This window comes from Cryptomeria japonica, chromosome 9 (genome assembly GCF_030272615.1).
Source record: "Cryptomeria japonica chromosome 9, Sugi_1.0, whole genome shotgun sequence".
NCBI lineage: Eukaryota > Viridiplantae > Streptophyta > Pinopsida > Cupressales > Cupressaceae > Cryptomeria > Cryptomeria japonica.
The window spans coordinates 705835185-705907273 of NC_081413.1; the positions used below are offsets into that span (position 1 = coordinate 705835185).

The 72089-nt window shown below is 34.5% G+C and overlaps 2 protein-coding genes across 2 annotated transcripts; both read right to left on the reverse strand.

The window, feature by feature from the left end:
- Nucleotides 1-12030: 12030 nt before the first annotated feature.
- LOC131073867 (aldehyde dehydrogenase family 2 member C4) lies at nt 12031-45122 on the reverse strand. The gene is made up of 13 exons (XM_059211902.1): nt 45061-45122; nt 44821-44884; nt 42137-42274; nt 15506-15680; nt 15284-15426; nt 14977-15130; nt 14451-14680; nt 14194-14283; nt 13502-13675; nt 13257-13394; nt 12644-12781; nt 12504-12565; nt 12031-12304 (listed from the first exon to the last, which is right to left on the reverse strand). The coding sequence occupies exons 1-13, from the start codon at nt 45120-45122 to the stop codon at nt 12031-12033; spliced, it is 1842 nt and encodes a 613-aa protein (XP_059067885.1).
- A 3243-nt stretch (nt 45123-48365) lies between these two features.
- LOC131073914 (aldehyde dehydrogenase 1) lies at nt 48366-52539 on the reverse strand. Its single transcript, XM_058010422.2, has 10 exons — nt 52264-52539; nt 51664-51806; nt 51427-51580; nt 50867-51096; nt 50632-50721; nt 49913-50086; nt 49668-49805; nt 49145-49282; nt 48997-49058; nt 48366-48803 (listed from the first exon to the last, which is right to left on the reverse strand). The coding sequence occupies exons 1-10, from the start codon at nt 52400-52402 to the stop codon at nt 48530-48532; spliced, it is 1542 nt and encodes a 513-aa protein (XP_057866405.2). The 5' UTR covers nt 52403-52539; the 3' UTR covers nt 48366-48529.
- Nucleotides 52540-72089: the final 19550 nt, after the last annotated feature.

Sequence of the window (72089 nt, forward strand, 5' to 3'; positions counted from 1 at the left end):
AGATTTTTGGAGAGATATCCTTGTTTGGAGGAGAAAAAGAAATTCTGGAAAAATTTCTTGAAAGGAGGATTTGGGTTTTGAATTAGCTTGGAATTCTGCTGAAACACACAACTTCTTCTTGGGAACTAGGTTGGTGGAATCTTTTTTATCTATTTTTAAAAATTCATGCTTTCTTCCAATTCTCTGTTTATTGTTTAAAATTTGATTTATGAGTTTTGGGTGTTGAGTTTTTGCTTGCCATGAGATTGTTGAAGAAGAATCCCATCAATTTTGCTATCAAATTTCAAACTCAAACTCTCTCCAAGTAGTTTCATAACTTAATTTATGTTCTTCATTTTTGCTTGTGCAAGAAATTCATAGCTTTTGCTGTTTGTAATTGGAAATATTGTTTTTGGGTTTTAGTAGTGTTATGCTGGCAAAATTTTGCCAAGCATTTATAAAATAGTTCTTCCTGGTAATTTTCAGTTTAAAAATAATAATTATGAGTTAATTTCTCTTGTCCATGCTTGTTTGGAGCAAAGAAAATCAATTGGGGATTAGAGATTAAGCTTATTCCCATTTAATTTAATTTTAAGAATGAACTGGGCTGATTTGGGTGAAGTTTTCTTGCCTCTGTTTTGTCTCAGATGTTTTATTGCTGGCAAAATTGTTATTACCAGTGATTTTTATAATTTATCTATCTGTTTAAATGTTTTTAAAAAAAGTAATTGGCTGGGAAAATTATTTGTTATTTGTTTTTAACAGAGATTTTCATCTCTTATTTCTGTTTGATATCTTCTTTTGTCTCAGACGTTTTTATAAAAAAAAACAGAATTTAAAATTATTAAAACAAAAAAAAATTTATTAGTTTGGGATTGGGGGCGGTGGCGGGGAGCTGGGCTCAACCCAACCTATGCACCCCCTCTCCCTACAGCAAGCATTGATTCCCCCAGCTTGGGGTTAGCAGCAGCGCTGCTTCCCCAAGTCTGAGGATGCAGTAAGCGTTGCTTCCTCATACTTGGGGATAGCAGCACTTGCTGCCGTGGGAGCTTTGGGCCCCATGTGATTTGTTCATAATTTTTTTTTTTTTTTTTTTTTAAGTTTTAAAAAAAATATATATATTGTTATTTAAACAATAATAATAATATTGTTATTATTTAATATTAAATAATAATATTAAAGTTAATTGTTAGTTATAATGATATTAATGTTAATTAATAATTCTTCGATTTAGTGATTAGAATTATTTTCTTTGTAATTTGAAAATATATTAAAAAAATGATATGGAGGTTATTATTAACCTTTGGAATAAAGGGGAAATTTGGTTAAATTTAATATTAATTTTAGTTATCCAAGTAATGTAATATAATCATATGATATTGTATTCGATGAATAGGTGTTATATTGGAATTATTTTATATTAGCTTATATATATCTGTTTAATTTGATTTAAATGTTGACTTGGTTATAGTCGATTTGGGTAAATTGTAATTTTATCATCATCAACTGGTTGGGGGTTTAAAATCGTAAATGTGGTTTCAATTCAACCTTATTAGACATGTGACTTCATCATTTCTTTATGTTAAATAGATGCGATTTCTTTAATTCCAGAAATCCTTGTTGCGAGCATTTTATGTTGTCGACTGCTTAAAGAAAGATTGCTTGTGTAGGATCTTGTGTTTTAATATTTGTAGTCTAGTTGTTTAAATGTCGTTGCATTATGGTTAAAATTGTCATTATGTCATGGATGTTTACCCCTTGGTCAGGTGTCGATGTTTAAACCTTGAGGATGTGAGCCATTATGTGTTATGTCCCTAATGGTCAACCCTGGGTTTGTGACTGTGAGTCCTTCACCTGTGTTATGTCTAGATTATTTATGGTTGTCAGCCCCACCATAGAGTTCTCATAGAGAGTCTTATCTAGTTAGTGTCCTAGTAGAGAGAATGGCTTTCGGGCGGGGGCCGCACCCGAAGTGGATGGTAGGATAACCCCTCGAAAGTCAACTATTAAGTGATAACCTAGTAATTTGATTAGGGGGTGGGTAGTTATTAATTTAATTAAGATAATGTACCCCGTACACGGTTGAGTGCTTGTATAGGCTCAAGGTGTTTGGGAAGGCCTGGAATGGCAAACCTACCACCTTGTCCTCATGAAAGGATGGTAGGGTCCGCATGATGCTTAGATGGAGTCGGGGGTTCGGGAGAGGTTACCAGGATAACCCAAGATGGGGGCTGAGACCTATTGAGACCTACCTAGGGTAACCATCTTAAGCCATGTGATGAGACTCTCTCTTTACGGTCGCTAGTGTTTTGTGAGTTGAGTCACTTGTGTACTGCGGAGTCATGTGTACTGTTGTACTTATCTTGCTTGCTTGAGGGTCTTCTGCTATCTCCTAGCACGGTGGGGTGGTTCCATTATGGGATCACATGGTCGGGTGGTAGTGCCACTTCCCATCGGATATCTTGTTCCTACCTTCATGCGAGGATTGGCTTCGCCGGTGTATCTTAGTTCTTGCTTCGTGTAGCAACTCATGTTTTTGATATTGTACCTTGAGGCCCGTGTGGTCATTGTATCGGCATCTTGTAACCTTTGTACTTTATTGTTCTATGGAAGCCATGTAATTTATGGAATGTTGTAATTTAAGTTCATGGGGTATATGTTGTTTCAATTATCTTTCTTCTTATGTATAAATGAATCATTGGAAGTATATATGTTGTAATTATTTAAACCTATCTTTTGGAGATCAATTTATTTATTTGAGTTATTTAATCGTTATTGACTTTCCCTAATTTAGATGGATAATTGGATTAATATTGTGATGTAGTTTTTATTAGAAGTAATCTTCATTGGTAACCCTTTAGGATGTAAATGATAGTCTTCTGCTTATGTTATTTATTGTGCAAAGTTATGATTAATTCATTTAATCTTTTTAAAAAAAAATTATTTCTCCTTTTAGTCGCCTTGTTGTGTTGCTATCCTTCAGGGTTCCTAGCGGGGCATTACAATGGGAACATGCAAGTAACTCCATCAGGGCTATGGATGCCTACTAGCAATGGAGAAATGTTTGAGAGATTATAATACATAACCGGAGCCCTAAAACATTGTTGGTAGCGAGGCTCTATCTAGGTTGCTTTTGAAGTCAGAATAACTCACGTAGCTAGCCACATAGGATTCCAAGGGTCTTTGATGGTTATAAGAGTCAGAATAAGCTCAAATGCACACACATGGGCAAAAGAAGATCAAAATTTAAAGAATTGATGGAGAATTTTTCCACGCCTCCATTTATAACTCTTGGTTACATAGTGTGTTAGGTTGGATGGTCTAAGTCTTTTAAGAATGGATTGAACTCCTATCTATAAAACATTTCGCACCTTTAATCAAATTAGGGAATTTCAGAATGAAAGACACACACTCATCCTTGTTCGAATAGGAATTGCATTTTTTGTCATGCATCCTACATTTGCATAACTCATATCAAAAATTTATTGTCTCCACTGTATTATGCATCATCATGTTATCATCATAGGTCTACATACTTGGGGGCATAACTGAAAAAATTCTAAAAATCATAAAAAGTCTTGAAAAAATCAATCAAAAACATTCACAAAATGTCATGAAAAAATTTTAAAAAATAAAAAAATTAAAGCAAGAAAGCATGAGCCATCCATTAAATCAAATCAACAACAGACAAACTCTCAAAATCAACAATCAAAATGATCACATGTTTTGTTAATCAATATATCGATCAAACTCTATCAAACATCAACATGTCTTATACAAGAAAAGGTATACTCGAAACCAGACAGATTAGTCTTATATGGGGTACTCACTCTTTGAAACAAGACATTCCTATCAATGATCACACAAATCAAAACAATGACATAGATTAGTATGACTACTAGATTTTGCCAGGTTAGTCTTGTCTTTATCAATTAATGGCAGGTCATGCTTCACCAATACCAAAAACATCAAAAAAATTCAAAATCAAACAAAAACATCAAAAAAATCAAAATCAAATAAAAACATTCAGATAAAGTCCTGAAAAAATCAAAACATTTAGATAAAGTCCCAAAAAATCATACCAAAAACATTCAGAAAATGTCCTGAAAAAATCAAACCAAAAACATTCAGATAAAATCTTGAAAAAATAAACCAAAAAAATTCAAATATCAATCTACAAAATAAAAAAAACAATAAAAAAACAATCAATCAAAAAACTTGCAATAAAATGTCTCGCAAGAAACAAATACCCTAGCAGACATCCAACAAACGCTTCACATGAATTCAACAAAAGATACAACCAAACTGTCAAACATCTGCAATCAACTGATCAAATTGTCTTATCAATCGTATCATATCCATATCAAGTGATCATTATCTTGTCTTAAACACAAGAGGATACACTCAAAATCAGATAGGTCAGTCTTAAATGGGGTCCACAACTTTATGAAATCAGACATTATCAACTATCACATCAAGAAAATGAGAACGAAGGCACAAGGTCAATATGGCTGCTGAATTTTGTCTGGGTCAATCTTTATCTTTTATCATTTGGTGACAAATTGTGTTCCTATGCCACTCAAGGATTTCCACAAGTGAGTAGATGAGTCAGGATGATCATGATTTTTTTCTTTGTTTGTTGTTTGTGGTGTGGACCAATGAAGTTCTGGGGCAATAGTTTCAGTGGGTGTCTGTGTTGGTACGTTCATTCGAAAAATATCCTATGCAAAAGTCAATGATAGTTATGCTTGTGACTATCCCACATACCTTGACCCCTAGCTTAATTCCCAGAATGGAGGGTTCATTCCTTGTCTGCTATGTGTTTGTTTCTTTGCAATGAGATATCTATGCATCTTGGTTCCTTATACCCTGATGTACAAAGCTTCATTGTTACATAATAAGGCTCAATGATGAAAATGTATTGCACTATGAATAAAGAAAAGAAGACTATTCATCATTAATCATATCATTTCATTTTTTTTTCTAATCTCATCATGCTGATTGTCTCTTCAGATCATTCTCTCATCAAGAATATTTTCTTGAATCAACCTTTTCAATTCTTCCAATCATTCTAACACGATCTCTCTCATCACTTAATTCCAATCTTTTCATCTATAATTCTATCATTTTCTCATATCAACTGTTATATCTATCAAATTGATTATTCCTCACCTTCATTATATGTTATCATTTATCCAATTTTTATCTATCTTCATCTTATACAGGATGTATCCTTCCTGAAACCAGACGTTTTGTTATCTATCTTTGTCTTATACAAGATGTATTCTTCTTGAAACCAGATGTGATCATCTATCTTTGTCTTATATAGGATGTATCCTTCCTAAAACCAGACAGATCAGTCTTATACAGGATGTATCCTTCTTGAAACTAGACGTTTTGATCATTTTGTCTTATACAGGATGTGTCCTTCCTGAAACCAAACTTTATCTTTATCAATCCAATCCTATCAAATCAATCAATATAGAAATCACTTCAACCATTTCTTTTCTATAATCAAACTCATTCATGTCGTCAAGTTAACCATTCTTCCATCTTTCAAGAGATTATTCATGCCTTCAATGCACAAACAATCTCTTGAGGGGGCACTATACCCTAGTGTCACTAAGGCATACTGGGGCAGTTTTTTTTTCATTTTCTTTGAAACAACATCATTTTGACATTGTGTCAAAGAGGGGCAAATGTAGACACCTAAAAATGTCTCATTAATTCTACACTAATTATTTGTCTATTTAATTAAGTAATCCTTTAATTATTTGATTAAACTAACTATTTCTTCTAATCATCACCCTTCAACACTTCTAATTATTCTATTTCTATTCTCGGATCATTTTAATCAGTTAACCCTATCTCAATTATTAATTAAATATCAATTATTTAATTAATTATGATTTATTCCTTAGTTAAATAATCTTAATTATTTAATTAATTCAATCTCCTAAGTTTAAATAATTTCATTTAAATTATTTAAATTAATTAATTAAATTCCTCCAAATCCCCAAGTTATAATCCCAATCAATTCCAAATCATCAAATTCACATTTCCTCAAATTCAAATTTCATATCATTTCATCTAATTCCAAATCATCAAATTCACATTTCTCCAAATCTGAATTTTAGTTAATTTCATGTGCATTTCAACATTCAAATGACCAAATTCAAATTCAAATTGAAAATGAAAATCAAATTCAATTTCAAATTCCTAAAACACAAGCTAAAATCAAAACTGATTGATCAAATCAATTGTCTAATCAGTTAACTTAGTTAACTCATCAATCATCCTTTTTAACTCTCAATCACCTTTTTATGACTAATCCATCTATTCAGTCTACTGATCAATCAATCCACTTATCTCGCCAATCAATTTAGTTTTCTAATCAATCAATCCAGTCAACTAGCTAGTCTATTTTATCTACTGGTCAATCAATTGAATTCACTCTCCAATCAATTTTGTTAACATATCAATCTAATGAGTTAACTGATCAATCTAAATCAATTATCTGTCAATCAACAGTTGAGTTCAAATCCTCACCTCTTCTGTGTTGAAAATCTATAAATTCAACCTCTTTGCTCAATTCATTCTAGAATCACAGTCTTCAAACAATTGTCTAATTTATGCAGGAATCCTAGTGCAATACCCGAGAGCCACCTAGAAGCACAATTCAGAGAAGCACAATGGAAGCCAAGATGCAAGATGAGGGAGTTTCATTTATTTGAATTTATTCTTATCTTGTGTTAATTTCTATTGGTTTATGTTTTAAATTGCTTTGATAGTTAAGGATTTGGGGATTCGTCCTTATTTCCTATTTTTGCATTAATGATTTCAAAGCATGAAAACACTATTCATTCTACTTGATAAACATTTCTCATGAGGTTCTTATACCTCCCTTATTTCATTGTGTTTCTACTCAGTATGTGGTAGTTCTATCTTTTTTTGTTTTCTCATTGCCATTCATGATGGTATGTGCAACAATACTTTCTCTTCGATAACAACACAATTGTATTTATCATGTTTTTCCTCACCCATATTATGAGATTCAAGGACATCTCTCTTTTGAGGTGTGTATCTTCTTAAGGATTTTCTCTTGTTTCTCTTTCCCTCATTTTTTCCTTAAAATATCAATATAATACACATGCTAATATTTTTAGGGAGGCATATATTCTACAAACTTGTGCATTCTTATATGCCCCTTATTTATTTTTCTTGTTGTGGTTATCATCTATTTTTTCCCATTGTGGCCCTTATTTATCATTACCTTTTATGACACATGAAATTATTTTATTTTATCAAATATATCAAAATCACATGGTGGTTTTTCTCATAGACCAAGGTTCACATCTAACCAAATATTTAATCTTTGTATCATATTTTTAAATTTCTAATATCATTAGGATTTAAAATAATCTTTTATAACCAATGGGTCACCTAACGTAATGCAACTTGCTATATTGTGTGCCTTATCAAATTAATCTTTTATATCAATTGCTTGTTTAGAGTAACACAACTTACTAGATGGAAATATATAATCATATGTATGATCCCTTGTGACAAAGTAAACTAGTGCCCAAGTCATTTAATATCTTTTATATTCATTGATTCCTTTCCTTTTGGATGCATTCCTCCTTGAAGCAATCAAAAATTGAATTCTTCTCCTTGTTTGATTATTCTTCTATGTATTTTTACTTTCATTGTATTTTAGTGATGACACACAACACTGATACAACCTCATGCATCGAGGTTTCTTTCACTTTGCTAACTCAAAACTTTAACTTTTTTTTATGTGAACTTTTCCTTTGTGTATATGTATATGTTTGTGATGTTTCAACCTTGAACAATTTCATAGATTTTTATTTCCCACATTGTCTTGTGCATATTTAGCAGGTTTAATGTATTTATTTTGTATGCCTTCGGCTTGGGAGTATGATTCCTCTGCTTGAATGTGTTTTTTACTTCCTCCATAGTATCCTTTTCATTTCCATGATGTCATTTATTTTGAGTATGTTCCTTTTACCATGCATATTCACTTAGGATCATAAGCCTACTAAATTAAGGGAAAAAATGTAGTGTTAGAAATTACATACATTTACAATTTTACCTATTTTTTTGTATCAACTTTAGTTTCCATCTTCTTAGCATTCATGTAGGCTCATTTTAGTCATTGCATTATCCTTTTTGCTTCTCAAGGTGCTCAAGATCCCTTTTTAGAAACAACATGTTTCCATTATTTTTGCATTTATCATGTCATTTCTTATCTCCCACTATTTTTTAACTTAACTTTTCTAGACACTAGCATCTAGCTCAAATGTCCATGTGTAATGTTAACATCCCATAATATTTTATCATTCAAAGACATTCCAATTTTTTTTACACTTTTAAATTTCTCATGTAGAAAGGAAGTGACTTAGATTGGTTCTCGTCATGACTCATCTACCCATTTCTTTCCCTCCTCTTTTCACTTTTAAATCTCTTTCATTTACACACAATATATGTTTTATATATCTTATAATCTATTGGATCTCTCCCTCTCTCACTCATATTATCTTTCTTACACAACTCTCTACAACTTGCTACAATTATTTTTACAACAATCTCACATAGATATTTTGTTGTGTTGGTTTTGTCAAGCCTATTTGGTAATATATTTCTTATTATCATTCTTGTATATTGAACATCTTGATACTTATCACGTTACTTATCAAAATCATTTATATTTTTATCTATTGACTTTTATTGCTATTATTATTTTATTTATCTATCTATCTAGCTATTATGGAGGTGGAAACACCAAAGTCGGGACTTGACAGGTTCAAGTTCCCAAACAACCTCCAAACATTTTCATTTTTCTTTATGTGTGTGGGAATTTGGAAGAAACTTAACCACATAGAGGTTTGCAAGTGTCTTCTTTCTTTTGGATTCAATTATGTTTTTTATTTAGTGTCACAACCCTCCTTTATCACCTTTGGATTAAAATACAAACTCTATTATATTTCTTTTGGATAAACTATTGAATGAATATTATATAGGAATAAAAATAGTAAATCACACACACACATGGAAAATATAAAACATAAAAAAAATTATTTCAAACTTTAATGCACGGCATTCAAAATTGCATGAGACGGCTAGTGGAAGGCATGCACGCGCGGTGTTTAATGAAACCGCCGCAAGTATTCAATGAAACTGCCGCATGGGGGTATGGAGGGGCCCGCGGTGTCCCCTCAACCCTGCGGGCCTATGCTTGCAGGGCCACAGGGGTGATGGGACCCGTGGTCCCCACCCTGCACCCCTATTTACTATCTTTAAAAAAAAAAAACCCTTTTTACCATTTAGTTATAATTAGTTTTTTTTACTATTTCAAAATTTGAAGTTTTTAATTTGGGTTTTTTTAATAAAAAATAATAATAATCTAAGTCAATTACTATTAATTATTTAGTTAAATTTTTAAGTTTGATAATAATGACATTTAGGAAATAATGATTTTTTTTCCTTAGTGTAAATTTTAAGATATTGAATTTCGACTTAGAAAAATTGGGATTAATGTGTAGCAAGTTCGTAATTAAATTATCCTTAGTAAACTTTATAATTGTAGACTATATTCTCTTAAATTGAGTTACTCAATCCATTAAGAATCATTGGGACACTTGATTGGCCTTTAGAGATTAATTTACATTAATATGATTTGAAGCAAATGCTTAAATTTAATCGCTATTTTGGATTTGCTAAATCTTCTTATGTCATGCAAATTTCTCATAGATTAATTACTTTCATTGACGGTTCATAGCATGCGAATTATTTATGGATTAATTACATTTTTCATGCAAGTACACATGTAATTACTATTATGCAAGTTTCGTGATGGTCATTATTATGCAAATTATACTCCAAGTAGTTATTTCAATTAAATAAAATTTTACGCTTTCATTTCGTGATTATTTCAAGCATGATGTTTTGTAGTTAGAAAACTAAACAAAGTAAGTTGGAAAACCAAAACTAGTAGTGTTTGGTATATACGGTGCCTCTGGGTCATGCTTACGGGTAATGTTGTCGTGTTGAACTACTGCACTTAACGCCTAACAAAGCTACATTAATGATGTCTGTGGCATCATCCCTATAAATCGTCGGGGAGTAATAAGGGACACTTGGAAGTTAAAATCCAAGGGGCGGGTAATCCCCCTTGGATCGATAATTTAATAAGATAACTTTTAAATGATTTTCACATCCGTTGAGATAAACCATACTAAACCCCTTTTAGGGATGGTCAAGTTAAATGCTCTCATGAAATTGATTTCTTTTTTATCTTGAAGGGATATTGGTGATTTGCAATTTGGTCAAGGGTGACGCTCATGATAAGAATTAGGATCTAGTTATTTTAGGCCACAAGCAATAGGCCAACTTGAGCCTTCACTTAAGTGCTACCATCATGGGTAGCAACCGCAGAGAAATTGTCTGGGACACTGACCCTAGAAAGGGTTGTGTACCCACAAAACAGTTTACATCAAACCATAGAATAGAAAATAGAACTACATACTTTACGCCTTGATCCCGTGCCGAAGCGGGTATGTAGGCAGTCTTGGGACGGAGTTGTCCCTCGTACTCAGGCATTCGTGGGTGGGGTCTAGGCTTGGTTGAGTAAGAATCCTAATTGAAAGATAAGATAATTAAATTGAAAAATAAATTCAATGCATACTCGGAAGGAATCCTGTATGGATTCGCTTGACTTCAAGAGGCTTTAAGCCAAATTCTGAGGTGGAATTCAAGCTTGTATTATTTTAATTACTCCTAAGGACGGCGACCTTAGTGCACTCTTGTTAGAAGAGTGTAGTACTTAGTGAGTGGCTCAGGACCCAAATGGTCCTGATGAGTCTAAGTCTCTGGCCAGACCATCTCCTATCCCATTTGGATATATGCCTACCCCGTATGGGTAGATGCCTATCCTGTTTGGATAGATGCCTACCCCGTATGGGTAGATGCCTATCCTGTTTGGATAGATGCCTACCCCGTATGGGTAGATGCCTATCCCGTATTGGATAGATGGAATCTTATGTCCCGTATGGACAATTGCCTAACCCGTGTGGTTAGATGCTCATCCCGGATGGATGAATGCCTAATCCTAAATGGATGGATGCCCAGAGTATGCAATTGAATAAAACATAATGATTACATTAAACAAAACAAAAAAGAATACTCAATTTTTGTTGAATCAATTTTGGTGGGTTATTACATTTAGAGTAGTTCAAATCATGTTTTCAATTTTATTCTTATGTATCCTCTGTATTTTCCAATTTTAAATTCCGAAAGTTAATTTTACTTATCCATTTTTAAATATTTCCATCAATTTATTTTCTTTAATCATTTCAATAAACTAAAATTAATTTGAGTGTATGTAGTGAAACTAAATCTCTCAAGAACAACGTTTTCCTTTTGACAAAGTCATATTTTTATATTCAAATTTGTTTATCATATAATATAAAATGTGATCTAATCTCAATCATATATAGTATCCTCAAATTGGATTGATATAGTTCATCATAATGATATCTTGATACAATTGACACGATATATCTATGTCAACATAAGTGATCCTTATAATATAAAACTTTAGAATTTTAATGATTAGTAAACCTCTCTTATAACTCATTAGATAGCCAATTTCCTACAAGTGGGTCATAATGAAGTGGTAGTGGAACTTATTTATTTTTAAGAAAGGAAGCACACACATTCTTATTAGTTGCCTATGAGAAATATATATTTCAACTTTTAAGTAAACTTCATAAAAGTTGTGCAATAGAATATTACACTAGAATAAGGATCATAACCATAATTAACTTTGATCAATAAATCTTATAATAAAGATAATAGATAATTTTAACAATATAAATATATCATTATTCAGAAGCATCTTACTACATAGTGGAATTTTATTTTAGTGGATTGATAACAATGCAAAAAGTCATGTAAAGAAACATAGAAACTAGATTTAAGGTGGTTCTAAGAGCCATGATGACTCATGAAGAGGAGTATGTAAGGTGGTTTTTAGAGCCATGGTGATTCATGAAGAGGAGTAATAACTGACTTGACTTGTAGATAATTTTGAAGGCCATGAGGTCCAAACTCTCTTCCAATTCCACTCATCTTGTATCCTCCAAATGGGGAATCACTATCAGCTCCAAGATAAGTATTAATCCACACAGTTCCTGCATGGAGAGATCTTGCAACTCTATTGGCTACATTAATATTTTGAGTCAAAACTCCCGCTGCAAGACCATAGATTGTCTTGTTTCCTCTCTCTATTACTTCTTCTACAGTTCTGCAAAAACACATTGTAAAGGTTAAAATAAATCTCAAGTGGTTTCATTAATGTAAAAACAATAATTATAATGGATGAATCTTTCCTTGTTAATTTTACATAAGTCTAACATATGCTAGATGATATTTTTTGCATAAAATATAAATGTTTTAAAAATATTAAATAAATATTAAAATAACCTATTTATAAACATCCTTACTTGAACTTCAAAATAGACATGACTGGTCCAAATATTTCTTCTTCGGCTATCCTCATATTATCCTGCATTAAATTATAGTAAAAACGTGCTGACCAAATGCATGGAAAGTAACTAATATTGCATGAAAATATTAGAATTACCTCAACATCAATAAAAATTGTAGGTTCAATGTAAAATCCCTTTTCACCCAAGGAATGACCACCAATTAATAATATGGCTCCATCTACCTTACCATATTGAATGTATTTCAATATTTTATCAAACTGAATTTTATTAATCTGCACAATAAAGGTATAAAATAATAAGCATTATATGGGTCCTCTATATATGGTCAGTTACTTTGTAATTATGAAAAAAATTATGAAAAAATATTTCTTACATAACATAACACGATAATTGTATTTTGATATAGAAGAATTAAATGTATAAATTTAATCAATTTTTACTATCATACATAATTAAATATTAAAAAAATCATTCATTAAAAAAATAAATAAATAGCATTAATGTGAAATACAATCTTCAATATAAAATGTATTATTAAAAGAGAGAAAATTATTCAAGAGTTAAACACATATTGATTCTAAAGAAGATTATAGTGATCTTTTTTTTAATAATCTTATATCTAGTATTCTTAATGGTTGTCTTAATCACATTTCTACAAGGTTGTTTACTAGGTTGTGAGTACTTTCTTTTAACTTAGATCATAAATAATTATGCATACTTTAAAAAAAATAAAGTCAAAATGGATACCTGAGGGCCATGTTGTACTCCTCCCTTAAGTGGGTCACCTACTAGAATCTTCTTTGCTCTTTCAGCGATTTTCTTCACAAATTTATCATAAACACCTTCTTGAACAAATATTCGTGAACCTGCTACGCATACTTGTCCCTATAACATACCAAAGGGTTTTTATTTTTATTTTTTTCAAAATACATATTGATAAATACTAAATATGATATAGTTATTAATGTAAATGGCTAAGCATTGAAACGCACCATGCATGTGAATATAGCAGCATTAGCAATTTCTACAGCTTCATCCATATTAAAATCATCCATGATAATTAAAGGTGATTTCCCACCAAGTTCTAATGTCACATCCTTGAGGTTACTTTTTGCTGCAGCTTCCATTATCAATCTCCCCACTTGAATTGACCCTGTAAATGCAACCTGACCAATATACAAGCACTATTAGTTTTAGAATTAAAGAAAAAAATTAAAAAATCTATTAAGACTAAACTACTACCATTGTTATTATGATTATTATTATATCCTTATCCTCCAAAAAAAATATACATACACTATAAGTTTTATAATTTAAGAAAAATCCATTAACACTACATTACTATTATTATATTATTATATCATTTTTTTTTATTAGTTTATATCCTTATCTTTGTGAAAAATATAGATTTTATATAGAGACCTATAACAAATAATATTATATTGAGAAGATCACACAATTAATTGATTGCATTAAATAATTAAATATTTTTCACTTTTTATACATTTAATAATAATAATTAAATGCTGTTTTTGGATTCATATGTGAATATAATACGCTTAAACAACACCCAACTTGCCTTGTCTTGAGCAATAGTTTAGTTCAGTTATATGCATTTTTTAAATACAAAAAAAATTATATAATTAAATAAATTTAATATCAATTTAATATTTTTTTTCCGTACCTTATCAATATCCATATGACTACTTATGGCAGCACCAGCAATTGCTCCAAAACCAGGAAGTACATTAAGAACACCAGGAGGTATTCCAGCCTATATTAACCACACACCAATTAACTAATATTTAAAAACCATTCTGAATATATGTTCATTTTTCTCTAAATTGTTAAATTAAAGACTTCCAAACCAATCTAAACCTGCAAATTAACTAATGAAACAGAAAATTTATCTGCAATATAAAGAGTTATATATTTATATACCTCTACAGATAAATGAACACAGTAGAGTGCAGTTAAGGGAGTTAACTCTGAAGGCTTGACTACTAGTGTGCATCCACATGTGAGAGCAGGAGCAATCTTAGTGAAAAACATAAATAGTGGAAAGTTCCAGGGTATAATCTGACCACACACTCCAATGGGTTCATGCAATGTATATCCTTGATATGGCCCATTCATCTTTAATGTCATCCCATGGATTTTATCAGCATACCCTGAAAAAATTAAACATCAAACAAAGAAAGATTAAAGCTTTTATATTAGATCACAGGTCCGATTCAACCTGCACAAACATTTGTTTATCAGATAAATATTTATAGTTTTTGATTAGATAAAATGAGAAACAAGAGTCTTAACTGTATTAGGAAACAACTTTTCTGATAAAAGCAAAATATAAAGATGGAGTCTTAACTGTATTACAAAACAAGTCCACAGTTAAAGAGTAAGAAACAGCTGCAACCAAACTGCAAAGCACAAACCAACATAACTACAACCAGAATGAGTATCTTACCTGCATAGTATTGGAGAACACTGACTGATTTTGGCATGTCAAATGCTTTAACAAGATCCAGAGGTTTTCCTCCATCCCATGATTCCAATAGTGCAAGTTGCTCTGAATGTTGTTGAATCAGATCTGCAAACTTATTCAGTATGCGGCCTCTTTCCTGGAATCACAAGAAAATTTATTGGGTGCTTGCTCTCTAACATCTTGATGATGGATCATAAAGGCTGGTCGAAAATATTGCACACAATCTAATCCAGAAATAATTGATTATAGAAACATAATATCTGTTATGACGATGAGTGAGAGATCTCACAGAACCAGGCATGCGAGGCCATGGACCATGATCAAAGGCCACCCTGGCTGCTTTGACAGCCAAATCAACATCTTCTTTGGCGGCCTCTGATACAGTTGTTATCACTTCCTCTGTTCTTGGATCAAATGTCTCAAATGTTTTCCCTGCACATAAATTCATTACATGACATTAATGGATGTTAAAAGCTTTATAATTGATCTTCTACCCACCAAAGATAATTACCTGAAACTGAATCCACAAACTCTCCATTAATGAAGAGCTTTGTGTATTTCACTTTGACTGGAGATTTGATGGGTCCTCCATCCTCCATCACTATCTTCCAAGGCCCTGCTTCTGCTTCTGGACCATTAGATTTAGGGGAGGCCATGAAATGAACCCAATTTCTTTCTTTCTTTCTCTGTTCAATCCAAATTTGTTGCACAACTTGTAAAACGAAGACAGAATCATCTCTACAAATAGGAAGATGGGGGCGGCAAAGTTTGGTTTTTTTAAAATAAATATATGAATTAAAAAATGAAAGAAAGTTATAATAAAGAGAGTTTGAAGGATTAAAAGTTCAGATAAATCTGCATTTAAGAAAGTTTAAAAGGATAAAAAAAATCAGATAAACCTGCCATCTAAGTCTGAAAGGAAATTATTAAAAATCAAATGAGACTAAGTAAAAGATTAAGACAAGTAATTCATATTTGTCAAAACGATTAAGACCCATTAAAGAAATCGAATTTTTTTTTCCATATTTTAACAGCCATTATTTTGGGATGACGAGAGGAGGACATTATTCTTTTAGATATGAAGAAATCATTATTAAATATGTTTGAATATTACGTTTTTGTTATTGACTATTCAAACCAAATAAACTTGCGGGGACTTTAAGAAAGTAGTGAATTTGAATTAAATTATTTTCTAAATTTTTAAGAACTTGTACAACAAGTGAATGAGTAGATTTTGAGTTATATGGAAAAAAAGCATCTTATTTGTGTTTTAATATTGTTAGAGAAGTAATGAATGTATTAAAATAAGTATCGTACGTTTTTATTTTTTAATTCGTCTATTATATTAGTAAAGCTTTATGAAAATGAAATTTTAAGATTGAAATTATATAATTTGGCAATAGAAATGGTCAATGCAATTTGAATTATGATTGTAACTTAAAAAAATTATATACATTTGATTTTAATTTTGATTTTAAAGAAATGAGATTGTAAGATAATAGTAAGATATGGTATATTAAATTACGTGATTTTGATTTTAATATTACGATAACTAAAATATTGTAATTCTAAATATTATATTATTTTTATTATTATATTAGTAATATTATTTTATTATCAAATTTTTATATTATTAAATTGCATGAGGATAACTCCAACCTAACTAAAATAATATTATTGATTTATATTTTTTTGTGGTATTAAATTGTATGACAATAATCCTAATCTCTCTCTATATATATATCTAATATACTACTATAATTAAGTTTATAGTTCAATCATAGATAAGATTATGGTTAAGTTAGGGTTATCTTTAAAGTTGGTGCTAGGTTAGGCTTAGGTTAAATCTTTAATTTATGGTTATATTAAGGTTCAATTAGAGATGTGGTTAGACTTAAGGTTAAGTTAGGGATAGTGTCATATAGATAAACATTAAGATTCTTATATTATTGTATTTTGATTATTATATATTTTTTAATTAAGATATATATTAAATTATTATTATTCTATTATTAATATATTATAATATAGTATAATTTTTTATCTTTATTATTATGTTATTTTTTATTAGTATATTATTAAAAAATATTAATATTATATTATTAATGTTTTTTATATTAGAAGTAGCAAAAACAAGGGTGTTGCCCCTTAACACAACACAAAGGTGTTCAACAATAACAACACATTCATAGCAAAAAGATAATAAAAAACATAACTAGAAAGTTTAACAGAGTAACTATAACAAGATAGATATCAACAAGGGATAAACCTCGTAAGTCTTAAGTAACCAAGAAAAGAAACACCTAGACCTAGGGACCAAACTTCCGTAAACTAGCTTGCACAAAGACATTGTTCCAGTTGTTGGTGAGAAACTTGAACAATTCCCTGAATGATTCCTTGTCTTCATCCCAATTTCCTAGGGCCTTGTCTTGCAATAGATAAAGGGTGGTTGTTGAGCTATGCATCACTCTTCTGTAGATTTTGTTTATGCTTATCAGCTACTTGTCTAGAGCATCCCACTTGTTCTTCATTTCCCTCATCTCCATCTTTAGGGCTTGCAATTCCATATTCACCCCTTGGCTCTCCAATTTGTTTCTCAACTCTTGAACTTCTCATTTCAACATCTGCAATTCAACATCCACTGAATAGCCACATATCTTTGCATTATCATCTACCTTCAGAATTTGTTGCACATTCTAAGCAGTTTGGTAGCTCCTCTTCTCCTCTTTCCTTTCTCCTTTCTTCTTACCAGTCCCTTTCCCCTCTGTCTTTTCTCTCCATGATGCTAACCGATCTATCCCCTTCCCTCTCATTGTCCACCTCATCCCCAATATCCACCTTGTTTAGCTCTTTTACAGGGTCCACCTTTTGCAGCTCTTTGACAGGGTCCACCTTTTGTAGCTCTTCAGTAGGATGCACCTTCTCCACCATCATATCTTGAGAATCCAAAAGAGGGTCATTGTCAGCCACCTCACCTACCCAAAAATCCCTAGTCACCATATCCTCCTTGTCAGTCTTCTCTAAATTCTTGTTTAGGTTGATAATAAGGATATTTTCTTAGACAAAATAGTTTAGGTTGATACTAATCTAGAGTTGGAACATTTGCCCAAACATGAGGAGTTTGGGTTAATCCGATGCAAAGTTGGATGTTCAAGTCATTTGCCTAGACTGGGAAGTTTAGTTTAATGCTAATAAATTTATTTTCATAGTTTTCTTTTTTCATAATGTAAAGCTTAAAGGGGGTTGTTAGGAAATAAAGTTTACATTTAATATATATGTGTTTGTATTTTGATTAGCTGAGAAATTCATTCCTATAATTTAATTTTGTATGACAAAAATAAGGCCTTAAAAACCCATTACATTGTATTTAAAATGATTTCAAATATAATTTTATTTCTATTGTTTATTATGTGATCTTGTAATAGTTTTCCATGCTCTACCATTTTCAACACCATAACTCATTGTAGAAATAAATACAATCTTAATTGATGTTGCTTCTAGATTAGATCATCTAATCCAAGGGTAAGTGCACCAAGTTGTGGTACCAAAAAGGTGCCACTTTTTATCTTTTCATAAAAATGCATCATTGGCATGAAAAGGTCGTCCAAACCTATGGGTTGCATGCCCAAGGAAAATCCAACCCAAAGGTTTGGTATTCTCCCAAGCAAACCATTTGGTATTTGGCGCTCGCCAAATGCAAAATTTTGAATTTTCAAATTTGGCGCTCGCCAAATGTGAAAATTCAAAATTTTGCATTTGGCGAGCGCCAAATACCAAATGGTTTGCTTGGGAGAATACCAACCCTTTGGGTTGGATTTGCGTGCCAAATGTGAAAAGTCATTTTTTTGCATTTGGTGAGTGCCAAATTTGGTGCGCGCCAAATGTTTTGCATTGTCTAATGTGAAGGTTTTGTGAGTGTGTAGATTTTCCAATCTGGGCACAAGTTATATCCACCCCCGAAGGAGAATATATACATAAAATATAACATTTAAGTATAGCTCTATAGGATTTATAATGTAGATTCTAGTTTTTAGAGGATCATATAAAATTTCAGATAGTCAAATTTCAGTAATCAGCATGTTCTTAGTAGCATTCTTTAGCTATGTATCTCACTCTCTTTATCTTACCCAAACTCTAGACCTATCTCTTTCCCTCTCTTGTCTCTCTCACTTCTCTATCCTTGACTCTCTCCCTCTCTCCTCTCTCTCACTCTCTTATTGTTTCTCTCCCCTCCCACTCCTTTCTCTTGGTCACTACCTATCCCTTTTATCCTCTCTCTCCCCATATCTAGGGTTGTCCCTCCCTCCCTATTCACCTCACTGCCTCTCCCTCCCTATATTATCACCCACCTTTCTTTCCCCCTCTAGGTTTCTCACTTATCTAATTGTCCACCCTCTAGTTCTCTCCCTCCTTCTCCACCTTTCTCTCCCTTCTCCTTACCTCTATCTATTTATGTACTCTCTCCCTCTCTTCTCTCTCTCTCTCTCTCCAAACCTATCTATCTCCTCATTCTCTAGGTCTCTCACTTCCTCCATGTCTACCTCTCTATCCATCTCCTCTTACTCATCTCTTTGTTCTTCTGTCTCTTAAATTCTCCCTCCCTCCCCTCTCTAAGTCTCTACCTTCCTTTCTTCTTCTCTCCCTCTCTGTCTCCCTCTCCCACTCTCTCATCTTCTCTCCTCCTCTCTTATTCTCTATCTTCATTGTCTAGATCATTACCTCTTCATCCCACTCTCTCTCCCCTCTCTAGGTTTCTCCCTCCCTTCCTCTCCACCTATCTACCTTTGCATATAGATCTTGTTACCCACCTCTCTTTATCCCCCTCTATCTATCTCACTCTCTGGCCATCTAGGTATCTCACCTATCTATATGCACTGTCTATAGCTCTCTTTGTCCCTCTCTACCTCTCTCTCCCTCCTCCTTAACCCTATCCCTTTATGAACTCCCTCCTTTTCTCTTCCTCCCCTAACCTCTTTATCTCCTCCTTCCACAGGTCTCTCCCTCCCTCCATATCTACCTCTCCATCCATCCCCTCTTACTCCTCTCTTTTTTCTTCTATCTCTTCTCTTCTCCCTCCCTCCCCTTTCTAGGTCTCTCCTTTCATTTCTTCCCCTCTCCCTCTCTACCTCCCCATCCATACATACCCCCATATATATCTCACTCCCCCACTTTTTTATTCTCTTTCTCTTTTATTCTCTCTCTCTACATTCTAGGTCATCAACTCTCTCTCTCACCTCTCTAGGTTTATCACTTCCTTCTTCTCCACCTATCTACCTCTACATCATGTCTCATTACTCACCTCTCTCTCCCCCCCTCTATCTATCTCATTCCTCTCTCTTGTCATCTAGGTATGTCATCTCTCTTTCCCAATATAGTTCTCTCACCTATCTATTTGTCCCATCTCTAGTTCGCTCCCTCTCTCTTCCCCTCTATCTCCCTCCCCCTTTACCCCTATTTATTTTTTAACTCTCTCCTCCTCTTCTCTCTTTCCCACCACTTCTCTATCTTCTCCTTCCCCGGGTCTTGTAGTCCCTCCATGTCTACCTCTCCCTCAATCTCCTCATACACTTCCCTCTCTTTATTCTTTCATCTCTCCTCTTATCCCTCCCTCTCATTTATAGACATATTCATTCCTTTCTTTCCCTCTTCCTCTCTATCTCCCTCTCCCTCCTTATCCCCATCTCTATCTCCCTTCCCTACTAATTCTTATTCTCTCTTTACTGTCTACATCATCAACTTTCCATCACACCCTCTCTACCCCTCTCTAGGTTTCTCCCTCATTCCCTCTCCACCTCTCTACATCTCCATCCGTATCTCATTACCAACCTCTCTCTATCCCCCTCCATCTATCTCAACCCTCTCTCTCTCTCACCCTATCTAGGTATCTCACGCCTCTCTCCCCCTCTAAGTATCTTATATCTCTATATAACCCATCTAGGTGTGTGCATGAGCATGGTGGGCCATATGACCCCTTAGGAAACCATTACTATCTATCTTAGGACACCATATGACCTCTTAGGACAACATATGGTGTCGTTACAAGTCATATGGTGTGTTAAGGGGTCATACAGTGTCGTTGTAGATCATATGGTGTTCTATGACCCCTTAGGATACCATATGATTTCTTAGAACACCATATGAGCCCCAACAACACCATATAGTGTCCTAAGGGGTCATATGGTGTCCTAAGGGGTCATATGGTTTCCTAAGGGGTCATTTGGTGTTTTATGACCCCTAAGGACATCATATGACCTCTTAGGACACCATATGACCCCTAATGACACCATATGACCCATAACGACACCATATAGTGTCCTAAGGGGTCATATGGTGTTCTATGACCCCTTATGACACCATATAGTGTCCTAAGGGGTCATATGGTGTTCTATGACCCCTTATGACACCATATGACCCCTTATGACACCATATGGTGTTATTAGGGGTCATATGTTGTCCTAAGGGGTCATATGGTGTCGTTAGGGGTCATATGGTGTCCTAAGGGGTCATATGGTACCCTAATGGGTCATAGAATACCATATAACCCCTTAGGACACCATATGATCCCTAATGACACCATATGACCCCTTAGGACACCATATGACCCGTAATGATACCATATTGTGTCTTGAGGGGTCATATGGTGTCACAAGTGGTCATTTCATGTACTAAGATGTTAAAAGGGGTCATATGGTCTCCTAGGGGGTCATAGAACACCATATGGCCCCTCAGGTCACCATATGACCCCTTAGAACACCATATGGTGTCGTTAGGAGTCATATGGTGTCCTAAGGGGCGATATGGTGTCCTAAGGGGTCATATGATGTCCTTAGGGGTCATAAAACACCAAATGTCCCCTTAGGACACCATATGACCCCTTAGGACACCATATGGTGTCGTTAGGGCTCATATGGCCTTTTAAGAAATCATATGGTATCCTAAGGGGTCATAAAACACCATATGACCCCTTAGGACACCATATGACCCCTAACGATACCATATGGTGTCATTAGGGGTCATATGGTGTCATTAGGGGTCATATGGTGTCCTAAGGGGTCATATGGTGTCGTTAGGGGTCATATGGTGTCCTAAGGGGTCATATGGTGCCCTAGTGGGTCATAGAATAACATATGACCCCTTAGGACACCATATGATCCCTAATGACACCATATGACCCCTTAGGATACCATATGACCCCTAATGACACCATATTGTGTCTTGAGGGGTCATATTGTGTCACAAGTAGTCATTTCATGTACTAGGTTGTTAAAAAGGGTCATATGGTGTCCTAGGGGGTCATACAACACCATATGACCCCTCAAGACACCATATGACCCCTTAGGACACCATATGGTGTCGTTAGGGGTCATATGGTGTCCTAAGGGGTCATATGGTATCATTAGGGGTCATATGGTGTCCTAAGGGGTCATATGGTATTATATGACCCATTAGGATGCCATATGACCCCTTAGGATGCCATATGACCCCTAACGACACCATATGGTGTTGTTAGGGGTCATATGGTGTCCTAAGTGGTCATATGGTATGTTATAACCCCTTAGGACACCATATGACCCCTAAGACCACCATATGGTGTCCTGAGGGGTCATATGGTGTCGTTAGGGGTCATATAGTGTTGTTAGGGGTCATTTTGTGTCCTAAGGGGTCATATGATGTTTTATGACCCCTTAGGACACCATATGACTCCTAACGATACCATATGGTGTCCTAAGAGGTCATATGGTGTCCTAAGGGGTCATATGGTGTCCTAAGGGGTCATATGATTTCCTAAAGGGTCATATGGTATCCTAAGGGGTCATATGGTGTTCTATGACCCCTTAGGACACGATATGACCCCATACAACACTATATAATCCCTAAAAACACCATATGGTGTCCTAAGGGGTCATATGGTGTTCTATGACCCCTTAAGACACCATATGACCCCTAATGACAACATATGGTGTCCTAAGGGGTCATATGGTGTTCTATAACCCCTTGGGACACCATATGAGCCCTCAAAACACTATATGACCCCTAAAAACACCATATGGTGTCCTAAGAGGTCATATGGTGTTCTATGTCCCCTTAGAACACCATATGACCCCATACGACACCATATGACCCCTCACAACACCATATGGTGTCCTAAGGGGTCATATGGTATTTTATGACCCCTTAGGACACCAAATTACGCCTTAAGAAATCATATGACCCCTTAGGACACCATATGGTGACATTAGGGGTCATATGGTGTCCTAAGGGGTCATAGAATATGATATGACTCCTTAGGACACCATATGACATGTGCTAAGGGTTCATATGGTGTCTCAAGGGGTCAAAGAATGACATATGAACCCTAAGCGCACATTATGACCCTTTAGGATACCATATGGTGTTGTTAGGGGTCATATGGTGTCCTAAGGGGTCATAGAACACCATATGACCCCTTAGGACATAATATGACCCCTAATGACACCATATGACCCCTAACGACAACATATGACCCCTCGAGACATCATATGGTGGTCTTAGGGGTCATATGGTGTCCTAAGGGGTCATAGAACACCTTATGACCCCTTAGGACACCATATGGTGATATTAGGGTTTATATGGTGTCCTAAGGGGTCATAGAATACCATATGACCCCTTAGGACACCATAGGATCTCTAACAACACCATATGACCCCTTAGGACACCATATGACCCCTCACAATGCTATATTGTGTCTTGAGGGGTCATATGGTGTCACAAGTGCTCATGTCATGTACTAAGATGTTAAAAGGGGTCATATAGTGCCCTAGGGGGTCATAGAACACCATATGACCCCGCAGGACACCATATGACCCCTTAGGACAACATATGGTGTCGTTAGGGATCATATGGTGTCCTAAGGGGTCATATGGTATTCTATGACCCATTAGGATGCCATATGACCCCTTAGGACACCAAATGACCCCTAACGACACCATATAGTGTTGTTAGGGGTCATATGCTGTCATAAGGGGCCATATGGTGTTCTATGACCCCTTAGGATACCATATGACCCCTAAGACCACCATATGGTGGCCTAAGGGGTCATATGGTGTTGTTAGGTGTCATATGGTGTCGTTAGGGGTCATATTGTGTCCTAAGGGGTCATATTGTGTTCTATGACACCTTAGGACACCATATGACCCCTAACAATACCATATGGTGTCCTAAGGGGTCATATGGTGTCCTTAGGGGTCATATGGTGTTGTATGACCACTTAAGACACCATATGACCCCTTAGGACATGTCATATGGTGTCATTAGGGGTCATATGGTGTCCTAAGAGGTCATATGGTATTCTATGACCTATTAAGACACCATATGACCCCTAATGACACCATATGGTATTGTTAGGGGTCATATGGTGTCTTAAGGGATCATACGGTGTCCTAAGGGGTTATATGGTGTTCTATGACCCCTTAGCACACCATCTAACCCCTTAGGACACCATATGACCCCTAAGGACACTATATGGTGTACTAAGGGGTCATATGGTATTGTTAGGGGTTATATGGTGTCCTAAGGGGTCATATGGTGTTCTATGACCCCTTAGGACACCATCTGAACCCGAACATCACCATATGGTGTCCTAAGGGGTCATCTGATGTTGTTAGGGGTCATATGGCATCTTAAAGAGGAACACAATATGACCTCTTATGACACTATATGGTGTTGTGATGGGTCATATGGTGTCGTATGGGGTCATATGATGTCGTTAGGGGTCATATGGTGTTCTATGACCCCTTAGGACACCATATGACCCCTAATGACACCATTGTAAAGCGGAAAAAATCGAACCCTAGGTGTTCGCCCCCCCAAGGAGAGAGAAAGGAGGTCACTAGGGTTGACGGTTTTCACTTAGGAGAGACTTTACATTCAAAAGAGGGGTTGAAACCTACAAGATCCAATCCCACACAATGCAAGACTGGATTCTAAATGAGTTTCAAGGGTTAAGACATCAAGGGTACCCTCTTTTGTAAAGAATGTAGATAGAATGATTGAACTAGGAATGCATGTAAAGTAAGAAAGATTCGCTTGTAGATGGAGATAGGGAGACAGGATGAAGCTACGAACTTGAAATTAGCAGTAAAATGTCGAGATGATGTTGTTCTGCAAATTTGAGCAAAATTTGACGGGACGATGGCGCCCGGAGTGCACACGGTCCTCCGAAAAATCTGCGAAACGAAGGGGGATCTGTTCGTCTCTACACAAGGATTCCAGATCTTCAATTACAGCGGCGTACCTGCAACCTACACATAGAAAAGAGAGGACGATTGGGGGGTTAGGGATTAGGGGTTTGCCTTTAGGTCAAAACCCGGTTTTGGAATTAACCAAGAAATGGGAATGTTGTAAATGTAAATGTTTGTAATGTAAACAAGTACTAATACCTTGTTGTAAGAATGTTTGTATTCTTACATGCGAAGGTGTAATGATGTTGTATGTTGTATGTTGTAGGTGATCTCCTCTTCAATGGTTGAATCCTTGTCTTGAATGCAACACCTAGCCTTGAATGGAGACTTAGAATGCTCAATTGCTTGAAGGAATGCTTGAATGCTTGAATGTTTGAATGTTTGAATATCGCTTCCGCCTCTTGCTTGCATATATTTTCCTCCCTCTTTTGGGAGAGGGAATGTAGTTTATATACTTGTCAATTAGGGTTGATAGACTGATTTTTCCGACCTTAGGCCGACCTAGAAACATTATTTTCCAATTTGCAAACTTAAAGACCCGATGCCCAACAAGAGACCGGGCCCAAAATAGGGCTAGGGACCAGGGCGCCATGGTCCCACCTCCCAGGATAGCAGGGTGCAAGGAGGATCAGGCCAGGGTGCAGAAATATGTAGTTTTTGATGTCGTAAACAGGTTTCGGGGTCTCCATTCAGGTTCAACGTTGCACTGCCATCATGAAGACCCAAATGTAGTCGAAATTGCAAGTGTCGCAATTTTAGGACGCTACAACCATATGGTGTCCTAAGGGGTCATATGGTGTCCTTAGGGGTCATATGGTGTTCTATAACCCCTTCAGACATCATATGACTCCTTATGACATGTCATATGGTGTCCTAAGGAGTCATATGGTGTCCTAAGGGGTGATATGGTATTCTATGACCCCTTAGGACACTTTATAACCCCTAACATCACCATATGGTGTCCTAAGGGGTCATATGATTTCCTAAGGGGTCAAATGGTGTCCTAAGGGGTCATAAGGTGTTCTATGTCCCCTTAGGATACCAGATGACCCGTAAGACCACCATATGGTGTCGTTAGGGGTCATATGGTGTCATTAGGGGTCATATAGTGTCATTAGGGGTTATATGGTATTCTATGACCCCTTAGGATACCATATGACCCCTAACGAAACCATATGGTGTCCTAAGGGGTCATATGGTGTTCTATGACCCCTTGAGACACCATATGACTCCTTAGGACATGTCATATGGTGTCCTAAGGGGTCATGTGGTGTCCTAAGAGGTCATATGGTATTTTATGACCCCTTAGGACACCATATAACCCCTAACATCACCATATGGTGTCCTAAGGGGTCATATGGTGTTCTATGACCCTTTAGGACACCATATGACCCCTAATGACACCATATGGTGTCTTAAGGGGTCATATGGTTCCCTAGGGTTCATATGGTGTTCTATGACCCCTTGAGACACCATATGACCCCTTAGGACATGTCATATGGTGTCCTAAGGGGTCATATGGTATTATATGACTCCTTAGGACACAATATGACCCCTAACGTCACCATATGGTGTCCTAAGGGGTCATATGATTTCCTAAGGGGTCATTTGGTTTCCTAAGGGGTCATCTGGTATTCTATGACCCCTTAGGACACCATATGACACCTAATGACAACATATGGTGTCCTAAGGGGTCATATGGTGTTCTCTAACCCCTTGGGACACCATATGAGCCCTTAGGACACCATATGACCCCTAAAAACACCATAGGTGTCTTAAGGGGTCATATGGTGTTGTATGTCCTCTTAGGACACCATATGACCCCTCAAGACACCATATAGTGTCATAAGGGGTCATATGGTGTCCTAAGGGGTCATAGACCACTATATGACTCTTTAAGACACCATATGACCCCTAACAACATCAGATGACCCCTTAGGACACCATATGGTATCGTTCAGGTTCAAATGGTGTCATAAGGGGTCATGGAACACCATATTAGCGTTCATATGGTGTCCTAAGGGATCAGATGGTGTGCTAAGGGGTCATAGAACACCATATAACCCCTTGGGACACCGTATGATCGCTTGAGACACCATATGACCCCTAACAACACCATATGGTATCCTTAGGAGTCATATGGTGTCCTAATGGGTCATAGAATACCATATGACCCCTTAGGACACCATATGACCCCTAACGACACCATACGGCATGTCCTAAGGGGTCATATGGTGTCTTAAGTGGTCATAGAACACCATATGACCCCTAAGGATGCCATATGATCCCTAAGGATACCATATGACCCCTTAGGACACCATATGGTGTTGTTAGGGGTCATATGGTGTCCTAAGGGGTCAAAGAAAACCATATGACCCCTTAGGACACAAAATGACCCCTAACGACACCATATGACACCTAACAACACCATATGACCCCTTAGGACATCATATGGTTGTCTTAGGGGTCATATGGTATACTAAGGGGTCATAGAACACCATATTGCCCCTTATGACACCATATGACCCCTTAGACCACCATATGACCCCTAACGACACTATATAGTGTCGTTAGGGGTCATATGGTGTCCTAAGGGGTCATATGGCATCCTAATGGGTCATAGAATACCATATAGCCCCTTAGGACACCATATGATCCCTAATGACACCATATGACCCCTAACAACACCATATGTTGTGCTAAGGGTTCATATGATGTCCTGAGGGGTCATATGGTGTTCTATGACCCCTGAGGACACCATATGACCCCTTTTAATATCCTAGTACATGACATAAGCACTTGTGACACCATATGACCCCTCAAGACACAATATAGCATCGTTAGGGGTCATATGGTTTCCTAAGGGGTCATATGGCATCGTTAGAGATCATATGGTGTCCTAAGGGGCCATATGGTATTCTATGACCTATTAGGACACAATATGACACCATATGACCCCTAACAACACCATATGGTGCCATTAGGGATCATATGGTGTCCTAAGGGGTCATATGGTGTCATTAGGGGTCATATGATGTTCTATGACCCCTTAGGACACCATATGACCCCTAACGACACCATATGATGTCCTAAGGGGTCATCTGATGTTGTCAGGGGTCATATGGTGTCCTAAGATGTCATATGGTGTTCTATGACCCCTTAGGGCACCATATGACCCCTTACGACACCATCTAGTGTCATCAGGGGTCATATGGTGTCCTAAGGGGACATAGAACACCATATGACCCCTTAGGACACCATATGGTGTTTTTAGGGGTCATATGGTGTCCTGAGGGCTCATATGGTGTCTTGAGGGGCCATATAACACCATGTGACCCCTTAGGACACCATATGTTGTCATTAGGGATCATATGATGTCCTAAGGGGTCATAGAACACCATATGACCCCTTAGGACACCATATGATGCCATTAGGCATTATATGGTGTTGTATGGGGTCATATGGTGTCCTAAGGGGTCATAGAACACCACATGACCCCTTAGGACACCATATGACCCCTTAGTAAATCATATGACCCCTTAGGATACCATATGGCGATTTTAGGGGTCATATGGTGTCCTAAGGGGTCATAGGACACCATCTGACCCCTTAGGACACCATTTGGTGTCGTTGGGGTCATATCATGTCCTAAGGGGTTATAGAACACCATACATGACCCCATAGGACACCATATAACCTCTAACGACACCATATGACCCCTTAGGACACCATATGGTGTCATTAGGGGTCATATGGTGTCCTAAGGGGTCATAGAATACCATATGACCCCTTAGAACATCATATGACCCCTTTGGACACCATATTATGTTGTTAGGGGTCATATGGTGTTCTAAGGGGTCATAAAACACCATATGGTGTCATTAGGGGTCATATGGTGTCCTAAGGGGTCATAGAAGACCGTATTTCCCACTAGGACACCATATGACCCCTTAGGATACCATATGGTGTCCTTAGGGGTCATATGGTGTCCTAAGGAGTCATAGAATACCATATGACACCTTATGACCCCTAACGACACCATATAACCACTTAGGACACCATATGACCCTTAATGACACCATATGACCCCTTAGGACATGATATGGTGTTGTTAGGGGTCATATGGTCTCCTAAGGGGTCATATGGTATCATAAGGGGTCATATGGTGTCTTAAGGGGTCATATGGTGTCCTGAGTATCAATACGACCACTACCATCAACCCTATCTACCCTAAACATTGTTCCATCAATCTTGTACCCCATACCATAAACCTTATATCCTACAACCTATTATCTAAATCCTATATAGGGGAGGGAGAAAAAATAGGGGAGAGGGAAGAATAAAGAGAAAGAGAGATCTACGAAGAAAGGGGGAGGTGGGTAGGGAGTGGCTAAGAGACCTAGAGAGGGAAGAGTAGATAGGTGAGGGAGAGAGAGAATAAAATAAGAGAGATAAGTGCACAAAGAGAGAAATAGGGGTAAGGAGGTAGAAATGAAATAATTAGAGAGGAGAGAGATATAGAGGTGAGAGATCTAGAGCCTAGGAAGAGAGAGGTGAGAGACCTAGGGTGCAAAGATAGAGGTGAAGGAGATACAGGGGGATTAAGAGACAAAGAGGAAGATGTAGCTATGTAAAGATGGAGGGAAGGAGAAAAATCACTATTGAAAGACAGGTTAGGAGGGAGAGGTATTAATTAAGAGAACACAGAGAGAGTGGAGAGAAACAATAAAAATATAAGAGAGATGGAGGGAGGGAAGGATGGATACGGAGATAAGGAGGGAAGGCGAGAGAGAGAGGGAGAGAGTATAGGAGAGACCTAGAGAGGGGAGAGAGAAAAAATAGAGAGAAGAAAGGGGGAGTAATAGATCTAGATTTTTTGGTAGATTAAGAGGCGATGAGAGAGATAAGAGAAGGAGAGAGTTCGTAAAGGGAGATGGGTAAGGGGTGATGGAGAGAGAGAGGTGGAGAGGAATGGAGAGATGAGATATGTAAAGCATGAGAGAGAGATTAAATACCTATATGGGAGAGATAAAGGAGAGATAGATAGAGAGGCTTAAATATAGGTGCCTAATGAGACATTAATGGATAAGTATAGAGGTGGAGAGGGAATGAGGGAGAAACCTAGAAATTTGAGAGAGGGAGGTAGAGAGAGTAGGAGGGAGAGGTGACAACCTAGACAATGGAGAGAGGGAATAGATAGAAGAGAAAAGAGATGACTAAGAGGGGATGGATAGAGAGGTAGACATGGAGGGACTTAGAGACCTAAGGAATGAGGAGATAGATAGGTTTGGAGAGAGATAATAGAGGGAGAGAGTTCATAAATGGAGAGGGGTAAGGGAGAGGGAGAGAAATATGGAGATGGGGGGAGAGAACTAGAGGGTGGACAATTAATTAGGTGAGATACCTAGAGGGGGAGAGAGAGGTGGGTAATAATATATGGAGGGAGATGTGGTGAGGTGAATAGGGAGGGAGGAAGAGACCAAGATATGGGGAGAGAGAAGATAGAAGGGATAGGTAGTGACCAAGAGAATGGAGAGGGAGGGGAGTGAAATAATAAGAGAATGAGAGAGAAGAAGAGAGAGGGAGGGAGTCAAGGATAGATATGGGGTTATGGAAGGAATGAAAGGTAGATAAGTTGGGTTTACCTAGAGAGGGGAGAGAGAAGTGAGAGAGACAAGAGAGGGATAGAGATAGGTCTAGAGTTTGGGGATGATAAAGAGAGTGAGATACATAGCTGAAGAATGCTAATAGGAGCATGTTGATTACTGAAATTTGACTAAGTCTAAAATTTTATATGATCCTCTTAAAACTAGAATCTACATTATAAGTCCTATAGAGCTGAAACCACTCTCAAACATCCTCTTAAATGTTATATTTCATGTATATATTCTCCTTTGAGGGTGGATATAAATTGTGCCTAGATTGGAAAATCTACACACTCACAAAATCTTCACTTTGGACAATGCAAAACATTTGGCGCAAGCCAAATTTGGCGCTCGCCAAATGCAAAAATTGACTTTTCACATTTGGTGAGCGCCAAATGTGAAAATTCAAAATTTTGCATTTGGTGAGCGCCATATTTGGCACTCACCAAATGGTTGGATTGGAAACCACCAACCCTTTGGGTTGGATTGTACTTGGGCATCCAACCCAAAGAGTTGGACGACCATTTCAGGCTCGAGACATGTTTTTATCAAAAGATTAAAAAATTTCACATATTTTTGATCGTGCTCTCCATCAGGTTTCCACGTGCTTCAATGAAACTAAAAAAAACACCATAGAAACCTCAATCTCTCTCTTAGCTATCCAATCATGTAATTTTTTTTGCATTTTGATTTCATTAAGGCTTTCATCTATAATTTCTTTTGTTAATGTGTCCATTTTTTGTCAAAAACCAACATGCACTATTTTGGGTATAATTTTTTACACGTTCATCAGATTTTGAAGAAACTTATATTTTTAGAAACTAGACTCCATTCTACACAATATCAAAAAAATAAATTGATTTTTGATTAGTTATCAAATATTTTAGTGGGGAGCACGCTCAAATTTCTGTTTTTCAGGATGTGTCCACTTCGAAAATTAGTAAAAAATCATATACTCATTAAAAAATTAGATGAAAAATCTGGCATAAACTACAAGGTGTTAGATAATTTCTCACTGAAGCGATTTTAAAAATTAAAAAAAAAAGTTAACATTTTAGGGGGGCCACAACAAAGGCTATGTTATGTTTTTTGCATAAAAACAGGACCACTTTTTGTGGCCCCCCTTTTTGAAGCCCTTAATCTCCACCATTTTAAAAAAAAATTAGTAGTTTAGAAAGTAGACTCGAAGCACTCTGACTCTTGTTCTTGTTGCATTTTCAAATTTGGAGTGTAACTATCTTCAATTTGTCGTTGAAGTTCAAGCTTTGCTGATTTTAGAAAAAAGTGGCATCTTAAGACCCCCTTTTGGTACCACAACTTGGTGCACATTCCCCCAAAAGCAACATCAATTAAATTATAGATTGTGAAAATTTGATATCACTAACAAATACAATCTCTACTAAAAAGTAGAAAAAAATAAAATCTATATAATGTTTTTTAAAATGACTAAAATAAATCTTGCATGTGACAATGTGCATATGCTCCAAGTTCTTGGAAATGAATCTACACCTTTGCACTATTCAATAATTTGAGATCCTTTAGTGAACACAACTTTATACAATATTTAGGAAAGTAATGGACTTATTCGATACCACTTTTGATAGGGGTGAAGTGTAATTTTAATGATTGTTAAAACATTGAAGATAGTAGTTTTTAAGTATAGAGTATAGAGAGATGGAACATCTTGTGCACAAATCTATCTGCATAATCTACTATGTTTGTACCATGATCGACACAATAACATAAAGTAGATAAATAAAAATAAATATCCCCAAAAAATATTTTTTTGTCCTAAAGTCATAAATTGACAATATAAATTAAAATAATCTCATTCAATATTTGTAAAGAAAATAAGGATAAAATAATTTCAACGTCAAAGAATATTTTAGTTGAGAATGAAATTAATATAACATTAGAAATTTTTTGGTGAATATTTCTGCAATTAAGCAATTGTTAGGTTGAGCACAATGTTAGGTCCCTTGTCAAAGCAAGCCAACATGTAGGGCCTACACAATTAAAAGGTATGGATAAGGGAGGATGACAGGTGTATGGCCAGCCCAAAACATGTTATGGAGCTCCATCTATGGAGAAATTGGTTGGATAAAAATACATGGGCATCCATCAAGCATATAAAGGATAGTGGAATTTCACTAAAAACTTGAGAGCATTGAAAAAGGGTGGAATATTTTTGTCAAATGAGATTAGAGATGAGAATGCATAGAGAGAAGAGTAGAGAGGGAGCACATGTCATAATCCTCCTTTACCATTTTCAATTGCTACTACTATTGTTATTTCTATTATATCATTTTGAGGTTATGTTAGAAATGAATTTATTGAATATGATTATAATAATGAACACACACATAGAAAAATAATTTAAATAGAAATTATTAAATTCCTCAATTTCAAATAAGCACATGTCGTAGGAGAAATTGGAAGCTTCTAGAGGGAATCTTCATCCTCCATTTCTTGCATGTAACTCCTCCATTTAGTGATCAATCAATTTTGCATGAGGATAATTTAGGAAAAAGAATCTCATTTTCAATTAATTCTCTTGATAGTGGAATTGAGGGATCTTTTCTATATAATGTATGCAAGTTTTCAAAAGGAGGGGGTTGATTCATTTCTTGGAAGAAATTTCTCATGTTTCATGTTGATAGAAATAGGATTTCTTTTGTAATCATGTTTTATTGGTAGAATTGTTAAAGTTTGTTTGAAGAAAATTCACCAAGTTGCAAGGAAGGATCTAGGAAGGACAATGAGAAGATTGGAGGGGATTCAACATCAAGCTTTGACAACCAGGTTCTCTTCTCTCGCTTTCCGTTAATTACATATGGAAGAAAATTGTATTATTAAAAAAAAAAAAACAGTTTCTATCATTTCTTTTAGATCTTCAAGTATATAAATTTTTTTAGATTGTTTAAAAACAAAGTAAATTCCTTCTTCTTAGTTAGGATAATTATTGATAAAAGCACCTTTCACATAATGCATGTAAAAGCTATTTTTATTTTTTATTTATTTGATTTTCTTAGAAAAAAAGAAAAAAAGAAGGAAAAGAAAGAAAGAAATCAGATTTTTTTTATGTTTTTGCTTTCTAAATTCTTTTTTTATGAGTGCAAAAAGAAAAGAAGAAGAGAAAAAAAAAAAATTATCGTATTTAATTTATTTTTCTTTTGAGGATAAATTCATCTTTCTATGATTTATTGAATAATGTCTGCATATGAATTATTGAAAAATTTCTTGAATATGAATTTGGTTTCTTCTTCTGAGAAATTAAGAATGTAAATTTTATTCTCTGTGATTTTATGATGATCACTTATCTATCTTGTTCTTTAATAGATTATTCTGTGAATTAAACTAATCTCTCTCTGGATGTGTTTTTGAACATTGAGTGCAAATTTTTATTTCTTTAGCTAAATCTTAGAATCAAACCTCTTTGAATATAAGTTGATCTTCTTTACATGAAGTTTATTTAATGTTTTCTTGTGAGCAACAAAAATTTTTTTTTTTTAAAAAAATTCATGCCTCTCTCTCTTTGAATGTAGATTCGATCATTGTGTATATTTGTCTTATTTCCTTGTGAATGTATATTGCCCTTATGAGAGAAAATTTATCAGGAAAATTACAATTATGTCGAATGTGTGACAACTAATTCCCTGCAAACCCCCTTTTGTAAAATCTTATTCATGAAATACATATAATTTCATCTCAATAAATATAAATATAACTTTGTGATTCTCTTTGTAATCTCTACCCTCTGTTTTTCAAGCATTATGTGCAAATTTCTTTTCTGTGAAATTCTATTCCTCTGAATTTTTTTTTCTTTTCCCCGTGAATTTCTCTTGTGAAATCCCCTCCTGAGAAATTATAAAAAAAATAAATATTTTTATCTCTGGAGAAAACGGCCGATTTTCTCTGTATCTGTATCTGTTCATCTATCTGTAGGAAACAAAACTCTAAATCCTTGTTCAATTTATATTTCTACATCTTGTAATATAAGTATAGCACAAATCATTTATAATTTTTTTATTTGTTTTGTGGTTGTAAATTTTATATATATATATATATATATATATTATTATTAAGCATTATAAAAAAAGGGCATGTTAATGCCATGTTGTTACATGCCAAAAAAAAAAAGAAAAAACCTTGTTGTTTCCGTTACTAAAGCTCTTTATTTATGAAGATGAAAGATTCTTTATTGAAAACATTCTTTATTTGTTTTAAAAAAAAAAGCCTTTTTCATGGGAAGTGGGTGGGGAAGCCCGCGGGCCCACTCCCACTCTCCTTCCTCCTTTTTAGCCACCCTGTCATTAAAGTAAAGAACTTGTTTTCTTTTAAGATTTGTTTGACATGCAGGAATTCAATTGGCATTTACTTATATTTTGAAATATTTTAATCATTATGAAATTTGATTTCTATAAAAAGATTTAAAATAATCAATAAAATAAATGATTAAGTGGTACCATAAGTTAATTCAAAATAAAATAATAATAATAAACTTAATTAGTAAATACATGAAATATAATCTGGATTAGATGATTTATTTATAATTTAAATAGAGTTTGTTTATAAATTTCATTGATTAAGTTATAATTTGGCTTTAGTAACCTTAAGAAAATTATAATATGAAATTTATTTGACTATTTATATAGTTGATATTGTTAACAAATTAACATACTTGTTTATACTTTCAATTAAAATTTTATAATTTGGAGTTATCGATAAACAATATTTTCAATTTATTTTCGAACTACCTATTAATTAATAATTTGAAAATTTGCTTGCTGACCAAATTATTGTCGGTAAACTTTTACTTGGTTACAACCCACTCGTAATTTGGAATCATTCGGTTATATTAGTTTTATTGGGGTGGGGTTGTAGCTGACATTTCAAATTCAATATGAATTATATATATATATATATATATATATATATATATATATATATATATATATATATATATATATATATATATATATATATATATATATATATATATATCACTATGATCGTCAATCTAAATTTGATATGGTCATGCTTAGATGCATAGTCTTCGACCAATTGACTACTTCAAGCATCATGCAAGTTACATAATTGATGTATCATACAAATTCCAAGAAGCTAGATATAAAGGTCATTCTCAAATTTGGATAGTAGTCTCTTAGTAGTAGTAGATTGAAATTTTTAAATAACCAAGTCATTTAAATTAGTCAAATCTAATAGTAGTGAAATTTATCTCCTAACTCTAAGGAAACATAAGATTAGTAAAAGGAAGAGCTATGTTTAAGGAAGAGGCAAATTTCTTAGTTGAACTTCATAGTAAAAATCTATTTTGTTAGAATATTAATAATAATTGGGTAGTGGAAAAACTCTATTTGAAAACCAAAAGTTTTATCAATCTAGAGTCATTTAACTATGTTTTCGACTTATCTCTTGAACCTCAAATCGAATGCTCAACTTCTATTGTAAGTTTAATAGAACTTAGCTTCGAAGATTAAATGAGTTATGATTGTTATTAGGGAATCCTTACCTTAATATGTGCTTGAGAAACCTATTCCATGATCGCTTAGTAGATTATACAACTATTTTAATTGAGATAACCTATGAGAAAATCTTAACTCTCTTCTAAGAGTTTGTGATTAATAAGTTATTATTTGTAGAAAATGTCCAAGGGATAAATGGATTCAAGTGGATCTCCTTATAATATTGCATTAATTCAAGAACCACTAGAAGAAGATTTCATTTATTAATTGGGATTATTTAGAAACCATAATCATATTGGTTAATTAAAAAGTAGATTGTTGGGATCATCTAAAAGTCATGTTCATATTGGTTAAATGAAAATGAATTGGTTGGAAGTAGAAAGGAGTTTTATTCATAACGATTGATTGAAGGTATATTTATTTGAAATATTTAGGAGTCTTATTCACATTGGTTAATAAGCAGTTGGTTGATTTAGGATTATTCATATTGGATTCTCTTATTTTCAACATTGGTAATAAAAATAGTGTGGATATCAAGGTTATTATTAAAATCTTTCCATCAAACATGTTAGTAATAATGTCATTTCCAAAGTATTCTTATTTGATGATTTCAATTTCTTCAAACAATTATTAGGACTCATATTTTAAGCAAGGATTATCATTTGTAGAAAATGCTTAAGGAATTAATTTTTATGTTACCCTAATTGGAATAATTAGTTGATTTAGCGATGATGTAGTTATTATTAAGCTTATCATTAAATAGTTCTTTTTCTTCCTTCAACAAATAAGTGATAAGTTCATTTCCAAAGTTTCGTTGTTTAATCATTTTCCTTAAGCAATCTAATACCTTTAAAATATTAAGAGTTGTACTCAAGAGTAATGGATGTTCTAAAACAATTTTATATTACAAGTGAATTCAGGTTCTTTTCATAAGTTATCTTTTACAAAGTATTAAGCGATTTGTACTTCATACATTAATCTAGCCTTAAAGTTTTAATCATGGTTTCTTTTCAAGAAAATGCTATTCCAAATAGTTGATTTGTTTATGCTCCTTTCAATTACTAAGTTCAAGCATGAAATAGTTCATTTCCATTGTTATTGCTTCTCTTGATATTCACAAATTCAAAATTAATTTTGAGTTAGACAACTAAACAAGAGGAGTTGGAAACAATAAACCTTAGCAGCGTTCGGTATCTACGGTGCCTCTGGGTCACACTTACGGGTAATGTCGTCGTGTTGAACTACTGCACCTAACGCCTAATAAAGCTGCATCAACGACGTCTGTGGCATCATCCCTATAAATCGTTGGGGAGTAATAAGGGACACTTGGAAGTTAAAATCCAAGGGGTGGGTGATCCCCCTTGGATTGATAAACTAATAAGATAATCTTTAAATGAATTTACATCCGCTAGATAAACTTTAGTAAACCCTGTTAGGGTTGTTTGAGTGAGATGCTCTTAAAACTTGGCTAAATCTTGAAGGTTGTTTGACGATTTGATAATTGGATCAAGGGTGACATTTATGATAGGTATTAGGACCTAGTTGTTTTAGGCCACAAGCAATAGGCCACCTTGAGTCTTTGCTTAAAGCTACCATCGTGGGTAGAAACCACAGAGAAACTGTCTGGGACATTGACCCTAGAAAGGGTTGCATACCCACCAAATAGTTTACATTAAACCATAGTTAGAAACCAGAACTACATACTTTACACCTTGATCCCATGCCGAAACGGGTATGTAGGTAGTCTAGGGATGAAGTTGTCCCTTGTACTCAGGCATTCGGGGATGGGGATTAGGTTTTTGTGAGTAGTTTTTTTTCTCGAAGCTCCTTGGTCTTTTAATCAAATGGTGCAAATATTAATTGAAAGGTTAAAATTAATTCAATGCATACTCAGAAGGAATCTCGTATGGATTTTCTTGACATCTTGAGGCTTTAGGCCAAATTCCGAGGCAGAACTCAAGCTTGTTTATGTAATTACTTTTATACTCCTAATGACGAAGACCTCAGTGCACTCCTATTAGGGGAGTGTAGTCTTTAGAGAGTGGTTGAGGACTCGGATGGTCCCGATGAGTCTAAAGTCTCTAGCTAGAGCATATCCTATTCTTATGAATAGATGCCTACCTCGTTTGGGTAGATGCCTATCCTAGATTGGATAGATGAAACCTCTTGTACCGTATGGTTAGATGCCTAACCCGTATGGTTAGATGCCTAGTCCCATATGGATAAATGCCTAACCTGTATGGTTAGATGCCCATCCTGGTTGGATGGATGCCTACCTCGTTTGGATAGATGTACCTGAGTATGTGATTGAATAAAATAAATAAATGAGAATAAGTAAGAATAAGAAATCAATATTTTTATATATTAAAAAAAAAAATCAATTGAGTTTTTGGATTAAGTTAAGTGGGTAATTACAGCACAACATAGTGCATGGAGTGGATGAGAGGTGAGTTTTTAATTTCCTTAACATAAATGAATGCAAAATGTGAAAGTATGAAGATACACAAACTTTGTTTTGATAAAATACCTCAAAGAAATGTGTACTTCTCATGGAATATCATCATTTTATCAAATGTGTATGATGGACATTTTGATAAAGTGCTATTGCTAATTGGAGAAATATAATGCCTCAATTTAAAGCCAAATTCGATGATCTTTGCAAGTTCTCTTTCAATATGTGCCAACTTGGCCATTCTTTTTGTAGGAAAGGAAGTTTATGAAATCAATATTAGAAGTGAATTTCAAGAAGACTTTTCTTTTGGTTGGTAATGCTCTATTGACATGTAGGTCAAGTGTGTAAGCATCCAAGATAATCCTACAAGAGATGTAGTCTCATGGAATGCTATTGTATTAGGAAATATTATTCATGGATGTGCTAACAAATCCCTAGATATTTTTCAATATATATGTCACAGGTCTTTGTTGGCATTTCATTTGCTTATCATTTTCATGTGGCTTAGTGGATGATGGCCATTATTATAAAATTTCAATCATATAGAAATAATTCTCTACTACTATTGTGATTTGATAACAGAATGTCACAAAACATCCACACCTTTACCCCTACCACATCTTTACCCCTACCAAGGTTCTTGGCATCTTAATTTTTGGTGTGAATAAAAGTAACAAAACATCCACACCCAAGGATTTAGATGTAGACCATGTTTTCTCACTAGGGATACCATTTGCAGGAGGAGTCAATGCACTTGTGAAAAACATTGCTGAAACTGGCGACAAAATGACCAAGCACTACCCTTGTGCAAAGCAAATTTCTTCATGGAAACTTTGAATCCACAAATGGAATGGAGATGCACTTGCTGAGGGGCATATACTTCTTCATCCAACCAATGCACATAGACACCTCCAAGTAGACATTCATCTTACATAATCGGAGTTGAGAGAGAAACAGAGACCAAAATGGAGGGAAACCATCAACACCCATATGCTACGTACGAAGCCCATACTCAAAAAGAGACTTCTATACAAAAACATAATGCAACAAGAATCCCAATACTGGCGGTATACAAAATTGCAAAAACTGTGGAGAAAAGATGAAAGATCCAGCCCCATATGTTTTTAATTTTATTCTTATGTATCCTCTGTATTTTCCAATTTTGTATTTCGTTTACTTATCTATTTTTAGATATTTCCATCAATTTATTTTCTTTAACCATTTCAATTAACTAAAATTAATTTGAATGTATGTAGTGAAACTAAATCTCAAAAGAACAAAGTTTTCCTTTTCACAAAGTCTTATTTTTATATTGAAATTTGTTTATCATATAATATAAAATGTCATATAATCTCATACATGTATAGTATCCTCAAATTGGATCGATATAGTTCATCATAATGATATCTTGGTACAATGAACACAATATATCTATATCAACATAACTGATCCTTATAGTATTAAACTTTAGAATTTTAAAGATTAGTAAACCTCTCTTATAAAGAAAATATGGTACGGTACTCATTAGATAGCCAATTTCCTATATGTGGGTCTTAATTAAGTGGTAGTAAGAATTAATAATTTTTAAGCAAGGAAGCACACATTCTTATTAGTTGCACCTAGGAGAAGTATATTTCAACTTTTAAGTAAGCTTAATAAAAGTTGTGCAATAATATTACACTAGAATAAGGATCAATACCATAATTAACTTTGATCAAGAAATCTTATAATAAAGATACAAGATATTTTAACAATATAAATATATCACTATTTAGAAGCATCTTACTACATAGTGGAATTTTATTTAAGTGAATTGATAACAATGCGAAAAGTCATGGAAAATAACATTGAAACTAGATGTAAGGTGGTTCCGAGAGCCATGGTGACTCATGAAGAGGAGTATGTAAGGTTGTTCTTAGAGCCACGGTGACTCATGAAGAGGAGTAATAACAAACTTGACTTGTAGATAATTTTGAAGGCCATGAGGTCCAAACTCTCTTCCAATTCCACTCATCTTGTACCCTCCAAATGGGGAATCACTATCAACTCCAAGATAAGTATTAATCCACATAGTTCCTGCATGGAGAGATCTTGCAACTCTATTGGCTACATTAATATTTTGAGTCAAAACTCCAGCTGCAAGACCATAGATTGTCTTGTTTCCTCTCTCTATTACTTCTTCTAGAGTTATACAAAAACACATTGTAAAGGTTAAAATAAATCTCAAGTGGTATCATTATTGTAAAAGCAATAATTATAAAGGTTGAATCTTTCCTTGTTAATTTTACATAAGTTTAATATATGCTAGATGATAATTTTGTATAAAATCTTAATGTTATAAATATATTAAAGAAATATTAAAATAATCTATTTATAAACATCCTTACTTGAACTTCAAAATAGACATGATTGGTCCAAATATTTCTTCTTTGGCAATCCTCATATCATCCTGCATTAAATTATAGTAAAAATGTGCTGAATAATTGACCAATGCATGCAAAGTAGCTAATATTGCATTAAAATATTAGAATTACCTCAACATCAATAAAAATTGTAAGTTAATGTAAAATCCATTTTCATCCAAGGAATGACCACCAATCAATAATTTGGCTCCATCTATCTTACCATATTGAATGTATTTCAATATTTTATCAAACTGAATTTTATTAATTTGCACAATAAAAATTAAATAACAATTTGTCACTTCTAATAAGTATAAAATAAATAAACATTATAGGAACTCTATATATGATCAATTACTTTGTAATTTTATAAAGAAAATAATGAAAAAATATTCTTATATAACATAACAAGATAATTGTATCTGAATATAGATGAATTAAATATATAAAATGAATCAATTTAATCAATTTTAACTATCATACATAATTAAATATTTTTAAAAAATCATTGAAAAAATAAATAAATTGCATTAATATGAAATACAATCTTCAATATAAAATGTATTATTAGAAGAGAAAGAAAACGATTAGAGAGTTAGAGACATATTGATACTAAAGAATATTATAGTAAATATTTTATAATTTTACATCTAGTATCCTTAATGGTTGTCTTAATCATAGTTTTACAAGGTTGTTTAATACTTAGATTATAAATAATTATGCACACTTAAAAGAAAAAGAGAATCAAATAATGTGATACCTTAACTACTAAAGAATATTATAGTAAATATTTTATAATTTAATACCTAGTATTCTTAATGATTGTCTTAATCACATTTTTACAAGGTTGTTTAATAGGCTCTAAGTACTTTCTTTCAATTTAGATTATAAATAATTATTCATAATTTAAAAAAAATAGAATCAAATAATGGGATACCTGAGGACCATGTTGTACTCCTCCCTTAAGTGGGTCACCCACTACAATCTTCTTTGCTCTTTCAGCTATCTTCTTCACAAATTTATCATAAACACCTTCTTGAACAAATACTCGTGAACCTGCTACACATATTTGTCCCTATAACATAATCCAAAAGATGTCATTTATTTCGAGTATCTATCTATCTATCTATCTATCTATCTATTTATCTATCTATCTATCTATCTATCTATCTATATTGTCGTAAATTGTAACTCCTTACAATTTCACACTCCTTTTTAGGCCCTTGCTTTAGTATGCCTTCTCCTTTTCAATTTCAAACTTATTTGGGTTCTATCCTATTTTAAATTTCAAGGTGCTTTATTCAACACTTAAATATTGTCAATCTAATTTAAATTCCAGATCCAATACTAGGGCATTAATATATAACTTCCCACAAAAGGGGGGCTTATTTTGTCAATACACTATCAATTAGCTCTAGTGCTCAACACTTTTTCAACAAAATTTTGGGGGATTAACATGTTGACCTTAACATTGTAGAATCTAGTCTCAAAATTTGGACATGACTATTGGAAGTTGGCCAGAATGCAAGAATACCTTGAGAACCCTATATAAGACATCCTTCCTAATTCATTTGATGACCTTCATCCTTACATAAGTTATCATTCTAGTTCAACAACAGATTTGAGTACAAGGTGTTGGCACCTTCAAATTTGGGAGAAATTTGAAGTGCCTATGATGGAAAATGAGTTGCAACACTCAAAGGTACACATGTAAAGTTTGCCCAAGTAGCTTACTTTGGAGAGCTACATTTTGAAGCCAATTGAATGTTATGAGAAATGGCTCTGGGAATGTGTTCACCTACTATCATTAAGTGTATATGCTCACTTGCAGCCTCCGATGGTCGGAGTAGATACATTTTTGAAGCACCTAATTTTAGGGGTCAACACAAATCTGCATTGTGCACATTTTCAAAATTTTCCAAGTGGTTGACTTTCGAGGCTTGCATTTCACATGATGTTGATTGTTATGATAAAATGATCATTGCCTTGTATTTCCAGCATATTAGTGTACACCTCTGTCTATTTTGAGAACCTGGGGACCTCATTTGACATGTTTGCCAGGTCAAAACCATTTGTAGTTCACAGTGTTTAATTGTTTGCACAATGAAATGTCTTTTAGAGGGCTCACTTTGAGTATTTGAATCTTGCATCCAGATGATTGTTATAGAAAGACAATATTTTTTTGTGATTCTCCATATTTTAATGAGCTCATGTGTTAGTTTTCATACCCCTAGCACTTCGTTTGATGTCTTTTCCAGGTCAAAACCAAATGCAAATTGTTTAGTTTTACCGACAAATTAGTGTTAGAACTATTAAAGTAACCCTGCATTTTGTTTTTTATTTTGCAACCCAATGGCACGCATGTCAAACCAATTGGTTGCCTAAATTCTTTGTAGTTCAATGATCTCATGTGCAAGTTTTTAGGTCTTATTGACATCGTATTCCAATGCAGTATAAGATAGTCAACTTTGAGGATTAAAATCTCACACTCCAGGCATTATCACAAGAATCTATTTTATAGCACGTGATTTCCAGCGTATCAGTTTGCATGCCTACCAGTGGCCATGGTCTCATGTTGTCTTTTGATCAGTTTTGAAGGCGTTTTCCAGAGGCTCCAAGCTCCTTTTGGTCACTTTGCAAAATGGTCAAGAATCTAAACTTTAGTGATTATATTCTTTATATTTTTTTATCCAAATGCATATTGAAGTGGTTTTAGGTTAGTCCCATGGCCCAGTTGTTTGCAAACGATTTTTTTTTAGGTCAGGCCCAAAAGGGACTTGACCTGTTTCATGGCATTGCATTTGTATTCTCCAGATTGGTATTAATATTTTATTATTTAAATCATCTTTATGATTTAAATAATAATATACATGTGTGAGGGTTGAAGACATAAAGGAATTTCAAAGTTAAATAAGTCATGTTTATGACTTACATATGTTTATTTGGGTCACCCAGATTTAATATATTTTTTATTTAAAAAAAAAAAAAACACTAGCGTATAGAGCTAAAATCTTGTCTAAATCAATTTCATAATGATTTTAAAAGTGTAAACCAGATATGTGGTATATTAGGTATGGCAACTCTATCAGACATCAGAAATGACTCTTCTAAGAAAGATTTTCATTTCTGATACCTAGATAGACAAAAGTACATTCGCTAGACCCATTATCTTTCAAGTGAATTTAGCATTTCAAGTTGAACTGTGCTCAAGTGCTCGGTGAAAGAATTTCTCAAATCTCAGTGAGCCCCGAGCTAGATAAATATAATGTGAAAGCAAAACGCATGGGAGGTTTCTCCTCGGCAGCTCGGTGAAATGAAGTTTGAACCTCCACAAGCTCCAAGTGAATGATGATTGTGCCTTAAGTTTGTTTGCACAGAAAGAGGGTTAGGGTTTTTAAACTGCCTCGAAGAGATCTCATATCATGGAAGCAATGACTGCAGGATTTGCACAAATAGATCCGTTGAAAGGCTCGCAAATAGACGCAGTTGGAAGGTTCAATGCCAAATCTCAACGGTTACCATTGTTCTTCATGCCTGTGCGTGTCAAAATAAAGCCTTGGAGCAGCGTATCGAAATCCACCAAAGCAAAAGAAATTAGCAGATGAAAGATCCAAAACTCACAACTTTTCTGGTGACCTGCTCGCCCACGCCCAATTCGTGCCAGAATGCTCTTGCTGTGCCACGCCTGCAGAATACGCACAAAAGAATTTGATGAAAAAGCTTTAGAATCTTTCAAGCAAATGCATTTGGCAGGTGTAAGGCCCAATATCACATCAATTATCAGAAATTTGATGAAAAATCTTTAGAATCTTTCAAGCAAATGCATCTGGCAGGTGTAAGGCCGAATTCCACAGCAATTACCAGCAATTTGATGAAAGCTTTGGAAAGGGCGATAAAAGGCAAAGGCCAGTTGAATTCGCCATATATTTGCTTGGCATGAAATCCCTATGCTCGGTTTAGGCACAAAGGCGATGAGAGCAACAGAGATATTTGTTCATTTGGAAGCAAGGTAAAGTTAAAAGAGGAATGCCCTAAAACATTTTACCCCTGAATAAACTTTAGATGTACTCTCTGTTTTGGTCATTACCAAGGTAAGATGTGAAAATTATTTTTGCCAGAGAGTACAAATTGAAAAGGCAGAGATACTGTGATTAAAAAAAAATTCAAGCTATTGTGAATTTGTAAAGGTGTAAAATAAATTGCTTCTACCCAGTTTTTGAACAAAATGAAATTGCAGGGAGGAAAAACTGGGTAAATACTTTTACCACATGGCTAATGAAAATAGTGAGCAAATTATATGGCAGAGATTTTACAGTAAATATTAAGTGAGTGAAATTGTGGATTAAAGAGAACAAAAGTGAACTATTTTCACTCAGGAGTAAATGAGAGGTAAATATATTCTACAGGATGTGAAATGTCATGATGAGTGGGCATTTTATTTTGAAATGGAATATTGCAGCAAGAAGTCTTACTATAAAATTGATATGATCTCATGATTTTTATGTTGAAGTAAAGTGCATACCTATTTTTATCATTAGAGTATGTTTCCCGGAAGCAGGATATAGGAAAATAAATGGGATATTTTAGTTGTGATACCAAGGAATGATGATTTGAGTCATATAATTTTGGTTACAACTAAAAATTAAAAGGCAAATGCAGTTAAAAAAGGCAAACCAAAGGGGCAAAATGAAGACAGAAGAAAAGGAAGATAAAGAAAATGTCATTTTCAGAGGTTGGAGAGGATAAATGTCATCAGTAGATCAGATCTGGAGCTTTTCTTTTCCTCATCATTCTTCTCTTCTCATTTTTAGAGGTTCCACTTTCAATTTTTCTCATGTAATTGTTTGTACAGGTTAGTTTTAGACTGGCTTTTTTTTTTTCTAATTTCAGAATGTTGTAATTAGTTTTATGATAATGGCCAGCAAGCTAGTTTATAGTTCAAAATTAAAGCATGCTATAAATGTCTCCTGAAATGTATGTTGCTTCTTTTAAATCATGGATATCAAGGATATATATGATTTTCACTCTGCATTTGCTGTAGTGAGTTTTCAATTATTTACATTTGTTCAAGGAGGAGATTAAATTTGTTCTCAATTGAGTGCTGGAGAAGTTTCTAATACAGTTCAAGATTAATAAAGTATGTTTTCAGCATGTACAAGAGAGATCTCATTGTTGTAATGCAACAATGGCTTAAAGATCACCGGTTTTGTGTTTATGTCATTGTCATAAATGGTTAGATCACTTTGACTCTGTGAAAGGATAAGAGACTGGCTAGCTTAGTTTTCTTATACAAGTCTTGGAAGGACCCAAATTTCAAAATATGATAAATCTTTCTTTCAATCCTTTCTTGTTTTATAAGTTAATCTTTATTATTATGTTCTCTATGCAAGTTTCTAAAAATGCTCAATAACTAAGCTAGTACTGAGTGATTTTTTATGTTTCTTGACATGCCTTTATGAAAACATAATCTGTTATGCAATACTCTTTGAGTCCGTGATAAAAGGTCTATCGGCCTAGGTCCTACAAAGCCCCGAAGTCTAGGGGAAGCATATGTTTCTTGTTAATTGGCCAAGTCTGGTGTTAAATCTAACCATAAAGCCAATAATTGGCCAAGTTTGGTGTTAAAGCTAATCATAAAGCCTGGCTAGTTTTTAGGTTTTAACATGTTGTTGATTTGGGAACCAACACAAGGAGCATCAAGCTACAACAACTGTCTTCAAGTATGTCTTAGTGATGGATTTTGAAATGATTTATCATGTTATTGCATCAACACTTGGATGACTTATCTAAAGAGCAATGCACCATCAATCAAAGGTATAATCATTTTATTTCAACATTTCCATCCATCATTTCTTTCAAATTTAGCCTTTTCCCTACAAAGGGTAAGTTCTCTTCTAATCAATCATTGTTGTAGTGGAGGTTGACACCTACTCGAGGTTTGGCTTAGGCAAGCCCCTAGATAGCACAATCATTTTCCTCCTCTTTTGCGCATTTATAGGTTTAGAAACAGGTTGAGGCAAATTCTAAAGGCACAAGAGCACAGTGTAGAAAAAGATTGAGGTTCCAAAAAAAACTCATAAACTTGGATTATGTCAACTAATGCCAGTGTCCTTCCAGTTTAGCTTGAAATTTAGAGGGAAGACAATTTAAAGGTTTTTAAGATCAAATTTAACATTCATTTTCAGTTGAACACTTTTCAAGACTATGGTGCTTAGCCTAGATAGTGGCACCTAGCTCCAGCTATTCTAAGCCCCAATTTCATATACAAGTTCTTCTCTATACCTTATTTCTAGTTTTCTACATCTTAGTTGACTTTATGTTATGTAGCTTGTTGTTTATGCTAATTTTGGTCAATTTATAAGCATTCGACCTAGTTCTTTGCATTTTCATATCTAAATAATTATCCAAATATCAATCAATCAAAAGAGAACATCAATACATGTGCCCAACTCTCCTAAGAGATTGAAGTATGACTTGATTGGTTGTTCTCCAATAAAATTGATGAGATTGGGTTTGGTTCCTAGTTTGCATGTCTAGGCTAGCGAACCCCATTCCCCCACATTTTGCTATCTATTTGGCTATTGTGGAGGTGGAAAGACCAAAGTAGGGACTTGACAAAGGCAAGATCCCAAATAACCTCCAATTTTTTATATTTTTTATTAACCACATGGAGGTTTGCAAATGTTTTCTTTCTTGCAGATTCATTTATGTTTTTCATTTAAAGTGGTTTAAATCATGTTTTTAATTTAATCTTTTTGTATCTTTGTTGTAGAATTTGCTAGTATTTTTTGTTTGTAGGTCTTGCAAGTTACTTGAATCATAGAGTTGGGTCTTAGACGAAATTCTTAGATGTTAATCAAAACCTTTATATCCTTTGTATTTTCTAATTTTGTATTCAAAAAAAATTATTTATTTATCTTTACATATTTTCATCAATTTATTTTCTTTAATCATTTCAATTAACTAAAATTAATTTGAGTGCATGTAACCATAAAATTCTCTCAAAAGAGCACAATTTTCCTTTTGAGAAAGTCATATTTTTACATTAAATTGTGTTTATAATATAATACAAAATGTCATGTCATCTCATCTATATATATCCTCAAATTGGATCAATATATAGTTCATCATAATATTATCTTAATACAATAGACACAATATATGTATATCACCATAAGTGATCCTTATAATATAAAACTTTTGAATCATATTACTACATAGTAGAATTTTATTTTAGTGAATTGATAACCATGGAAAAAGTCATGAAAATAACCTAACATAGAAATTAGATGTAAGGTGGTTCTCAGAGCCATGGAGAGCCATGGTGACTTCAGAGCCATGGAGACTCATGAAGAGGAGTAATAACTGACTTGACTTGTAGATAATTTTGAAGGCCGTGAGGTCCATACTCTCTTCCAAATCCACTCAATTTGTATCCTCCAAATGGGGAATCATTATCAACTACAAGATAAGTATTAATCCACATAGTTCCCGCACGGAGAGATCTTGCAACTCTATTAGCTACATTAATATTTTGAGTCAAAACTCCAGCTGCAAGACCATAGATTGCCTTGTTTCCTCTTTCTATTACTTCTTCTATAGTTCTGCAAAAACACATTGTAAAGGTTAAAATAAATGTCAAGTGGTCTCATTATTGTAAAATGAATAATTATAATGGATGAATATTTCCTTGTTAATATAAGTTTAACATATGCTAGATTATAATTTTGTATAACATGTCAATTCTATAAATATATTAAAGAAATATCAAAACAACCTATTTATAAACATCCTTACTTGAACTTGAAAATAGACATGACTGGGCCAAATATTTCTTCTTTGGCAATCCTCATATTATCCTGCATTAAATTATAGTAAAAGAGTGTTGAATAATTGACTAGATGCATGTAAAGTAACTAATGCTACATTAAAATATTAGAATTACCTCAACATCAATAAAAATTGTAGGCTGGATGTAAAATCCCTTTTCACTGAAGGAATGACCACCAATTAATAAATTGGCCCCATCTATCTTACCATATTGAATGTATTTCAATATTTTATCAAACTGAATTTTATTAATCTGCACAGTAAAAATCAAGTAATATTTTTACTTCTAATATGTATAAAATAAATAAATACTATATGAACTCTATATATGATCAATTGCTTTGTAATTATAAAGATAATTATGAAAAAATATTTCTTATATAAAATAACAAAATAGTTGTATTTGGATATAGACAAAATAATATATAAATTGCATCAATTTAACCAAATTTTACTATCATACATAAGTAAATATTAAGAAAATCATAAATTTACAAAATAAATAAATTGCATTAATATGAAATACATTCTTCAATCACATTTTTAAAAGGTTGTTTAATAGATTTTAAGTACTTTCTTTCAACTTAGATTATAAATAAATTTACATATTTATAAAAAAAATAAAAATAATGAGATACCTGAGGGCCATGTTGTACTCCTCCCTTAAGTGGGTCACCTACTACAATCTTCTTTGCTCTTTCTGCTATTTTCTTCACAAATTTATCATAAACACCTTCTTGAACAAATACTCGTGACCCAGCTATGCATATTTGTCCCTATAACATAATCCAAAAGGTTTTAATTTATTTTTCCTAAAAAAACATATTGATAGATACTTATATGATATAGTTATTAATGTAAATGAGTAAGCATTGAAACGTACCATGCATGTGAATATGGCTGCATTTGCAATTTCTACAGCTTCATCAATATTAAAATCATCCATGATAATTAAAGGTGATTTCCCACCAAGCTCTAATGTCACAGCCTTCAAATTACTCTTGGCTGCAGCTTCCATTATCAATCTCCCCACTTGAGTTGACCCTGTAAATGCAACCTAACCAATATGCATGCAATATCAGTTTTAGAATTAAACAAATATGAAATATAAATTCAATTTTTAACTACATTATTTTACATATTTATAAGTAAATTAAAAAATTGAATAAAAAATTAATAAATAAAAATATTATGGGAAGTTTCAAATCATACTAAATGATCTATCATCAGGATGAAAGAAATAGTTAGAGAGCAAAAGCGTTGATGATGGAAAGTATCACAATCAGAAGTGAAAAAAAACTAACATGGATGATGTAGCATGATCTGAAACATTGATGATTGATGATGGGTCATGTAGTATGATCCAAAAAATGATGATGAGAAGTATCACAAGCAGAAGTGAAAAAAATTATGATGGATCATGTAGTATGATCCGAAAGGTTGATGATGAAAAGTATCACAACCAATATGAATCATGTAGTATGATCCAGAGCGTTCACAATAAAAAGTATCACACAATTTGAATTAGAAGTGAAAAAAAATCAACATTATGAAATGTGAAAATTACATGAATCTAATCAATTTAATATTTTATACTCATACCTTATCAATATCCATATGACTGCTTATGGCAGCACCAGTTATTGCTCCAAAACCAGGAAGCACATTAAGAACACCAGGAGGTATTCCAGCCTATATTATTCACAAACCAATTATTATATGATCTTCATTTTTCTCTAAATTGTTAAATTAAAGGCTTCCAAATCAATCTAAACCTGCAACTTAACTAATGAAACATAAAATTTATCTGCAGTATAAGAAGTTATATATTATATACCTCTACAGATAAATGAGCACAGTAGAGTGCAGTTAAAGGAGTCAACTCTGCAGGCTTGACTACTAGTGTGCATCCACAGGTGAGAGCAGGAGCAATCTTAGTGAAAAACATAAATAGTGGAAAGTTCCAGGATATAATCTGACCACACACTCCAATGGGTTCATGCAATGTATATCCTTGATATGGCCCATTCATCTTTAATGTCATCCCATGGATTTTATCAGCATACCCTGCAAAAATCAAACATCAAACAAGACAACCATTTTTTTAAAATCATAGAAAGAAAGATTAAAGCTTTTGTATTAGATCACAGGTCTGATTCAACCAGCACAAACATTTGTTTATCAGATAAATGTTTATAGTTTTTTATTACATAAAATAGGAAACAAGAGTCTTAACTGTATTATGAAACAAGTTTACTAATAAAAGCAAAAGACTGAGTAAGACACGAGTCTTAACTGTATTACAAAACAAGTCCACAGTTAAAAAGAGTAAGACACAACTGCAACCAAACTGCAAAGCACAAACCAACATAACTACAACCAAAATGCGTATCTTACCTGCATAGTATTGGAGAACACTGACCGATTTTGGCACGTCAAATGCTTTAACAAGATCCAGAGGTTTTCCTCCATCCCATGATTCCAATAGTGCAAGTTTCTCTGAGTGTTGTTGAACCAAATCTGCATACTTATTCAGTATGCGGCCCCTCTCCTGAACATTTATTGGGTATGATTTATTACTTAAAAAATTAAGTAAAAAAATCAGTTTCCCTAATGATGAGTGAGAGAACTCACAGAACCAGGCATGCGAGGCCATGGGCCATGATCAAAGGCTGCCCTGGCTGCTTTGACAGACAAATCAACATCTTCTTTGGTGGCTTCTGATACACTTGTTATAACTTCCTCTGTTCTTGGATCAAATGTCTCAAATGTTTTTCCTTCACATAAATTCATTACAAGACATCAATGGACGTTAAAAAGCTCATAACTGATCTACCCACCTAAGATAATATATATTTTTTCAATTTGACGTTTTAGATTGACGTTTTAAATCATATTTGTTGGTTCTCTTTCTGATGATAGATCAGTGAATCCAAAAACAATCTTAATATTAAGAAAACCAACAAAATATAACCATAAAAAATCACAATAAATTCAGAAACAATCTCAGTATTAGGATGACCAACTAAACATACAAAGGTAATAACCTTCCCTAAAAGGAAGAATTTTAGGCCTGCAAGTTTTAAAAAAATGGCTGCCATACTAAGTGCAAGATCACTAGAACCAAAGGCTTGCTAGGTGAACCAAAATTTCTGTCATGAACTACTTCCATGTTCTAATATTCAAGGTTAAAAAAATTGTATGCATACAAAAGTAAGTAGAATAGTATATTACCTAAAACTGAATCCACAAACTCTCCATTGATGAAGAGCTTTGTGTATTTCACTGTAACTGGAGCTTTGATGGGTCCTCCATCCTCCATCACTAGCTTCCAAGCCCATGTTTCTGAATCATCAGATTTAGGGGATTCCATGAGCTACTTTAGTTATTTCCTTCTCTATACAAACCCAAATCTTTAGTGGGCTTAGGTTTTAGCTAAGCATATCATCTGACATCAACTATTATGCAAAACAAAACATATAGAACGCCCCACATCAACATCACAGGCCAGAAAACCCAAATATTCCACAGCTAAGAGGTGAAAACGCCCACTTCATATTTCAAATATCTTATTAGCACGTTCAAATGATTTCCAGTTTTATATTCTCCATTTTTAACTGCACATCACCTAGAGGCAATAAAACTAAAGTTTGCTACATATTCCCTGACAAATACTATTGTCCTGCTCATTCAAAAACATTTCTCCTGCGGTTGAATGTCACATCCCTTGTTAGAATAGAAAAGATATCTTTATCCCTCAATTTAAGGCAAGGTAACATCCACTGAAATTGTACCAAAAACACTGTATTTTAAGACCTCCACAAGTCATAACAACTATAGTATTGCAAGATCTGGAGACTAAAAAGAGTGAGTTGAATTTATTATCTTTTTTCATCCATCCTCATCTTTACTTTTGTTCTTTGCTTCTTTTCTTCATATCACTTTCTTTTTAGGTAGGGGAGAGGACATGATACTCACACTCTAATTTTGTTCATATCAAGCTCCTAAATCTATTTACTACAAGATAACTTATAATTAGACTTTTAATAATCGAAATTAATTTAAGTTATATTTGATTAAAATTGTGTAGTTATCCATGTCTAAATGGACACCTAATAAAATTGTAAAAACTTTTATAAGATATCATTCACATTCACACCAATCTAAATCATGTAAATAATAATGAGAACTTGTCTTTTTAAGATGCCTTCAATATTTTCTTTTGATATAAATCCATACAACCACATTTCAATTTAAATTTAAACATTCAAATAAAGTATTACAAATCATTTAGTAATGCTTTTAGACAATATTTAGACCTAATAAATAACATTTATAAGGTAATTGTGTGAGTGACTAGAGTCTTAAAAGAATGCATATAGACACATTAATTCTCTCATGAGTGGATTGAGAAGCTAAATAAATGTTCAGGTTACTACTACTTTTCAAATTAAATCTCATTAGATTATAAATACATGTATTGGACTCTTATTACACACATTAAATAATAATTGGAGAAACAATAATTAAAACAAAAGAGTATTAATCTCGCACACAATAAATGTTGGGTATATGAAGCTCAACATTCACATGGCTGTTTGTCTTCCCCAGAAGACTCTTCATTTCATATTTGATATGTTTATATAAATGATTGTGTGCAGCCCATACATGATGTACTGTGTAATTGGATATTGGTTAATAAGAATCCTCCTTGCGTTTCTGGTGGACGTAGCCACTTAGTGGTGAACCACGTTAATCTTGTGTCTTCAGTTCTTTTTTGTGTCTATTATTATTTCTGTTGTTTTCTGTTCATTATTATGTGTTTTCTCTGCTCGTTTTTAAACTAACAATTGGTATCAGAGCTTAGGTAAAGTGATTGAGCAGAGATGGAAAGGTAGATAGATAAAGGATTGAAAATTCTCGAGAAGATGCAAAAGTTCAAAATTAGAGAAATTAGTTGCTGGTATTGTGGCAAGCGAGGCCACATAAAAAGAAATTGTTGGTTTCTCGAGAAGGCTAAAAGGTAGCCAAAAGATGAAGACACTAATTCAGTCATCAAAGATTTTCTTGCAAATTTAGACTCGGTGGAGAGTAAAATTGTGCAAGCAAAAGTTAAAACAAAATGCCATGTTCATTGGTGGGATGGCTGGAAAAAGGAAGAGACTTCGGCTGAAGAAGAAGAGGGTTTGAAGTATTCATTGTTTGAAGATTTTCTTGATTCAACTGAAAAAAAGGATGCTGAAGAGGAGGACGTTGAAGCGAGTGAGGATGAAGTTGAGGAAGTTGAGACCAAGACTCGAGAGGATTATGAAAAAGAAAAATTTATGAGGTTGAAGGAAGAGAATCTCCTACTCACCGACAAACTGATTGTAAACTAATTTGTATGGACCAGAAGTTGATGGTTTTGTGTTGCATCATGAATATTGGAAAAGATAACTTTGAGAAAGAATGCGATTTTTATGAAGAGATCGTATTTCAGCAAGAGGAAAGTGATGGGAAGCTCCTAACAGAGGACTCTTTCCTCACAAAAATGTATGCCTTGTTGATAGGAAAGCCTTTCTTTGGTGGAAAGAATCCACAAGAGGATTCGGGGTACCTGGAGATTGAATATCCCAGGAGCGCAGGGATTATAGAGCTCACGGAGGTGGGAGAGATCCTCTAGCTCAAGGCTGTGCAAGATCCAGAAGACTTCGGAAAGACTGAAGATGAGGTCTTTGAGGAAAATGAATTTCAAAAAGAACAAAAGAGTGATGATTTATTGCTCTAGATTGCAGTAGTGGAGGCAGAGTGGAATGCATTGATTGCAGGTACTGCACAAGTTTCTGCACAAAATACAACAAATTCATTCAGTGAGGCAATCGTGAGAATTGGGAATGATGTTTGTAGGCTATTCACACCTGTACGAGAGTTTTATATTCGGGTATTAAAATCTGATAATGGTGATCTAGATATTCTATTATAGGGGGAGCACAAGAGCAAGAGACTTTGATGGAGGAGCGTATTATGCATCAATAGATAGTAGTGTTCCTGATTATGGATTACTAGATGAAGTAGTTAGAAAATATGTTTTTAACTCTGATCTGACTTGGAGAAGATTAATTCACACTATTCGTGAACAGAGTTTGGTGATATTAAAATCTTCTCAAGAGCTGGTTGTAGTATGACCCTTGGAATGGAGATGCAGGGAATGTTACAGGTTGTGCCGGTTGGACTTCACAGGGGAGATTGTTGGGTATATGAAGCCCAACAGTCACATGGCTGTTTGTCTTCCCCAAAAGACTCTTCATTTCATATTTGATATGTTTATATAAATGGTTGTGTGCAACCCATACATGATGTACTATATAATTGGATATTGGTTAATAAGAATCCTCCCTACGTTTCTGGTGGACGTAGCCACTTAGTGGTGAACCACGTTAATTTTGTGTCTTGAGTTCTTTTTTGTGTCTATTATTATTTCTGTTGTTTTCTGTTCATTATTATGTGTTTTCTCTGCTCGTTTTTAAACTAACAATAAAAACATCTCTAGTGAGAATGAAATCTATTTCCATAGTAAGAATCTCATAAATCATATTATAAATATGATTCCCAAATTGATATAAGAATAACATAGGTAATAAATATGCATTCCAATAAACTTATAATTAATTTGAAATGACAATATAACAACATAACAATCTATTTATATGTTAGCATCTAACATCATCCATCTAAATCTAATATATCATGATATCATATAGAAATAATAAACTTGAAAACATCTAAATTATCATAATTGATTATCATATAATATAAATCATGTAATTCATGCATATAAAGTATCCTCAAATTGGATCAATATAGTTCATTATAATAATACCTTGATATAATGAACACAATCTAGAAATATCTATAGACTGATTCTTATGATATTAAACTCTGGATTTCTAATGATTATGAAATCTTTTAAAATAAAGACATGGGATGGGTGGGTCATAATTAAGTAATAATTTTTAATCAAGGAAGCACACACATTCTTATTAGTTGTCTAGAAATAAAATATGTGCAATAAAATATTACACTAATAAAAATAAATACTATTATTAACTTTGATCAAGAAATATAACATAAAGGATAAAGAGATATTTTAACATACTAAATATATCATTATTTACAAGCATATTATTACACGATGAAATTTTATTTTAGTGACATGATAACCATGCACAAGTTATGAAATAACATAACATGGAAACTAGATACAAAGGTGGATCTTATAGTCATGATGGCTCATCAAACTAGATACAAAGGTGATTCTTAGAGCCATGGTACAAAGGTGGATCTTACAGTCATGGTGGCTCATCAAACTAGATACAAAGGTGATTCTTAGAGCCATGGTGATTCATGAAGAGGAAAAATAATAGACTTGACTTGTAGATAATTTTAAGTCCATAGACTCCATACTCTCTTTCAAGTTCACTCATCTTGTACCCTCCAAATGGGGAATCAGATTCAATTACAAGTTAACTATTAATCCACATAGTTCCTCCATGAAGAGATCTTGCAACTCTATTGGCTACATCAATATTTTTACTCAAAACTCTAGGGACAAGACCATAGATGAAAAAATATAATGGGCTAATATTTACTTTACAATTACATAAGTTTAACATATATATTAGAAAATGATTTTTCATAGAATGATAGAAATATATTGAAGAAATACCAAATTAATACCAAAATAGCCTATTTATAAAACATCCTTACTTGAACTTCAGAATAGACATGACTGGCCCAAATATTTCATCTCGGGCAATCTTCATATCATCTGCACATTTAATTATAATAAAAGTAAATGAGTTTTGAATAATCAACATATTGCATGTCAATTAACTAATGCTAAACTAAAATTTTAGATTTACCTCAACATTAGTAAAAATTGTGGGTTCAATGTAAAATCCCTTTTCACCCAAGGAATGACCACCAACTAATAAATTGGTTCCATCTGTCTTACCATATTGAATGTATTTCAATATTTTATCAAATTGAGTTTTGTTAATCAGCAATGAAAATAAAATAATATTTTGTCACTTTTAATAGATATAAAATGAATAAACACTATATAAACTCTATGGATGAACAGTTGCTGGTTGTCTTAATTACATTTTTAATAAGAATTTTTTAGTAGGGTGGTGATTACTTTATTTACCTAAGGGTCACAAGTAAAGATTGATACAATATGTGAAACACCTGTATCGTTTTTTATTAGATAAAATGATAAATGAATATCAAACTTACAATACAAAATAAATTCACAAGTAAAGACTGATACAATATGTGAAAGTATGTCAGGTTTTTTATTAGATAAAATGACAAATGAACATCAAACTCTATTATTAAAATAAATTCATAAATAAAGACACATACAATATGTGAAGCATGCCTAGACAGATAGAATATGTGAAATGTGTGTATAGTTTACGATTATTCTGGACTGAAGAAAATCTGAAAATGTGAAGTTTGACGATCATGAATAAACCAAAGAATTTTCCAAACAGTTGGTATGTTATTTTATGTGATAGGGAATAAAAAATTCTGAGATCTGAAGGCATTATGATTAAATATGCATGATCAATACTTTTTATTATTGATTACTCTTTCCTGGTCCACAGGTTGTTTGGGCCTCTTAACTTATTAAAATCTTTTATTCATTTGTTTATTCAATGGAAGAAAAGAATGGGCGTTTAAATAAATGTGTGGAGAATTTGAAAGTTCATCCTGGAAAAGATTGTTTTAGTGGTGAAAAATTTAATTAGTTAAATTATATAATATTTTCATTAATATATCTATAATTCTTCGTACAAATAAACACAATCTTTTATCGAGCTCTTAGAAATGATTTTATACCTTTACATTTTTCAATAGTTTGACTTCCTTTAGTGAGGAACAATTCATTCAATATTTAAAAAAGAAATGATTTTAATTAATTATCACTTTTTGTTAGAGATTGAGTGCGAGAGATGGAACACTTTGTGTATAAACATCTCTCCATAGTCTATTAAGTTTGTATGATAATTGGCATAGTAAGATAAAATGGCTAAATAAAAAGAATATCCCTACAATATAGTATTTTAATCTTAAGGTAATAAATTGACAATATAAATTAAATAATATCATGTAATATTTTTAAGGAAAACTAAAGTTGAGAATAAAATGTACTTGTGCAACAATGAAGACTATTATAGTTAAGAGTGAAATTAATATAACATTAGTCAAATGTTTCATGAATATATCTACAATTGGACAATTGTTAGGTTGGGTACAAATACACAAAATCTAAATAAAAGTGTCTTACCCGTTTGGTGTTGGATAGTAGAGAATGTTGGTGTAGTTATATCATTAATTGAGTAACCCTCTCACATGATGAATGTCAATATGACCAAGTAAATATGTTTGAGCATTGTAATTAATTCCATCATGAAAACTTAAAGTTAAAGTTGGGTTCAATACACAGCCTGAAAACATCTCTTTTATGCATCATCCCCATGCTACCACACTTACATTTCATCCACACAAAATTCTTTCACTAGGAGACTTGAAAAATTCATTCTTGCAAGGAGCGTAAATAAACAAACAAAGAAAATCAAGGAGACATTGTTTAGCTGTTAAAATCAAAGACTTCATCATAGTTAAGAGGGATTTTTGGTCATCCAACTTATCGCTAAGATATAGTCATCTTATGGTGTGCACTAGGATGCTGCAAAGGAATGTATGCAAACTATACAATGAATTAAAAATAACTTGCAAAACAAGATTGAAAAGTGGTGATTATACTAATGCAATGTGAGAAGTGATTTTCCCTCGATGTCAATTAGAATAAGGTAGTTGGAATCGAAGGCATTTGTTCACTTTGAAAGGGAAATATCCACTAGAATTGGAGATGATGAAGCCCTAGCCAAAATTTATGGAATTTGATAAAGAGAAAGATATTTTTTAGTTCATAAAATAAAATAAAAGATGCTAGCTACCATGAAATCAAACATAAAACCACATGATATTATTTTCTATGGAAATAAAAGCATACAAAATTTACTCAAAAAACCATAAGGCACCACCAACAACTTTTACCAATCTTCTATAAAGGAAATGAAAGTACGTTTAATAACTATTTTGTGCACACACAAAATCCTCAAAAATAAAACAAATGGCACAAGAAAAGCAATTAGATTTTTCCTCGTAATTTATCTATCATATAATGATCTCTCTTCTCTCTCTCTCTCTCTCTCTCTCTCTCTCTCTCTCTCTCTCTCTCTCTCTCTCTCTCTCACACACACACACACACACACACACACACACACACACACACACACACACACACACACACACAAAAATCATATGTTTCTCATTATAAAATGATTGAATGAATAGGTTATATTCTTAAAAGAATTTATTCACTCTCTTGCACTTAAGAAGAAAAATTAGTTGTATGATTCTTCTATTATGTATTCCTATACATGCCTAACATGGAAAAATAGAAGGAAATATCATGTTACATGTTTATAACTATAACACATTTTCTCAAGGCAACATAGACCTAGAACAAATTATTTTTCCAAAATATTTTGATCTAAAGATTAAAAAAAAACAGAGGATTTTAAGGTCCTTTAAAAGATACATAAACATGAAAGGATAACAAGTCTAAATAAGTTTCTTACCTAGGATAATATCACAAAAAGAGGATTTTAGGTCATTTAAAAGGTGTTTTGTGTGGTATCTCAATAAAGAAAATGGCACTTTCCTTTTCGTTCAATGTCCCTTCACTTTGGGTATTTGGAGAATTTGGTGGTAGTACCAAAATTGGCCTATTACTTGAATGCTTCACCTTTATTTGAATCTTGGGAAATTCTAGGCCACCTTCCTCTATCATCTTCTAGTGGCTCTTAAGAAAGGCTATGAATTCAGTTGGATGAAGGTTATTTATGAATCCAAATCCTTAATATTGCTTTCTCTTCTAACAAAATGATTTACAATAATCCTCTTAGAGAATTGACTTTTTAGTGGATTAAATCTTTTATCTCTCTTTGAATTTTGATACCATCTCATTTGTTTATATTCCTACAAAATAGAATATTTTAGTTCAATTTTTCTTGTTAAGTTTGAATCAATAAAAAATCAAGTATGTGCACCAAGATGGTGAACAAAAAAGTGGCCACTACAAAAAAAAAGCCTAAAATGGACAAACCGTGTATGTATTTTTGATAAATTCAAAAACCACGTACATGTTAAGGCTTATAAAAATTGAGCCAAAACACATGCATGTTATTTGAATTAAAAACTTGTGCGTGTTATTCAGAATAAAAAACATGTACTCACTTTTATAAGAGAAAAAGACACGCGTTATAACCCATATATGTTATAGTAAACAAGAAAAACACATATATGTTTTGCTGACATAAATCTAGAAGAGGAACATACCCCTAGATGCTAATGCCTTTGGCATTCACTTTTTTTTTCATCAAGATATATATATATATATATATATAAAATATAACATTTAAGTATAAGATACATAAAATATAGCATTTAAGTATAAGAAAGATAAAAGACAAAGAGAAAATATAACTTATAATTTACTTTATATTTTATGTATATATTGGGAGGATGTTTGAAATGGCTTCAAATCTCTAGGATTCAATTCAGATTCTACATTTTAGGAGATCTTATAATTTTTCAGGCTTAGTCAAATTTTAGTAATCGATAGGCTCCTATCATCATTCTCTTGCTATCTCTCTATCGCATGCTCTTTGTCTCCCACAAGCTCTAGACCTATCTATTTTCCTATCACGCTCTCCTTCTCCTCCTTCTCTACCTCTCTCTATATCACTCTCTCCTCTCTTACCAATCTCTACATCTTATTATTTCTCAAACTTGATCAAATTTCAATAATCACTAAGCTCTTACTATCATTCTTTCTATCTCTATTTCACTTTCTTTTTCTCCCTCAATCTATTGACCTATCTCTCTTCCTATCACTCTCCCTATCCTCCTCTCACCCTCATCTCTCTATCTCCCAAACCTTCCCTTGTTAATTCTATCAATTTGACCTCTCTCCCCACTCTCCCTCCCTAATACCTCTTCCTCAACACACATCTAGAGGCTGGGGAGAGAGATGCGAATGGTAGAAGTGGAAACTAAAGGTTCAAGAGATAGAGGGAGGGATATAAATAGAGGTATTGTAGGGAGGGAGGGAGAGGGGAGATAGTGATAATTTGAGAGGGAGAAATAGATAGAGAGATATGGAGAGAGGAGGAGAGAGATAGAGATAGGTGAGATAGACATAAGTGGAGGGGAGAGTTGGAGTGAGGGAGGGAAGGAGAGGTATTGGGAGGCTAGATAGAGACAAGTAGCTAGAGAGAGTGTGGAGAGGGAAGGAGGGAGCGAGGGAGACAAACAAAGGGAGAGGTTGGCACAGAGATAGAGAGAGAGAGAGAGAGAGAGAGAGAGAGAGAGAGAGAGAGAGAGAGAGAGAGAGAGAGAGAGAGAGAGAGAGAGAGAGAGAGAGAGAGAGAGAGAGAGGTACATAGAAATGGAAAGAGAGAAGGGTAGAGAGAGGTATAGGGGAGATAAAGAGAGTAAGGTGGAAGAATATGGATAGAGAGAGAGGAGATAAATAGAGAAAGGGAGAGGGGAGATAGAGAGTAGAGGTAGATAGATAAGTAGAGAGGTAGAGAGAGGGAAGGATGTAGGTATAAAGAGAGATGGTGGGAGAGATTTATTTAGAGAAATAAAGGTAAGTAGGGAAGGAGGGAGATGTATATATAGAGAGAGGGGGGATAGATATAAGTAGAGATAGAAGGGGGGAGAGAGAAGGTAAGGAAAGGTATTTAGAAAAATAGAGGAATGGAGCAAGAGGGAATTATTTAGAGAGAAAGGTTTAGATCATGGGGTGGAGAGGAGAGAGTGAGTGAGAGAGAGAGGTAGAGAGAGGGGAGAGAGAAAGAGTGATAGGGAGAGATATAGGTATAAAGCTCAAGGGAGAAAAAGAGAGAGGAGGGAGGGAGTAAGAGAGAGGGAAAGAGGGAGATTTGTGTATTTAAATTGAGGTAAGGAGGGAGGGATGCATATATATATATAGATAGAGGGTGAGGGGAGATAGATCCAAGTATAGATGGAAAGGTTGAGAGTGAGTTAAGTAGAGAGGAAGCATGGGTGAGAGTGTGTGTGTGTGTGTGTGTGTGTGTGTGTGTGTGTGTGTGTGTGTGTGTGTGTGTGTGTGTGTGTGTGTGTGAGAGAGAGAGAGAGAGAGAGAGAGAGAGAGAGAGAGAGAGAGAGAGAGAGAGAAAGAGAGTAGAAGGTGTTGGAATCAATGAACATTGAGAGGGGGGGGGGGTGAATCAGTGTTCTACAATTCACAAATTTATTAAACTGATTCTTAAACCACTGAATGCATAAGAATGGAAGTAAAGTGCAGAAGCATAAATCAATCAACTACAAAACCATAACACCAGAATTTTTACATGGAAACCCGGAAAGGGAAAAATCATGGTTGGATTTGAACCCACAATATTATTATACTTTTATCGCGAGTATGATAATATTACAAAAAAGGGAATGCACTTGCATTTAGGCACACTGCCTAGAGCTCATTGCTCAAATACAAAAGAGGACTACAACCCGAAGCACTCACTATCCTACAAATGATTAAAATAGTGTCTAAACTGAAGAATAGCATCTACTAATGTTAAAATAGCAATTTTGATTAAGCACAATCTGACTGTCTTCCTTTGATCTGCTTATCTACTCTCTTCTGCTACACAATCATATACCGGAGCACCAAATCTTCCTATTGATGCTCATTCATTCATCACATACCAAGATTCACATATCTACCTTACATTTTCTATCTCAAAATGATCATAAAAGTCAATCTTATATATTAGTACTATAAAAACAAATCAATTCTCATGTTGGCTTCCAAAAATTGCATAACACACAACATGAAATGTGCAACCAACAAGTCAGCTTAATCCATCCACAAATCCATATGCAGACCTAAACAAGATGACACCAAGCTTCACATATATCATCCCAATCTCCTCGAACACAATACAAATCACTAAAAACAACCCAAAGATTTTGCACCACATGTTACATCAAAATAGCTCTATTCTTCCTAAATTATCAAATACTAGACCATCTCACTCATGAATCAACACTAGATACCGGGATCACAAAATAAGCTTCCTCAAACATTAAATCATCTGCCTTTATCACCACAACCAAAATCAAGATCTACACACTGCACTTATACTTTGTCGGATATTGTATTCCACCTTCCAAACTTATGCCAGATGATAATGCAACTTCTGGTAAATCAAATTTACATGTACTAGACATGATTTCTGAACTGAGTTTCCATCAATGAAAATTCCTAAACATTTCTCATGTAACAATTTTTCACCATAATAGTGTCTCTTTCCAACAATCTCCCCCTTTGGTATTGATGGCAACATTGTGAAAAATGGCATTGTGTAGCGTCGTAAATTGTACGCACTTGCTAGGGTGGTACAATTTCACACCTAGTTTAGCACCCGCCTTGGCGCATTTTGCATTTTGCATTGCATTTCCCCTTTAGCACTTAATTAATTAAATTAATTAGGTCTAAGGTCCTATTTTATCATCTCCCATATCATAAAGTTGGGCCCTTTCATTAAAGTGTGCCCCTTTCATTTTATTCTTCCAATACATCATTTAATCAAAAACCCTAATTAGGTCCTATTTTGAACTTGGGGGCTTGATTTCGGGGGTCAAAACATCTCGAAATCACCTGTAACTTCGGGATTCCCTCTAAAATCATCATATCTGACGGCCCTGAAAATTTGGTGAAAAGTTGTCGGGACCATGGCGCCCGTGCAACATGGTCCCGGACATTTTTCCCGAAATTTTGGGAGCACGATCCAATCATAAAATAAAGCTTAACCCCAAGAAATTGGCGGGATATTCAATCTCTAGGTCGGCCAAAATACGAATTTACGACCTAGGGTTTCATACATAAAAGCTCTCTTTCCTCATTGGAAAGGGGATCCGGTTTTTGGTTTCCAGGAACTTCATATGCAGCGAAAGAGTAGATCTTTGAAGACTTCAACAACATTCAACAACATTCTATCAAGCATCTATCAAATTCATTCATTCATCCATTTAGGGCTTGGAAGACATTGAAGAACAATAGGAGATTACCGACTGAAGATTGGCTTGTACTCCTCCCTTGAGGGTTGGGTATGATTTCATATTGTTTTCATGTCCTTACATAAGCTTTGATATATCATTTATTCATGCTTTAGATCACATTGCATCTTGATTTAGAGCATTTACATTATCATTTACAAGCAATTAGGGTTTACTTTCTAGGTTGCTCTAGTTTGCTTTCTTGCATTTTGGACCTTGCACACACACTAGGTCTGCACACACAATACATTTTACAAAACAACTTGGCTATTCGTGGAGGTGGAAATCACCGAAGCGGGGGTTTGACTAAGGCAAAACCCTATATAGCCGCCCTTCCCCCTTTTCAGACATTATTGCAGGTTTTGGGATTCGGACGACGTCGCGGGACACAGATCCGGAGAGAGAAGACTGAGACAAACCTTTCCACCAAATTTTAGTGCAAAAGACCAGGACAGGGGCGGGGGGCGCCCTGGTCCTGCCAGGACAGGGGCGCTGGGCGCCCTGGTCCCTTCTGAGCGCCCTGGTCCCTGGGACAGGGGTGCTGGGCGCGCTGGTCCGACAGCATTTTCAGCAACTTTGACAGCTTTTTCCAAAGTGCAAAAACAACAGTTTCCGGAGCAGTTTCAGGGGCAGAATCAGGACTGTGGCGCCCGCGCCCCCGTCCCGAACATTTTCAGTCAAATTTTAACTCCGGGTACGCACTTGCATTCTTATTTCATCCTTGTGTTTACAGCTTTCCATCATTTAAGTTCAATTCTGTAATCTTGTTATTAGTTCATATTTGCATTTTGGGGTTAGGAATTGAACTTGCATCATTTGATCTTCCAATTTCAACAAAGGAATAGAAATCCTAATAGATATCCCGTGGCTCTCTCTTTCACAAAAAGAAGTAGCCAATTGTGCGATATCTCTAGGCTCTTTCGTATTCCGTAATGTGTGTCAAAAGGTAGGATTAGGGCATGTTAACCTAGTCTCGCTCTTTTCCCCTACACACACTGTACACTCAAAGACTGCAATACTAAAAAATATCCAAAACCCAACAAGACTCAACAAGCTCCCCTTGACAATATACATCACTTTTCACCTTGTTCTCTCCCCCTTTGACAACAATGCCAAATATAGGAAGATCCAAGTATAGATGGAAAGGTTGAGAGTGAGTTAAGTAGAGAGGAAGAATGGGAGGGTGTGTGTGTGTGTGTGTGTGTGAGAGAGAGAGAGAGAGAGAGAGAGAGAGAGAGAGAGGGAGAGAGAGAGAGAGAGAGAGAGAGAGAGAGAGAGAGAGAGAGAGAGAGAGAGAGAGAGAGATGGAAATGTTGAGAGTGAGATAAGTAGAGAGGAAGCATGGGAGGGTGGGATAGAGAGAGAGATAGAGAGAGATAGAGACAAAGAGAGTAGAAGGTGTTGGAATCAATGAACATGTAGAGGGGGGAGTTGAATCAGTGTTCTATAATTCATAAATTTATTAAACTAATTCTTAAACCACTAAATGCATAAGAATGAAAGTAAAGTGGAGAAACATAAATCAATCAACTAAAAAACCATAACACCAAATTTTTTACATGGAAACCCAGAAAGGGAAAAACCACGATTGGATTTGAACCCACAATATTATTATTCTTTGATCGAGAGTATGATAATATTACAAAAATAGGAATGCGCTTGCATTCAGGCACACTGCCTAGAGCTCATTGCTCAAATACAAAAGAGGACTACAACCAGGAGAAATCATTGTCCTACAAATGATTACACAAGTGTTTGAACTAAAGATTAGCATCTACTAATGTCAAATAGAAATTTTGATTAAGCACAATCTGATTGTCTTCCTCTGTTCTTCTTATCTGCCTTGTTCTGTTTCATAGTCATATACTAGAGCACCATATCTTCCTATTGATGCTCATTCGCTCATCACATAACAAGATTCACATATCTACCATAAAATTGCTATCTCAAAATGATCATACAAGTCAATCTTATATATCCGCACCATCAAAACAAATCAATTCTCATGTCGGCTTCCAAAAATCTCATAACACGCAAACATGAAATGTGCAACCAACAAGTCATCTTAATCCATTCACAAATCCATATGCTAACCTAAAAAAGATGATAACAAGCTTCACATATGTCGGCCCAATCTCCTTGAACACAAAACAAATCACTGAAAACAACCCAAAGATTTCACACCACACGGTACATCAAAATAGCTCAGTTCTTCCTGAATTATCGGATACTGGACCATCTCACCCATGAATCAACACTAGATACCGGGATCACAAAATAAGCTTCCTCAAACCTTGAATCATTTGCCTCTATCACCACAACCAAAATAAATATCTACACACTGCACTCATACTCTATCAGATATTGTATTCCACCTTCCAAACTTATGCCAGATGATAATGCAACTTTTGGTAAATCAAATTTACATGTATTGGACATGATTTCTGAACTGAGTTTCCATCAATGACAATTCCTAAACATTTCTCATGTAACAATATTCACTAGAACAATGTCTCTTGCCAACAATCTCCCCCTTTGGTATTGATGGCAACATTGTGAAAAATGGCACTGTACACTCAAAGACTGCAAAACTCAAAAATCTCCAAAACCCAACAAGACTCAATAAGCTCCCCCTAACAATATACATCATTTTTCACCTTCATCCCTCCCCCTTTGACAATAATTCCAAAGATAGGAAGATTCGAGTATAGATGGAAAGGTTGAGAGTGAGTTAAGTAGAGAGGAAGCATGGGAGAGAGAGAGAGAGAGAGAGAGAGAGAGAGAGAGAGAGAGAGAGAGTAGAAGTTGTTGGAATCAATGAATGCTGAGAGGGGGGGAGTTGAATCAGTGTTCTACAATTCACAAATTTATTAAACTGATTTTTAAACCACTGAATGCATAAGAATGAAAGGAAAGTGTAGAAACATTAATCAATCAACTACAAAACCATAACACCATAATTTTTACATGGAAACCCAAAAGGGGAAATACCACGGTTGGATTTGAACCCCCAATATTATTATACTTTGATCGGGAGTATGATAATATTACAAAAAGAGGAATGCACTTGCATTCAGGAACACTGCTTAGAGATCATTGCTCAAATACAAAAGAGGACTACAACCCAGAGCAATCAGTGTCCTACAAATGATTACAAAAGTGTATGAACTGAAGAATAGCATCTATTAATGTCAAATTGCAATTTTGATTAAGCACAATCTGACTGTCTTCCTTCGTTCTTCTTATCTGCTCTATTTTGTTGCATAGTCATATATCGGAGCACCAAATATTCCTATTGATTCTCATTTTCTCATCACATAACAAGATTCACATAACTACCATAAAACTACTATCTCAAAATTATCATACAATTCAATCTTATATATCCGCACCATCAAAGCAAATCAATTCTCATGTCGACTTCCAAAAACCGCATAACACGCAACATGAAATGTGCAACCAACAATTCAGCTTAATCTATCCACAAATCCATATGTGGACCTAAACAAGATGATAACAATCTTCACATATGTCGGCCCAATATCTTCAAACACAAAACAAATCACTGAAAACAATCTTAAGATTTTGCACCACACGTTACATCAAAATAGCTTTGTTCTTCCTGAATTATCGGATACCAGACCATCTCAACTCATGAATCAATACTGGATACTGGGATCACAATAAGATTCCTCAAACCTTGAATCATCTGCCTCTATCACCACAACTAAAATCAAGATCTACACACTGCACTCATACTCTATTGGATATTGTATTCCACCTTCCAAATTTATGCTAGATGATAATGCAATTTCTGGTAAATCAAATTTACATGTACTGGACATGATTTCTAAATTGAGTTTCCATCAATGACAATTCCTAAACATTTCTTATGTAACAATCTTCACTGGAACAGTGTCTCTTGTCAACAACCTCCCCCTTTGGTATTGATGACAACATTGTGAAAAATGGCACTGTACACTCAAAGACTGCAAAACCCAAAAATCTCCAAAACCCAACAAGACTCAACAAGCTCCCCCTGATAATATACATCATTTTTCATCTTTCTCTCTCCCCCTTTGAAAACAATGCCAAAGATAAGAATATGCCAAAATTTATTTACAGGGATATACACACTTAAAAGAATTTAAAAATATGTGCAAAGATTGTTTTTAGGGACAACAAATGTTCATCCCATCTCTTCTTTAAATTCTCCAAAATATTGATTAGACCATTGAGAAGATAAGCATGCATCTCATCTCCTCTATGATCTACCGAAATACTCTTGTTCAGAGCAGTCATTGCATATTTCTTTCTATTGATCAATGTATATATCCTGGGAGTGATAAGGCTTCTTACTTCTCCCACTCTGCCCAAAATTCTATCCTTTTGCTGATTTAAGTTCTTAATCTTATCTAGTAAACCCATAACTTGAGCTTCAAAATTTCTAGTTGAGACTGATTGAGGTGCATGGGATTGAGATATGCTAGCTAATTCCCCTTCATACTCTTTTATTTTCTTGTCAATATCAATAGTGAACTTGGGCATAATTAGACATGATTTGTATATTTGACTGCCTTCATCTAATGTATCTTGTATGTTATTCATAGCGGTTGTCAAACTCACCCTATCTCCTTCAATCATCTTCAAAATTATCCTCAATCTCATTGCATTAAACTGAGTCAAAATTATAGCATCTATTGCTTTCTCCAAAGATACAAAATGAGAGTCTATCACATTGAGCATGGTTCTAAGCTTACCAGAGGGAGTATTAGTTGTGTCCGGTTTAAATGATGGCAAAATTTTCTCCAAAATATATACTGCCATGGAGATCAAATCTTTATCTTCATAGTGATGCTTGAGTAAGTCCTCACTCACCTTCGTTTGTGTAAGAGTTGCAAGCTTTAGTGCTTGAAATAGAGAAAGAGAACTTAGATCAATAGGTCCTTGATAAAAATCATCTGAATCAGTGACAACATATTTTCCTTTGTTTGCTACAGTGTCTCTTGCCACTATCATCGGAGCCTGATCATCCTTCTCTTCTCCTTTCTCCTTCTCAACCACCTCTGCACTTTCATCTTCATCCTTCTTAGCATCAACCTCTCCCTTTTCCTCATCAACTATTTCAATCTCCTCAACACTTATCACCAGAGGATCTTGTTCAGCTTCACTGGAGTTATTACCATTAGCAATATCAATATCATCTGCAACTATGGTTTGATCATTTGACTGCACTATTAGAATGGCTTTCTCAGTTGTTTGATCTTTTTGCATGTCAGGAACCTTTGTATGTACTTCTGGAATGGAAGTTTCATGTGACTACTCTTCTGGTTGGATGTCACATGTGTCGAGTTTACCTCATATCTGTGCTCTTTCAAAAATTATTTCAAAATTGCTTCAGTTTGTTTGACCACTTCATCTATCTTCCGAAGCATAATTTTATTCACTCTTTTTTCTTTTGAATCTTTCCTTTGCAAGCTTAAGCAATCTATCTACTTCAGCTTTAGAAATTACAGAATATAAATTGACTAATACATATTCTTTTATTCTTTCATCCTCTAAGCTGGTTGTATGCCTCCTTGCATCCAAAAAATCATACAATCCCTTTGGAATCATAGATGACAACTCTATCAAGACTTTTCTATAAACATTCATATATTGTACAACTACTTCCTCTATAGCTCTTTGATCATTATCATCACAATTTTCATAATATACAAGTACATGTTTCAGGTTACCTTCCTTTAGCACTTCATCAATTATTTCATTTAATTTCATTGGGGGCAAAACATCATAAGTACCTTCTACTTTTCCAGACTTCAGAGCTTCACCCAACTTAGACTTTTGCTTCTTTCTTTCTTTGGCTCTACTGGATAGCTCAGCTTCTGTCCTTGTCTTCTTGGTCAACTAGGCTCCACCAAATTGAAGCTTCTTCACTACCCTAGCATAGGTAGCTGTCTTCTTCACCTCTCATACTGCCTCATCAAACTTTGTCTCTATATCTTCGACACTGGTTGCAACATACTCCCTTTGTGGCTTCTCGTTCTTCCTTTTCTCTACTCCACCAGTTGACTTGATTTGTGGCTTGGATGGAGGAACAAGCTTTTGTGCACCCGAGGTAGGTGCAAACTTGGTTTTCCCAGGCTTGGATGGCTTGGGAGGAGTGGAGACCGGTTTTGTCTTCTTAGGATTTACCATGTCCTCCTCCTTTAGAATGTTATACTCCCTAGCCCTTTGAATTGCTTCCTTTGATATTCCCATTTGTTCTACAAGCTCTTCAACTTATTTTCTGACCTTCCTCTTTCTTACAGGTTCATAAATTTCTTGAGAAGGTCTAAGTCCTTCTCCTTGTAGGTTTTGAACCTCTCTTCTTTTTCATCTACTGGTTTACTCAAAAGATGTTGTGCATATGCATCAAATGTGTTTCCATCCACTTCATATCCCATGGGCATGATCTAAACTATTCTAGGTTCAACTGCCTCCATGTGGCATTGGTCTTTGTCTACCATAAATAAGATGGTATCCTCATTTTTTTTTTACGTCTTTTGGAATCCTCTCTCTTCTTTGCATCATTGCCTAAAATGATTTGAAGTAACCCCACAAAGGAGATTTTTGAGCTACTACATTGCCCAATCCTTGCAAACCTTCTTTAATTTGTACTGCCACCAGTTTATCATAAGCCCATTGTACTTTTCCTATACCGGGGATTTCATTCAGAAAGTAAAATTCCAAACAAACAATCAAAGAACCAAACTTGAAAACATGTTTCTTATCTTGTTTGATCTTCTTCAGGTTGCTCATAAGCTCACTGAGAAGTACTCCACACAGATCATATTTCTTGTTCTCCTTGAGTATCTGATAGGCTACATATATTATAGTATCGAATACTGAATTTTTTCTACTGGACTATTACACCTTATATCCTATCATCATTAAAGCAAATCTCACATCATGTTCAATGATATCACTTATTTTCATCGATCGACTATCATATCGGGATCCGGTAACCTTTGTCATTGTGGTATTTGCAGCGTCGTAAATTGTATGCACTTGCTAGGGTGGTACAATTTCACACCTAATTTAGCACCCGCCTTGGTGCAGTTTGCATTTTGCATTGCATTTCTCCTTTAGCACTTAATTAATCAAATTAATTAGGTCTAAGGTTCTATTTTTCCCATATCATAAAGTTGGGCCCTTTTCATTAAAGTGTGCCCCTTTCATTTTATTCCTCCAATACATCATTTAATCAAAAACCCTAATTAGGTCCTATTTTGAACTTGGGGGCTTGATTTTGGGGGTCAAAACATCTTGAAATCACCTGTAACTTCAGGATTCTCTCTAAAATCATCATATCCGACGGCCCTGAAAATTTGGTGAAAAGTTGTCGGGACCATGGCACCCGGAGAGGACCATGGCGCCCGGTGTGCACATGGTCCCGGACATTTTTCCCGAAATTTTAGGAGCACGATCCAATCATAAAATAAAGCTTAACCCCAAGAAATTGGTGGGAGATTCAATCTCTAGGTCAGCCAAAAGTTGAAATTAAGACCTAGGGTTTCATATATAAGAGCTCTCTTTCTTCCTTTGAAAGGATCCAGCTTTTTTGGTTTCAAGGGCCTTCTACATAGTGAAAGAGCAGATCTTTGAAGACTTCAACAACATTCAAACATCCATCCATCAAGCATTCATCAAATTCATTCATCCATTTAGGGCTTTGAAGACATTGAAGAGCAATAAGGGATCACCGACTGAAGATTGGCTTGTACCCCTACCTTGGGGTTGGGTATGATTTCATGTTGTTTTCATGTCTTTGCATAAGCCTCATTATATCACTTGTATTCATTCTTTAGATCTCT

Bases quoted from the DNA above. Each gene is read 5' to 3' on its own strand.
- LOC131073914 (XM_058010422.2), bottom strand. From the start codon at position 52,402: ATGGAATCCCCTAAATCTGATGATTCAGAAACATGGGCTTGGAAGCTA. The intron at 50,087-50,631 runs GTATGAGTATAA...CATATTGGTTAG, and splicing joins GTCATATGGATATTGATAAG to GTTGCATTTACAGGGTCAAC. The intron at 49,283-49,667 runs GTATCTCATTAT...TTTACTGTGCAG, and splicing joins GAGTACAACATGGCCCTCAG to ATTAATAAAATTCAGTTTGA.
- LOC131073867 (XM_059211902.1), bottom strand. From the start codon at position 45,122: ATGGCGAATTCAACTGGCCTTTGCCTTTTATCGCCCTTTCCAAAGCTT. The intron at 12,566-12,643 runs GTAATTCTAATA...AATTTAATGCAG, and splicing joins CAATTTTTATTGATGTTGAG to GATAATATGAGGATAGCCGA. The intron at 12,305-12,503 runs GTAAGGATGTTT...GTGTTTTTGCAG, and splicing joins ATGTCTATTTTGAAGTTCAA to AACTGTAGAAGAAGTAATAG.